The 72,089-nt window shown below is 38.0% G+C and overlaps 4 protein-coding genes across 14 annotated transcripts in view; 1 reads left to right on the top strand and 3 right to left on the bottom strand.

Moving 5' to 3' along the window:
- LOC140889851 (uncharacterized) overlaps nucleotides 1-2,838 on the top strand; it is a 3,026-nt gene extending 188 nt beyond the window's left edge. The window contains exons 1-3 of the mRNA XM_073297583.1: nucleotides 1-248; nucleotides 318-569; nucleotides 2,603-2,838. The exon at nucleotides 1-248 is cut by the window's left edge and continues 188 nt beyond it. Of these exons, the coding sequence (XP_073153684.1) occupies nucleotides 1-248; nucleotides 318-569; nucleotides 2,603-2,838 (736 nt within the window). The remainder of the gene's footprint in view (nucleotides 249-317; nucleotides 570-2,602) is intronic.
- A 22,857-nt stretch (nucleotides 2,839-25,695) lies between these two features.
- On the bottom strand, nucleotides 25,696-31,356 carry LOC140889273 (non-specific phospholipase C1). Its single transcript, XM_073296988.1, has 3 exons — nucleotides 30,067-31,356; nucleotides 27,703-27,879; nucleotides 25,696-26,228 (listed from the first exon to the last, which is right to left on the bottom strand). Exons 1-3 carry the CDS (start codon nucleotides 31,190-31,192, stop codon nucleotides 25,906-25,908), a joined length of 1,626 nt encoding a protein of 541 aa, XP_073153089.1. The 5' UTR covers nucleotides 31,193-31,356; the 3' UTR covers nucleotides 25,696-25,905.
- Nucleotides 31,357-46,222: 14,866 nt separating this feature from the next.
- On the bottom strand, nucleotides 46,223-48,495 carry LOC140889850 (uncharacterized). The gene is made up of 5 exons (XM_073297582.1): nucleotides 48,427-48,495; nucleotides 48,112-48,225; nucleotides 47,490-47,543; nucleotides 47,234-47,281; nucleotides 46,223-46,646 (listed from the first exon to the last, which is right to left on the bottom strand). Exons 1-5 carry the CDS (start codon nucleotides 48,493-48,495, stop codon nucleotides 46,467-46,469), a joined length of 465 nt encoding a protein of 154 aa, XP_073153683.1. The 3' UTR covers nucleotides 46,223-46,466.
- On the bottom strand, nucleotides 48,181-51,999 carry LOC140891348 (GTP-binding nuclear protein Ran1B-like). 11 transcript variants are annotated; one of them, XM_073299799.1, is made up of 7 exons: nucleotides 51,693-51,999; nucleotides 51,242-51,285; nucleotides 50,648-50,685; nucleotides 49,685-49,762; nucleotides 49,394-49,535; nucleotides 48,822-49,260; nucleotides 48,181-48,225 (listed from the first exon to the last, which is right to left on the bottom strand). In XM_073299799.1, exons 1-5 carry the CDS (start codon nucleotides 51,775-51,777, stop codon nucleotides 49,475-49,477), a joined length of 306 nt encoding a protein of 101 aa, XP_073155900.1. In that variant the 5' UTR covers nucleotides 51,778-51,999; the 3' UTR covers nucleotides 48,181-48,225; nucleotides 48,822-49,260; nucleotides 49,394-49,474. The 11 variants fall into 11 exon arrangements, 4 of the variants coding, with proteins under 4 accessions (XP_073155900.1, XP_073155899.1, XP_073155897.1 ...); XM_073299798.1 differs by lacking the exon at nucleotides 48,181-48,225 and adding an exon at nucleotides 48,572-48,663 and having other exon boundaries at nucleotides 49,196-49,260; XM_073299796.1 differs by lacking the exon at nucleotides 48,181-48,225 and having other exon boundaries at nucleotides 48,753-49,260.
- Nucleotides 52,000-72,089: the final 20,090 nt, after the last annotated feature.

The following is a 72,089-nucleotide window of genomic DNA, read 5'->3' as shown; positions in this document are numbered from 1 at the left end:
TGACATGTGCCCCACACTTCAAGAGGAATCGATCGAGCAAGTAAATGCAACAGGAGGATTTCCCGGGCCACCACAGCGGAAGTATGATCCTTATTCCAACACGTACAATCCAGGTTGGAGGGATCATCCTAACCTTAGATACGGAAACCCTCCGATGAATCAGCCTGCACCTTACGTGCAATCGAATAATCAAGATTACATGCCACCATATCAACCACAACCGCAGCGTCCTCAAGTTCCAACGCCTGGTGAGTTTCTAGAAAATATTGTTAAGGATCTTGCAACTAATACTTTGAATTTTCAACATGAAACTCGAGCAAGTATCCAAAACTTGAACACCCAAGTAGGACAGCTAGCAACTGCAATCAATAAGTTGGAAGCACAACCTTCGGGCAGTCTGCCATCTCAAACAATCCCAAACCCAAAGGAGAATGCTAATGCATTCACTCTGAGGAATGAGAAGGAATTGCAGATCAAAGAAAAGGTTGTTAAGCACTCATCAAAGGGTGAACATGATGAGGAGGTAAATATGGAAGACAAAGAACGAACTCAAGGAGACATGCAAAAAGGTAAGTTTCCTCCTCTTTCAGAGTACAAACCTGTAAGGCCCGAGATTATTTAATTTAATCCAGAATTATTTGATTTAATCCGAACTTATTTAATTTTAATTCGAGTAGATTTAATTTGGGAATATTTAGAGTTTCGATTTAAATTCTAATATTCTTAAATTATTTAGGATTGAAATTGAATTAAATAAAGGGCCGAGGACTGAATTGCAATTTTTAAAGTTTTAGGGACTAAATTGCAATTTATGCAATACATATCCGATTTTATTATATTAATTAGATTTCATACGTGTATCTTCATTAATGAATTCAGAAGAATTGAATAGAAGCCGAGATACTCTTCCATTTTCGTTGAATTTTTTATTTTCAAAACCCCGTAACTTTTGATTCGATCGTCCGATTTTGATTTCGAAAATTGTTCTGGAATCCTAGCGACAAGGGCTTCGATTTAGTGTAAGTTTATAATTATTTAGACATGTTTCTAAGATTTAAATTGGATAGAGATCAGAATTTGATTGTATGTTCACATTCTTGAACGTTTCTACTTCGTATATTCGAAACCGAATCGAAGATTGATTATTGAATGAACTTGTTATGATTTCCAGCATGTATATCGAGAGTTATAGCAGCTGATTGTGTCTGATATGCTGGTTTATGAGATTATATTTCTGATGTATCACGTTCATGAAGTTGAAAATGATTGCGATAGTTCGTCGGTTACCGATTTTCAGTCGTTACGCCGTTAATTCATGTTTTGAGACCGTTTTGATAGCCTATGACTAAGCTGAAATCTTCGTTTAGATGTTGTTGATTTATAGCAAATGTATTCTTCAGTTTCAGACGAGCTTTGAAGGCTAACAACTCAAGATTCTGATTTCGAACCGAAGAAGAAGAAGTCGAGGTTTGACGTTATTTGATTGACGATCTATTGATGATTTTTAATCGATTCTGAAACGATAGAGTTGCATGAAGTTTGATATGAATATTTTGATGTTATGTTTCAGATTTGAAGCGTTCAAAACCAAGAAAATACGAAGGTATAAGATGACATCGCGAGTCAGGGATTTGAAACTCAAGAATGAAGCTTCTTGAGTTGTCCCGCAAAAACCACATACATGTTTATTATTTTGATTTAATTTCGATATTGTCGATCCATCTCAGGTAGTGGATCTTTAAGTTTGAGTTGATACGATGATGATATGATATGATATGATATTGAATTGATTCTATGTCAAGATCTGAGGCGATCTTATTTTCTAGTCTGGGACGACTACGATAGATGGATATCCATGTCAAGATCGGTTACGAATCTTGATGACAACGGCGATATATGAATCAATTCTTGATCGATATATGCATTATTTACTTTCTTGTTGAGTCGTTTATGATTAGAGTTGATATGATTTATTTAACTCTTTATATGTCGATTATACTGAGAATGATTTTTCACCGGAGTTTATCCGGCTGTTGTCTTGTTTTGTATGTGTGCATGACAACAGATGGGGCAGGAGTTGGCCAGAGTCGACGTGGATAGCTTGAGAGAGAGATAAGCTGTAGAGACGTCGGGTTATGAATAGAGTTTGCTGACATGACTTTGTATCAAACTTAGTGGTTGGAAAACATGCTAGTTAAACATGTGTTTGTATCAACTTTTGAAACACTAAGGTAGCATTACATGTGTAGATTGAGGTTTGTTGATATAAACTTTGTTTGTATGTATTTTGAGTTGGATGTAAGGGTTATACATCATGAAACCTTCCTTGACAGCAAAAGAAATTATGTTGGGAATTTTTCTAGCCGTTTGAGCGCACCTGCGCTGGCTCGAGCGCGCTCGCGCCCTGGCAGAAAAAAATTTCAGCCAGGTTGAGCGCGGGGGCGCCGGTCCAGTGCGCACCAGTGCCCTGGCAGAACAAAAGTTCTTCCAGGTTGGGCGCGGGGGAGCTGGCATAGGGCGCACCCACGCCCATATTAAAATATTTTTTTTTTGGTTTCTGTTTTACTTCTTGGTTTGTAATGAATATTTATTGCCCATTAAGAAGAAAGATTAGCACCCGAGGTCCCTACAAAACCTGTACCCCATTTTCCCTTAGTACTGAAGGAGTCTAGAAAAGATGAAGGAATCAAGAAATTATATGACACTTTTCGTCGATGTGAGGTAAACATTCCCTTGTTAGATTCTATTAAGCAGGTACCTCGTTATGCTAAATTTTTGAAGGAACTATGCACTGCAAAAAGAAAACAAACGCTGAAAGTGAAACTGAAACGACCCTGACCTCTATTTTAAATTAACTAATAATGAAAATGCGGATTTTAAAAATTTTCGGCATGACCTATCTATTCATATTCAAACCAGCCTGTCACATACAACAAACAAACAAAAAAACAAACAACCAACAACACTAAACAAACTAGACCGATAAAGAAATGAAAACCAGAGAAAAAGATTCGACATATCGAACATCAAAACATAAAAAATTTGATAGTTACAAGCCCACAAATAATTCTGACAATAATATTTTTCCATTTACATTTTCTAAATTAACTAGATAAAAGACTTTAAAGTAATACAATAAACTTTTGAGGAAAACTAGCATGGTCAGAGGGATGTGCCGTGCCTGCATCGCAGTCCACTCGATAGTCTTGCCCCTCGATCTCTACAATAAATTAACCTGCACCAAATAGATGTAGTGAACCTAGGGGCCCAACAAGAATATGGGGGGAAATAACGAGTACTACATAAATACATGCACACACATATTAAAAATAGCTTGTACTAAAAATACTTTTGTACTCTTAACTTAAGCAAATGATTTTATAAAAGAGTGAAGTGAATATGAATGAAACATATGCATGGCTAAGTCTATCATGAGCAATGTAACTGAATAATCTGAACTGAAATATGGTCATAAATGATTTGAACTGAAACTGTGAACTTATATCCTTGAATTGTGACTCTGTGATTTCGATCATGATCATGGCTGCAGTGCACTATGCCGCAAGGAGGTCAGGATAATACCCAACCCAATCTTGCCCTGAATTTGGTAAGGGAGGCCAAGATATCTCTCAACCCCACACGAACACGTGCTAAGGTAAGGAAACCCATAATGATTTGGTAAGGGAGGCCAAAATGTCTCCCAGCCCCACACATACACGTGAATAAATGTAGCACAATCATCTCACTTCGTTCGTAAAAAGTAATTTTTCCTTTCATACTTGAATATGGACTTAGCATGCATATGTAAATAGTACGTGAAAGTAAATATTACTCAATAATCATGCATATGACTCACACAAGAATGATCGGGATGGTGATTTAGGTGGCAAACCATAGCTAAGAATCTAGACTTTACTATTTGGCACTTAGGACGTATCCCGAGCAATCCACTTGCAAGACTTATATCTTACTCGATTTTTAATCAAAATGACATCCGCTTGAAAACACTGTTCCCATGCACTCTATATTTAGCTAGGAAGTTGAAACGACCCTAACTCTATAATTAATAAATAAATATGCGGAATTTTTTTTTTTTTTATACATACTAAATAAAATATGTACATATATGCCCATACATATATGCACAAAAGAAAAAGATTTAAAATAGATAAATGAATAATTAAACAATTAAACACTTAAATAAAAATGCATTCTTTAAAATAAAATAAACATCTGAGTCAAACATTTAATTAAAAATACTGCATGAATAAAATGATTAAAATTTGCATGCACTGACAATATTCAATAAAATATTCAAAAACTCACAACTACTGAACAATAATATAAAATGTGCAACGTGCTGACATAATCAAAAACATGCATGTGACTCAGACATCTATCACGGTCACGGGGTCACTGCATGCCTGCTCATACATCCTCGCCTTCGGTGGGTACAACATCATCCTCAACGTACTCACCTGCACCATACCAGTGTAGTGAGCCTAGAGGCCCAACATGCTAACATAACAAGGGTTTAAAATAATTTAAAACAATTAAATACTAATACATACATATACTTGAATGAGCATGCTTAAAATATCATAAACATAACATAACTTAAATTAAATAAACTTATATAACATAATACATAACATTGTTGAGCAATTAATTTTCTAACATCGCATGGTTGTATCTGTAGTGTAACCTTAAATCATACATTAAATACTGATCAGCGTGGAAACCAACGTACGTGGCGGTGACGAATCACCTCTTAAATTGGCAGTAAACTGCCCTTCAATAGGTCACATATGGGGACGAATCCCCCTTAAATTGTCACACTACTTCAACTTCCAACATAAAAATATTTTATTATTGCTCAACCTTAAACATTTAATTATGCATAAAATTATTTCATGAATGCATGTACTTAAATAAAATGTGTGTCCTTCATATATATTTAATTTAATTTCATACTATCATATAAATATAAAAATAACTTCCATGCACAAAAATAATTAAATATATATTCAGGACACATGCAATTTCTCATGGGTTGTACTGGACTGCTGGCCCTAACACTCAAGCCCAATTACTTAAATCTGGCCCATTAACATACTTAAGCCCAATAAAATTATTCTAAGCCCAATAAAATAATTTAAAGCCCATAAAACATTTTAGGCCCCATAACAACTTAGACTGGCCCAATGGGTCCAAAAACCCAAGACTGGCCCAATAACGTTTATGGGATCAAAAGCCCATAAAATTAATGGACTAACTTAATTAAAATTTTAAAAATCCAAATAAAATTATTTGGGAGTCCAAATAATTTTATTTCAATTTAATTGGCCCGAAAACCCATTAATTCATAAAATGTTTTAAAAATAAAAAGACTCGAGCCCGGCCCACCAAACCCGGACCCGAACCCACTTAACCCGACCCACTACCCTACTGACTCAACCCGAACCACTGACCCGACCCGGACCCCGCCTAAAACCCTAACCCGATCCCCCTTGCCTCCTCTCGGCTGCGGCCGTGAGCAGCAGGCCTTCTTGGCCTGCTGCCGGCCAGCTCCTGCCGCCCCTGGCCGGAGCGCTGCCGCCCAGACGTAGCCCACGTCTGGGCAGTCCGAACCTGACCCTAGCCCCGGCCCCATGCAGCCCCAAGCACTGAACCCGAAGGCCTTTCCCCCAAAACCCTAACCTGCAACCCCCTTCGGCCGACCTGCTGTAGTTGCTTCCCTGGGCTCGTTTGGCTCAAGCCATTCAAGCCACTCGAGTCCAGTCATACCTAGGACACCCTAGGGACCCTAGCCAGCCGATAGCACGCACCCATGGCCTAAAAATTTGAACATGAATCATGAAAAACGAGTGAACTTGTGAAAAGTCCGAACACTCAAAACATTTTCTGAAAAAAAATCGAAGGATTTGATGCATACACAATCCACACAATATAATATCTGATAGGTACAAAAAGATTGGAAGAAAATCATGCCTTTCACCGAAAATGGAGAGGAAAACGGGCGTGAGACGACTCCGGGACGACGGGACGACGACGACTTGCCTTGGACCTTCAAAAACGTGGCTATGGTGTTCTTCCTTAGGGTTGCTCGATGAAGAAGATGAATGGAAGGGAGGGAGGCGGCTAAGAGGGTGAGGGATCGGTTAAGGGTTTGGGATAGATTAGGTTTTGATTTTTGTGTTAATTAAAAATATAGGTTAATTAAATATAGATAAAATGTTTTAAATATAAAATATACAAATTAAACTCCTAATTAAAATTTAAAATCTGATAACTAAATTTAAAATCTTGAAATTACAATTTAAGGGAATTTTAAAAATACTAAAAAGTCAATATTTTGGCTAATTTTGAATAAAATGGACTCCTAAAATTATATAAAATTAAATACTTAAAATTTTGAGATAATAAAACTCAAAATAATATTTTAGGGCTCTAAAAAGACTCATAAAATAATTTGGGTGGAAAGTTGTCATCTCGTCCGTCCACGGTCCCGTCTACGCGATCAAATAATTAAAATACTAAAAATCATAAAAATTACTAATTATGGGTTAAATGCTTAAACATAAATTAAATCATGCACAAATAATTCACATAATTATTTAACCCATAAATCTAAAATTTAAATAATTAAATATCCTAATTATGCATGCGGATTTACGTATTTAAAAATACCGGGTGTTACAATTCTCCCCCCCTTAAATTGAATTTCGTCCTCGAAATTAAAGTACTTACCCGAACAACTCCGGATAGCGAGTCCTCATGTCTGCCTCGGTCTCCCAAGTAGCTTCCTCCTCTGAGTGATTCAGCCACTGGACTCTGACCATCGGTATGACCCGCGTCCTAAGCCTCCGTTCCTCCCTAGCCAAGATCCGCACTGGCCTCTCCTCATACACTAGATCTGGTGGCAACTGCAAGGGCTCGAAATCCAACACATGCGACGGGTTGGAGACATATCTCCGAAGCATGGATACATGGAAAACGTTGTGTACTGCTGCTAGCCCTGGAGGTAGAGCTAACCGGTAGGCCAACGTGCCAACTCTCTCCAAGATCTCGAATGGCCCTATATACCTCGGATTAAGCTTGCCTCTCCGGCCAAAACGCACTACTCCCTTCATAGGTGACACCTTCAGGAATACGTGATCACCTACAGCGAACTCCAAATCTTGTCGTCTGGCATCTGCATAACTCTTCTGCCGACTCTGAGCAGTCCTCATCCGATCTCGAATCTGAGTCACAATGTCAGCTGTCTGCTGCACAATCTCAAGACCCAGTAAAATCCGCTCACCAACTTCATCCCAATGCACAGGAGATCTGCATCTCCTCCCATACAATGCTGCATAAGGAGCCATAACTATAGACGACTGAAAGCTGTTATTATAGGTAAACTCCACTAATGGCAGTCTAGTCTCCCAAGAACCCCAAAAATCAATGACACAAGCTCTCAGAAGATCCTTGAGAACCTGGATCACCCTCTCAGACCGACCATCTGTCTGGGGATGAAATGCTGTACTGAACAAAAGCCTCGTCCCCAAAGCTGTGTGCAGACTCTTCCAAAACGCAGATGTGAATCTCGGATCTCTGTCTGACACAATAGACACTGGTATGCCATGCAGTCTAACAATCTCTCTGATGTAAAGCTCTGCATACTGTGTCAAAGTATAAGTAGTCCTCACCGGAAAGAAATGAGCTGACTTGGTGAGTCTATCCACAATCACCCAAATCGCTGTACAACCTCTGGCACTCCTCGGTAAGCCAACCACAAAGTCCATCGTAATATTCTACCATTTCCATTCCGGAATAGGAAGAGGTCTAAGAAGTCCTGCTGGACGCTGATGCTCTGCCTTGACTTGCTGACAAGTCAAGCACTCTGACACCACTCTCCCGATGTCACTCTTCATCCCGGGCCACCAATACAATAGCTGCAAATCTTTGTACATCTTCGTACTTCCGGGGTGTATGGAGTACGGAGATGTGTGAGCCTCTGCTAAAATCTCAGCTCTCAACTGATCGACGTTCGGTACCCACATCCTACCACGGTACTGAACGATACCATCCTCCACTGTATACAAGAGATTACCTCTAGCCTCATCTCTCTGTCTCCATCACTGTAACTCCTCATCAGTAGAATGTCCCTCTCTAATCCGATCTCGCAGAACTGGCTGCACCGTCAACACTGACAAGCTCGGTGCATGGCCACTCGGATAACACTCCAAGCCAAATCTCTGAATCTCGCTCTGTAGTGGTAACTGTACGATCAAACATGATACCACTGACGACTTCCGACTCAAAGCATCGGCCACTACATTAGCTTTACCCGGATGGTAGCTAATGTCACAGTCATAATCCTTCACCAACTCCAACCATCTGCGCTGTCTCATGTTCAACTCCTTCTGTGTGAAGAAGTACTTGAGACTCTTGTGGTCTGTGAAAATCTTGCACTTCTCGCCATACAGATAGTGCCTCCAGATTTTCAAAGCGAAGACCACTGCGGCCAACTCCAAGTCATGCGTCGGGTAGTTCTGCTCATGAATCTTTAGCTGCCTCGACGCATACGCAATAACCTTACCACACTGCCTAAGCACTGCGCCTAAACCCAGTTTAGACGCATCGGTGTACACCACTAACTCCTCGTGTGGTACTGTCATCGCTAACACTGGTGCAGTAGTGAGTGCTTCCTTCAGCTGATCGAAGCTCCTCTGACAGTCTGAACTCCAGATAAACTTCGCATTCTTCTTGGTCAAGGAAGTCAAGGGTACTGCAATAGAGGAAAAACCCTTGATGAACTTCCTATAATATCCTGCCAAACCCAAGAAACTGCGAATCTCTGAAGAATTCTTCGGAATACCCCAATTCTGCACTGCCTCAACCTTAGACTGATCAACTGCAATCCCATCTCCCGAAATAATGTGGCCAAGAAATGCCACCTGCTCAAGCCAAAACTCGCACTTGCTGAACTTGGCATACAACCGATGCTCCCTCAAAGTCTGCAAAGCTGTCTGAAGATGCTGTCTATGCTCCTCGATGCTCCTAGAATAGATCAGAATATCATCAATGAAGACTATGATGAACTGATCTAGATACGGCTGAAAGACTCGGTTCATGAGATCCATGAAAACCGCTGGAGCATTGGTCATCCCAAATGGCATCACTAAGAACTCGTAATGCCCATATCGTGTCCTGAAAGCAGTCTTGGACACATCTGCATCTCTAACACGCAACTGATGATAACCAGATCGCAGGTCGATCTTGGAGAACACCGAAGCTCCCTACAACTGGTCAAATAAATCCTCTATCCTCGGCAGTGGATACTTGTTCTTCACTGTGACCCTGTTGAGCTCTCGGTAATCGATGCACAGTCTCATACTTCCATCCTTCTTCTTCACAAATAACACCGGAGCTCCCCACGGAGAAAAGCTAGGACGAACAAAGCCTTTCTCTAACAACTCCTGAATCTGCTCCTTCAACTCTTTCATTTCGGTAGGAGCAAGTCTGTACGGTGCTTTAGAGATAGGCACGGTGTCTGGCACTAAGTCGATGCCGAACCCCACATCTCTCACTGGTAGAATTCCTGCAACATCCTCCGGAAAGACATCCGGAAAGTCACGAACCACCTCTATCTCTGATAATGATCTGCTAGGTGGCTCTGAAGTCGTGACAATACTCGCTAGAAACCCCTGGCAACCCCGTCTCAACAACTTCCTTGCCTGAATAAGAGATATCACCTGAGGAATATCACTGCTCTGAGATGCATGAAAAGTGAACGGGTCGCCCACTGTAGGTCTCACTGACACTGATCTCCGACGAAAATCAATCAAAGCTCCATTGACTGTTAACCAGTCCATGCCCAAAATCAAATCGAATCCACTCAAAGGCAAAACTACTACATCTGCTCGAATGGAGTATCCCTGCAGCTCCAACTCCAGTCCTCGAATAACCTTCGAGGTAGAAATAATCTGCCCTGACGGCATAGTAACATCATACCCACTGTCACTACTCTCAGGTGTGATGCCTACCCGCCTGATAAACTCCAGGGATATAAACGAATGCGTAGCCCCTGAATCTAGCAACGCAAACGTGGAGTTGCCTCCAACTAGAATTCTCCCTGCACGCAGAAAATTCCCAACAGTTTCATACCACTACTAAATTTTCCCCAACGAGTCACTACAAATTCTTAATTCTAATCACAAGTAAAACATGCTTCCTATTCTAACATGCAGTTAAATAACCCAAATAACAATAATTCCAAATTAAAGACTAAATTTTTAACCAAAGGAAAATTATTAAAATGCTAGGGATAAGATATACCGGTGATCAAGGAGGTGTCTAGATCTACCTCCTCGGCCTGCATCACAAACACCCTACCAGCGGTGTTCTTCTTCCTCGGGCAGTTAGCTATCTGATGCCCTGGCTCCCTACAGTGGTAGCAAACTCCTGCTCCCAATAGGCAAGGTCCCGAATGCATCTTCTGGCACTTCGGGCAAGTAGGATAAGCTATGGCATTAGGGGCCCCGCCCCTCTGCTGCTGCGGCCTCTGCTGCTGTGGCCTCTGCTGTGGATTCGGGCCCTTAGCCGGCCCTGTATACTGCTTCTTCGCAGGAGGCTGCGAAGATGGTCGCTGATACCCAGCCTGAAACTGCCTCTTCCCCTGCTGCTCCCTCTGGATCTCTCTCCGACCCTCCTCGGAACGCAAGGCTCTACTGACTGCAGACTCATAAGTAAGGACGTCTGCCATACGAACATCATGCCTGATATCAGCCTTCAGGCCCTCCACAAACTGTCTCAACTTCTCCTGCGGACTATCAGCAATCAAGGGCACAAAGTGGCAGCCCCTCTCGAACTGCCTCACATACTCAACCACTGTCTTGTCCCCCTGACGGAGACTCATAAACTCATGGATCATGCGACTGCGCACATCCTCAGTGAAGTACTTGGCGTAGAAGATACGCCTAAACTCTGCCCAGGTCAGTGTAGGAAGGTGAACTCCCCTGGCTGCACCCTCCTACCAGAGCGCTGCATCACCCCTCAGCATGTACGTCGCACAGTTCACCCTGTCGGTGTCTGTGATCCCCATATAAGCAAAGATGGACTCCAGAGAGCAAATCCATCCCTCCGCCACCAAAGGATCGGTGGTACCAACAAAATCCTTGGGTCCCTTCTTCTGGAACCTCTCAGCAACGTCCTCCTCGTGGGACAACCTGGGACGAGTAGCCTGCTGCTCTAATAGAGCAGTAATCCCCGCCATCATATTTGCATTGGCCTGCTCCAATGCTGCAATAGGGTTCTGCGGAGGTGGAGGTGGAGGTCCCCCACGTCTGTTAACTGGTCTCGGAGGCATTCTGCACCACCACATATTTCTTTACGTAAATCGTCATGCATAACTAAGTTGTTTAAAGTTAATGCTAACTTAAATTCTAAAAATTAAATCATGCTATAAACACTTAAAACTTACAGACCGGTAGCGTGGATTTCTGAGCTCGCATAGCAGTAATGACCCCTCCAAGGACCGTGCTCTGATACCAACTGAAACGACCCTAACTCTATAATTAATAAATAAATATGCGAAAATTTTTTTTTTTTTTATACATACTAAATAAAATATGTACATATATGCCCATACATATATGCACAAAAGAAAAGGATTTAAAATAGATAAATGAATAATTAAACAATTAAACACTTAAATAAAAATGCGTTCTTTAAAATAAAATAAACATCTGAGTCAAACATTTAATTAAAAATACTGCATGAATAAAATAATTAAAATTTGCATGTACTGACAATATTCAATAAAATATTCAAAAACTCACAACTACTGAACAATAATATAAAATGTGCAACGTGCTGACATAATCAAAAACATGCATGTGACTCAGACATCTATCACGGTCACGGGGTCACTGCATGCCTGCTCATACATCCTCGCCTCCGGTGGGTACAACATCATCCTCAACGTACTCACCTGCACCATACCAGTGTAGTGAGCCTAGAGGCCCAACATGCTAACATAAAAAGGGTTTAAAATAATTTAAAACAATTAAATACTAATACATACATATACTTGAATGAGCATGCTTAAAATATCATAAACATAACATAACTTAAATTAAATAAACTTATATAACATAATACATAACATTGTTGAGCAATTAATTTTCTAACATCGCATGGTTGTATCCGTAGTGTAACCTTAAATCATACATTAAATACTGATCAGCGTGGAAACCAACGTACGTGGCGGTGACGAATCACCTCTTAAATTGGCAGTAAACTGCCCTTCAATAGGTCACATATGGGGACGAATTCCCCTTAAATTGTCACACTACTTCAACTTCCAACATAAAAATATTTTATTATTGCTCAACCTTAAACATTTAATTATGCATAAAATTATTTCATGAATGCATGTACTTAAATAAAATGTGTGTCCTTCATATATATTTAATTTAATTTCATACTATCATATAAATATAAAAATAACTTCCATGCACAAAAATAATTAAATATATATTCAGGACACATGCAATTTCTCATGGGTTGTACTGAACTGCTGGCCCTAACACTCAAGCCCAATTACTTAAATCTGGCTCATTAACATACTTAAGCCCAATAAAATTATTCTAAGCCCAATAAAATAATTTAAAGCCCATAAAACATTCTAGGCCCCATAACAACTTAGACTGGCCCAATGGGTCCAAAAACCCAAGACTGACCCAATAACTTTTATGGGCTCAAAAGCCCATAAAATTAATGGACTAACTTAATTAAAATTTTAAAAATCCAAATAAAATTATTTGGGAGTCCAAATAATTTTATTTCAATTTAATTGGCCCAAAAACCCATTAATTCATAAAATGTTTTAAAAATAAAAAGACTCGAGCCCGGCCCACCAAACCTGGACCCGAACCCACTTAACCCAACCCACTACCCTACTGACCTGACCCGGACCACTGACCCGACCCGGACCCCGCCTAAAACCCTAACCCGATCCCCCTTGCCTCCTCTCGGCTGCGGCCGTGAACAGCAGGCCTTCTTGGCCTGCTGCCGGCCAGCTCCGGCCGCCCCTGGCCGGAGCGCCACCGCCCAAACGTAGCCCACGTCTGGGCGGTCCGAACCTGACCCTAGCCCCGGCCCCATGCAGCCCCAAGCACTGAACCCGAAGGCCTTTCCCCCAAAACCCTAACTTGCAACCCCCTTCGGCCGACCTGCTGTAGTTGCTTCCCTGGGCTCGTTTGGCTCGAGCCATTCGAGCCACTCGAGTCCAGTCATACCTAGAACACCCTAGGGACCCTAGCCAGCCGATAGCACGCACCCATGGCCTAAAAATTTGAACATGAATCATGAAAAACGAGTGAACTTGTGAAAAGTCCGAACACTCAAAACATTTTCTGAAAAAAAATCGAAGGATTTGATGCATACACAATCCACACAATATAATATCTGATAGGTACAAAAAGATTGGAAGAAAATCATGCCTTTCACCGAAAATGGAGAGGAAAACGGGCGTGAGACGACTCCGGGACGACGGGACGACGACGACTTGCCTTGGACCTTCAAAAACGTGGCTATGGTGTTCTTCCTTAGGGTTGCTCGATGAAGAAGATGAATGGAAGGGAGGGATGCGGCTAAGAGGGTGAGGGATCGGTTAAGGGTTTGGGATAGATTAGGTTTTGATTTTTGTGTTAATTAAAAATATAGGTTAATTAAATATAGATAAAAGGTTTTAAATATAAAATATACAACTTAAACTCCTAATTAAAAGTTAAAATCTGATAACTAAATTTAAAATCTCGAAATTACAATTTAAGGGAATTTTAAAAATACTAAAAAGTCAATATTTTGGCTAATTTTGAATAAAATGGACTCCTAAAATTATATAAAATTAAATACTTAAAATTTTGAGATAATAAAACTCAAAATAATATTTTAGGGCTCTAAAAAGACTCATAAAATAATTTGGGTGGAAAGTTGTCATCTCGTCCGTCCACGGTCCCGTCTACGCGATCAAATATTTAAAATACTAAAAATCATAAAAATTACTAATTATGGGTTAAATGCTTAAAAATAAATTAAATCATGCACAAATAATTCACATAATTATTTAACCCATAAATCTAAAATTTAAATAATTAAATATCCTAATTATGCATGCGGATTTACGTATTTAAAAATACCGGGTGTTACAGAAGTCATCCTCGAGGTACAAACCTTATCCAATAATTTCTGGTAGTAAAATTTCCTGACAGCAACACTTAACTTCTAAAATCAGCACCTTAGCAATAAATAACCTATAACTCAACCAAAACTTAACCGAATTGATTCCTGCTTGAAACGAAATTTCCCTAGCATCCTAGGCTATTCCCAAACCCGTGCCCTTAACCAAAACACGAGTGTAAGCCTGACTTAAATGATCATTTCCGGACAGCCCAATGCTTGAAAAATTTTTGCTTACCCATGTCTTAATTCATCTCCCTTTCTTGGCACCTAGACATTTAATTCCCGGGTTCCCAACCTTTAACTTAAGACCATGACCAATTCCTATTCCCACACAAACCCCAAAGGCTGACCCCTTACCAGCCAACACCCAAGCTTAGATGTCAGCCCGGACCTGCCTAAGAACCCACCCCTGTCTTAGAGCAAATTCCCAGCTCGAAACCCGATTCCTTTCAAGACTCAATCCAACAGCCTTTCAACCCATTTGATAACTATAACCAACACACCTAAGTGCTACCATGTGAGCTGCATCTCAACCATGGCAGCCTCTAAATCACCATCCAAGACCACACCATAAAACGAATCAGAAAAAGTCCAAAACAGAGGGACTTTGAACAGAACCAGGTGCGACCAAATGACAAAAATAGCTTCTCACATTTGCCCAGAACATGTAAAACAACGTATATAAATCATAAACGCGTGCAACACCAACAAGGAAACCTGAAGCTTTGAACGACTACTCAATGCAGAAAACAGGGAAGTCACGGCTAAGAGGGGAAATGCACAAATCGCCCAGAAAATCAAACTACAAACGTAAACATGAAGGAAGATAATCACACAAAATAATAATCCACTTGATGGCCAAGGAAACCATAAATATTCCCTTAATCGATAAAAAGCAAAGAAACGAAGGGAAGGGGAAGCTCGCATGAGCTGTGACCGTGGCCGAGCTGCGCCGGAATAAGCTTGAATAGCGGGCTCCAGGATAGACCACGCCGTACAGGAGGAGAAGCTGCGTCGAAAATCTGGGAAGCAAGGAAATGAGAGGACCGATCGTAAGTGAGGCCGATGGAAAAATGGGGAAGGAGTCTGCTATCGCGATGGCTTGGAGGAGGGAATTCAAATTGGGCCGATTGAATTTGGACTGAGGGAATCGTGTAATGGGCCGTAGGATTTGGGCTGGAAGTATCCTTAATGGATCAAGTCAAAAGATTGATTAAGTGAGAAAAGGACTTAATACCCAAAATTTAATACAAAGCATTTTATATGCGTTAGGCCTAATTCCGCAAACGCTCAAATTTGAAAATCTAAGAATTAAATGCTCAAATTCTATTTATCGGGTTTGAAAATGCTAATTTTTAATACTTAAATATTTTGATGTCACAACGATGAATAAAATATTTAAATAATAAGCAGAACGATTAAAGTAATTTAAACAAACTAGACTAACGTTTAAAATCAAATTAAATAAATACACAAGCGAAATAAAAACCTTTAAAATGATTTGGACAATTAAAAAGGTATTAAATAAATAAGCTAGACATTTAAAATAATTTAAAATAACTAACCGCTAAACTTAAGTTATTTAAAATAAACAGGTTAGACAATCGAAAATATTTAAATAATTAAGATAAACAGTTAAAGTCATTTAAATGAATAAACTAAACAATTAAAATCATTTAAAAGAATAAACTAAACAATTAATTAAAATCATTTAAATATGCAAGCTTAAACCTTTAAAATATTAAAACAATTAAATTGCATAAAAAATCATTTTGACAAATAAACTTAAACAATTAAAAACATTAATTAAATAGTTAGTACAATAAAATCATTGAATAAATAATAAAAATATTTTATTAGCACATAATTCAAATAAAGAATTTAAATCAATTAAACCTAAAAATAATAATCCTAATATTTATTAAATTTAATGCATGCGATTTAGTAGATTAGATTTTAGGTGCTACAGAAACGACCCTAACTACTTCTTATAATTAAACTAAATAAAATACGGATTTTTCAAAAAAATTCGGCATGACCTATCTATTTATATCACAAACCACCTGTCACGGACAACAAATTTAAAATGCAAACAACAACACTAAATAAACTAGACCGAGAAAGAAACGAGAACCGGAGAAAAGATTCAACATTTCGAACATCAAAAGATTATGCAATTACATATTTACATGCCCACAAATAATTATATAAATCTTTACAATATCATTTATACAATCAACAAAATAAAAGACTTTAAAGTGTTAAAATAAAACTTCTGCGGAAGACTAGCATAGGTCGGAGGGATGTGCTGTGCCTGCATCGCAGTCCACTCGATAGTCTTGCCCCTCGATCTCAATGAGAAATACTCCTCACCTGAAAACAATAATGTAGTGAGTCTAAAAGACTCAACAAGAATATGGGGGATAACGAGTACTACATAAATACAAACACAGACAAATTAAAAATATCTTGTAGTAAAATACTTTGTGCCCTTAATTTGAATAAATGATCTCTAAAGGAAATAAGTGAACATAAATGAAACATATGCATGGCTAGGTCGAATATAATCACCGTAACTGAATAAACTGTACTGAAACATAGTCATAAATATTTGATCAACTTAGATCCTTGAATTGTGACTCTGTTATTTCGATCATGATCATGGTTGCAGTGCACTATGCCGCAAGGAGGTCAGATATCTCCCAACCCATCTTGCCCATACTTGGTAAGGGAGGCCAAGATTTCTCTCAACCCCACACATACACATAAATATTTGGTAAGATAGACCAAAACGTCTCTCAGTCCCACACATACACGTCAGGTGGTAAGGTAGGCCAGAACGTCTCCCAACCCCACACATACACGTAAATTTCTATAGTCACAATCATCTCACTTCGTTCGTAAAAAGTAATTTTCCTTTCATTCTTGAATATGGGATTTAGCATGCATATGTAAATATGATGTACATGTAAATATTAATCGATAATCATGCATATGACTCACACATGGATGATCGGGATGGTGATTTAGGAGACAAACCAAAAGATGGGAAACTAAACCATAATTTAGCACTTAAGACAATTCGAGCGGTTCGCCCGTAAAATTTGTAACTTGCTTTATTCTTTTTCAAAAAGAATTCCGCATGAAACCACGACTCCATAACACTTAGAACTAAGTAGGGAAATCATCCTTGTAGTTTTATTCCTAAGCAATCATTTTATAAAAATTTGATTCCGGGCAGCAAGCTTAGAAGCTTAGAATTCTGCACCTTTACATTCAAAAATCTAGAACTCGACCAAGACTTAACCGAATTGATTCCCGCTTGAACCGAAATAATCCCGACATCTAAGACAAGTTCCAGACCCGAGACCATAACAAAATTCCACTTTTAACCCTGCCTTAGTTATACTTTTCCGGACAGCCCGAACATCACCTAAAATTCTGCTCATGTCCTAGTTTTATATTCAATCAAAACTTTAGCTACTTGACTCCCACCTCCCAAGACAATAAGATAGGACCATGACCAATGCATTAGACTCACTCACACCATTAAATCAGCCCCTCAAACCTACCTAAACTCAGCTCGAAGGCAGCCCTTACACACAACCAAAACCGAGCCCACCATCCTCAAATTCAAAATGCCTCAACTCCAATCCACAAACTAATTCCAAGCCATCCTAAGCACTACCATGTGACTATATTCACCCATGGTAGCTCCTAAATTCACCATCCAATCAACACAATACAACACCAATATTCGAACCATGCCATGAAGGAAAAAAAATCTGGAATTATGATCGAACACATGCTAAGAAAAAATCTGGAAAATGTTCGAACCAACAAGCTATGAAAACTCTGAAATTTCAACCACACAAGCCAAGGTAATAATCTGAAATTTTCGAACAAGCAAGGCATGGGAAAGATTTCTGGAATTCGAACACCACAAGCTAAGAAGATAATCTGAAATTTTTGAACCACAATGCTAAGGAAAAATTCTGAGATTTTAGAACAACAAAGCATGAAGAAAATCTGGACAGAATGCTCAACCATATGCTATGAAGATTTCTGGAATTTCGAACACAAAGCATGGAAATAATCTGAACATGCTCGAACTCATGCTTATGGACAACCACCAATCAAATGCAAATAAAAAATCTAAAGATCATAGCAGCAAACCGAGCCAAGTAAAATGCAAGAGTTTTCTGGAAAATAAAATCGAAGAGCAGGGAAACTAAATTCTCGAACAGGGCAGGAATATACTCAAAAATTTCGAATGCTTCAAGAAATGCAACACACAACATATAATAATCTACAAGGTGAAGCAAAGAAGCCATTATCCTTGCCTAAGCTAGAAAAATTCGAAGAACACAAAAGCTCAATGAGCTATGGCCGAAATCGAATGGAAAGAAATGGAGTTGCTTCGAGCTGGAAATGAGCTGAAATCGAGCTCAAAGGTAATGGAAATCTCGACCAGCTTGCTTTGGAGTGATTTGCCGGAGAAGAAATGAAGATGGAGGCGGCGTGAGCTTGAGAAGCCGATGGCTTCTTCTATGGAGAAACAGGGCAATACCGTGAGTTGTGTGTGTGTGTGTGGGTGTGCGTGAGTTTGAGTGTGTGTTGAGAGCGTAAAGTGTTGGAGGCTAGGGTTTAATTAAGTCAAGTTTGTTAAGTGTAGGTGTAACTATAGGAAATGTAAGTGTATGCATTTTAAAAAAAAAATGCTACACACTTTTAAGAAATGCTAGACCAAACTTAGCAACTTAGTAATTAAAAATCAACACTTTAAATATTTTGATGTCACGACAACGAGTAAAATATTTAAATATCAAGCAGAGCGATTTAAAATAATTTAAAATAATTATCCGCTAAACTAAGGCTATTTAAAATAAATAAGTTGGACACTCGAAAATATTTAAAAAAATAATATAAACAATTAAAATCATTTAAAAGAATAAACTAAACAATTAATTAAAATCATTTAAATATGCAAGCTTAAACCTTTAAAATATTAAAACAATTAAATTGCATAATAAAATCATTTTGACAAATAAACTTAAACCGTTAAAAAAATTAATTAAATAGTTAGTACAATAAAATCATTGAATAAATAATAAAAATATTTTATTAGCACATAATTTAAATAAGGAATTTAAATCAAATAAACTTAAAAATAATAATCCTAATATTTTTAAATTTAATGCATGCGATTTAGTAGATTGGGTTTTAGGTACTACAATTTCTTCCCCCCTTATATGGAATTTTGTCCTCGAAATTCAAGACTTACTAACTAGGTTCGAATACCTTAGACCAGATCAACACTAAATTTTTTAACTTTGCACTCACATGAGTTGGCCCAAATCAGCTTTCGCTGCGCACTCTGATGCTTACTGATATCTATATCATCAAGGATCTGATTAACTCTTATTGCAATAAAAAAAATTACAATTCTTACATCTTTCCAAGTGGTCTTATCCTCAATTTTATCTCTCCTCAATTTACCTTCAATCTAAATTTATCAACTTAAAAACGTTCTCTTACCGCAACTCATAAGTTCTACAACCTACAAATTCTTAGGTCTTTAAGTTATCGCACAACTTACATTTTGCTAACCTTATTCCCTACGTCGGAATTCCAGGCAATCGAGTCCCTATAACCACTAAATTAATTTATGTCAACCGCAACGATAACTTAAAAACTTCCTAACAACGAAACTATGCTTATCGTCTATTTACCAATTAAACTTAACTCATATAATATACAACTCGAGGTCTTAAAAAATTCACAAGTCCTCAAATTAATTAGAGACTAAACTCTAAATTCTTCTAAAGAGGACAGCTAAGGGACTATACAATTATACCTTGTTAGGTGTCAAAATATGATATGAATCTGACCCATTTCTATAAATAAATCTAATCTAATCCTTGATAAGAAAATATACTCATAACATTTTGTTCGGTTCCAAGATATTATCTGATAACATATAGAATCCAAATAGGTGATTAGACAGATCCCAAAATCTCCATTCACCAATTTATGCGTTCATCTCTAGTGTCTTTGATTCTACCGCAAGTTCAACTCTTAATTAAAATTTTCCAATAAATTTATCCACTTCTTCTATCCGAGACGCAACGACTAAGAAATCCATAAGTACAATTCAAGTCAAAATATAATACGAGCTATTCTCCGCTTATTGGATTAGATGGTCTCTAAGTACCAAACAATTCCTACATATCGCCTGAAGATATATTTCAAATCTCTAGTTCATCTTGACAACAAGTCTGAAAATCCAAAAAATTCCCAAAGTATAATATGTACAACCCGAATTCATATTTCAAGAACTTAGTATACAATTGGACACCTCGAAGAGTTTGTAACCCGATCGTAATTGCTTTCTAACTGTTCCTCCAGTTCCTTAGCATTTCACCGGTAAATAAATCTACAGCTTATCCAAAAAACTTCCTAAATATTCTATTCATCATTCTATTCCCATAATTGGTGCATTAGTCTTACCGGTCGACAATCTCAAAGTCTTATAATGCAAATGTAAAGCACTCAAAAGTATTCTAGGGACAGCTCTATTTCCCTATCTCACGACAGACCAGTCATTCAGCTTACCAAAATAATCTGTTTACTCTTAACGATCCTATTTAAAATTGAAACAACTCATTCAATTAATTTACTACCTAGCAGTCCACTCGCTAGAACCAGATATAATTGATAGTCATCATTCCTCAGAACACAACGATATCTTAGGATTTATCTAGTACTAATACTAAATTCCAATAGTCTAAACACTTACTAAGCGGCTACGAACCAATTCTCTACACAAGAATTCGAATTGATAATTGAAACTATGATCCACCAAAATCCTTATCATGATGGATCACGAAAGGAAACAAATATACAAGTAATGCTGCTCAATATGAAATGAAATGATGCAAGCATTACAAACAAACGAGCCGAAAATAGAAATCTGGATTAGTGAAAACAACTCACTCACAATTGAATTCTAAGGGTGGATGAATAATAATAGAGGCTCCAAGAACAATGAATATGAGCCAACAAGATAACAAATCTGGTGATCACTCATCCAAGGGTAATGACATCATGCTCAAACCATAAAAGCACAATTAAAACAATCGGTGTGACTTCAATCGAGAGAAGTCCACACAAGTCAATAATCAGGGGAAAAAACGGTCCTAAAGCATATTCAGATGTCAACAACAACATAAGTAGATCACCAAAAAGAAAAAAAAAAGTGAATCTTACTCACATCAACATGTGGCTATAGAACCGAAGAAAAATTTCAAGAAGTGTAAAACATGAACAAGGTTTTATTAAGAAGTTCAACCAATGTCAAAGTAGCAGAATTCAACGCTGATTAATGTCATACGAATCCATAAATGCTCAAAGAAAGTGCAAGAAAATTTCAGATACTCAAAAGTATTTGTTGCAATGGATGCAAGCACAATTAAAGGATAAGGAAATTAATGATCGAAATAATAGTTCACAAGATTGAAAGGCTCATAGTAACCGACTCACTATTTTCCAAAAATCATACTTGCCCAAATAAACAAAAAAAATTCAACTATCCATAATAATATAAAACCAAGTTCGTATCCCAAGTCTTCACATGAGTTCTATTCATAAACTTAACTGACTAAACACACGCCTAGAAATTTCTAAGCAACCTATACACTTAGTTACATCCGATTAAAACCCAGTATAAGAAAACAACTTACAATAATAACACACAATTAATATATCCTAATACACAAGTTTAATGTTTTCCAACAAACTCCTACAATCTCATCAAAATTGTTAACACTACCTAATAACTCAAACAACAACCACGTACTGTCTAAAACTGGAAGGAATATTTGTACACCAACTCCGTTTAACTTGGAACTGCATGCTATAAAAAAAATAAACAGTCAAATAGTACACTTTAAACTATGAAAGAAGTTTTGAACAAAAATAAACATTAAACTACACACTTAAATAAATTAAACATCTAGTTTTGAAAATATTCTAAAAAGAAGATGACATCAAAACATTTGACGTATCAATTCAAGTATGACTAACATGTAAAATTCTTTAAAAATTTACAGACTTTGAGGCGAGACTTCTCGAGTTTCTTGCAACCGGCAGTAGGCACAACCCAAACCAGAACCATGCTCTGATACCAACTGAAACGACCCTAACTACTTCTTATAATTAAACTAAATAAAATACGGATTTTTCAAAAAAATTTGGAATGACCTATCTATTTATATCACAAACCACCTGTCACAGACAATAAATTTAAAATGCAAACAACAACACTAAATAAACTAGACCGAGAAAGGAACGAGAACCGCAAAAAAGATTCGACATTTCGAACATCAAAAGATTATGCAATTACATATTTACATGCCCACAAATAATTCTATAAATCCTTACAATATCATTTATCCAATCAACAAAATAAAAGACTTTAAAGTGTTAAAATAAAACTTATGCGAAAGACTAACATAGTTCGGAGGGATGTGCCGTGCCCGCATCGCAGTCCACTCGATAGTCTTGCCCCTCGATCTCAATGAAATACTCATCTCCTGAAAACAATAAGTGTAGTGAGTCTAAAAGACTCAGCAAGAATATGAGGGATAACGAGTACTACATAAATACAAGCACAGACAGATTAAAAATATTTTTTTATTAAATTGTCGCTAATATTTGTGACCATTTTACCAAAACCATTGCAAATATTAGCGACCGTTTTACTAAAAATGTCACAAATGTAAGAATGATTTTATCAAAACCACCGCTAAAATTACCGACCATTTTACTAAAACCGCCGCTAATATTAGCGTCCGTTTCAATAAAACCATAGCTAATATTTACATATAAATAAAAATAAGGGTAGTGTTATTCACACTCCATTTTTTGTTAAATAGACTCCAATTTTCATTTTTGTACTATTTTTTTTTGACAGGATCATTTTTGTACTATTAGTTGACAATTGTACCCTTTATTTGATTGTCCTTATTTTTAGTAAGTTCATCAATAATATTAATTTAGTTACCTAAAATATTATAATTATCGTTAAATTTGTAGATATCCTTAAATAAATAAAAACTCAAGACAAATAGTAATAGTATGATTCACTTAACTAATTATTGTTTTTTTAATCTTAATTAACGTATTATTTTATTTATTTACGATTATTTGAAACAAGATATATTACTTAGCTAATTCTAACGTTTTAAATATGTTATTTCATCTCTTCTTATTTTTCATTATACTTTTAAATATATATATATATGTATATATATATATAATTAATCATAATATCTTATAAATGATATATTTCTATAAAATGAAAATGAAAATAATATATCATCGGTCAAATTTATAGTTGAAATATTTTTCAAACAACATTCTTCATAAAAAAAATTAAAAAAATATATATATAAAATTTAATTTAATATTTATTATTTATTTACATAAAATCGACAAAATTAAAACAATAAATTATCTTATAAATATAACGTTGATAATCACTTGATATTTTTATTAAATATTATAAAACATAATATACATACAACATTATTTTTAATCTCAAATTGTAATATAACTTGTATTTTTTTAAGCTTTAAATTTTATAAATTTTTGGTAAATTAAAATGTTTTATATCCCAATATTTACATTTTTGTGAGTTTACGATTTACCAATATTTTGTGTTCATATTAAAATGTGATATAAAATATTTATAATATCACATTTTTAGATTAAAATATTTTTTTTGATATTCTTTATTTTATTTAGATATGATAAAAAATTATGATAGTTTTTTTAAAATATTAAATTTTAGTTGTTTATATACAAAAAAATATTGAATTTTGAGTTTTTTTTAAAGTAAATAAAAAATTTAAAATATAAGAAAAGTTAGTTTAAGGACAAATTTGTCTAATTATAAATTGCATATAGAAGATGGAGCATGATCAACAATTTTTGGAGTGTAAAAAACACTCCCCTAAAAAAAAATAAAAATAATAATAATACATACATACATATATGTACGAATTAATTATATAAATATAAATCAATATATACATATAACATATAAAAATACCTGTGTGTATAACACATACATTTGTATAGTATATATACAATTTTGCTATGGTGAACAAACACCGTGAGCACTTCTGTTGCTCATCATAGCAAAACTCAATATATATATATCTTAACAAAAATACTTGGTTAAGTGGGAAGGCAAAGCCGATGAAGATGCGACTTGGGAAAGGAATGTAAAATCATGACAATTTGAAGGTGCCGTTGAGAAGTGCTTAGAATCAAAAGGATTGGTCACTGCCCCAATGAGGACGTGGAGTTCATCGAGTGGGGGAGGTCTGTTACATCCGTGATTGCCTAAGTAATATTTGAGCCATCATGTTTGCGTGAAGCGTCATGGTGTGTTTCCGAGTGGATGCAGCATCGGTTGGCTCGGATTCATGCCATGAACGTAGAGTGCCTTGAAGCTAAGTGTCGATGCCTAACACCTAGTTGTGTTGGTGCATAACTTAGGCATTTAGAGTTGGTCAAATATATAAACAAGTTAGCACATTTCATTTCGGGGATGGTTTGATGCAGAAAAGTGTTGGCAAGATTGAGCTTGGTTAGGGTGCACCTAGTCAACTCGAGTTCGACTTTTTTTTCAAACATGTATGTGGCGTCTTCTGATTGTTTGGATGGTTATTAGGTAGTTTAGGACACTTGGAAGCATGTAAAACCAAGTGGCATTCAAACAGTGCTTGAATGTGATAGTTACACTTGTCTTCATCCAGACGCGACGGTTGGCAAGGCAGGTACTCTTGTTTCTCACTTAGTTTTCTGCATTGTATTTCGTTTATATGATCATGAGTTACACGAGGCTTCATATATACACGTGTAAGGTTTGTCAGATTGCCTGTAAATATCGTGTGCCATTGTGTTTGACATAAAAAAAATAGATTATTTAATTAATTTGAAGGCCAACTATTATTTTCCTTAGTTTTCGATGCTTAACCGGAGCTTATATTCGTTTGATTTAGAAATTAGATTTTTTTTTTCACATTTTAGCATGCCACGTGTCTGACACGCCTGCAACACACCCACTCGTACATTGTTCCTCTACTTGTTTGACTTTGTGTTAGTTAAATTCAGAATATATTCAAACACACGTGCGATAAAAAAATGTTTTGAGGGTGATGAGCTTGACTGCATGCAAGTCTACCTACACAAGGATTGAAAAAAATAGCAATTGTCCGCTGCATTGCATAACCCCTGTGACAGCTGCCGTGGTTCGTTTGTATTTAAACTCCATATGCGTCGCAGAAGCATTTTGGTCACTGACAGAGGAACAAAAGTGAATAGAATGTACTAGTTGACAAAATTTAGAAGATAGGCAAATGAAAGAAGACAAAATGCCAAGACTTCTAAGTATACCAATAAATTTGTGAATCCAATTCTCACAAGAAAGTCACCTCTCCACATTTCTTTGACGTATAGATTATACAATTCAGGTTCATGCAATACAACATATCATATTCTTCACTGTTCATCAGCTTCCACCTTCTGCAGTTCAAACATAATACAACATCGTATTTGTTCGTAGTTTATGTACAAAAATGGGGACCAAGAAAAGCAATCGTATCAACTAGAATCGTGATAACGGCCACCAACTTCAACTTCCGTGCGAGTAGTGAGGGCAGGCCTCATGATAACAAGGGCGGATTCATTCGCTCCAGCTTTCAAAGCAGCTCTTCCAGCTTCCAAGAACCTTTTCACTGCATCCTCAGCGTACTGATTAGCTTCACCCACAGTCATGCTTCTTCCAATATCAGGATAGGTATTCAGTATATGGTCACCATTGAGCTGTGATGCAAGTTGAATCATTTCGATTTGGAATTCAGATAGTTCTACATCTTCCTTTGGTCCAAATGGCCTCAAACTCATCTCAACTTCAGGAAGTTTTTCTGAAGGAAGACAAAAAAATAAGAAATCGTATGTTTCGTGACCATGCAAGTTCCATGCTTGAAAACAAAGCAACTCGGTGGCTACTTAAAACACTAAACACCAGTATAATAGAGCCAAAGTCACAACTCAAACTACAAGTTGATTGTCACGGAAGGTAGTCGTGTAACTATAGTGATCATTAGTTTAAAATGGACAATATGCCATGACAGGATTCACTTCATTACAACAAAGAAGAACTACTACGTAGTATTCCTAAGTCTTAACCCTGAAGATAAAATCCATGGTTCGACCATCAAGAAGCCAACAACAAGAACTGTTTCAGTATTTTTATCTACACAATCTCCAGTAGAAGCCAACACATAATAATCCATTCACGTGGCATTGTTTCTGGCCAAAAAATCACTTCTACTATCACATTTAGGTATTGTTTTGGATTGCTTTCAAAAAGTGCTTTTGAGTTTTCCTTTGGTAGTGTTTAGGATTTGCTTCTAGGAGGCACTTTTGATCTTTTAATTACAAAATTCACACTTTTGAGTTTTTCCTTGAAAAAGTTCAAAAGTGCTTCCTATAAGCAATCCAAACACTACCTTTCACAAATTTCAAAAACACTTTTTGGAAGCAATCCAAACACCTTATAAGTTGTATTTTCATCGTGGGTGCAAAACAGTTAAAAACAAGAGGCATCCTACTTTTTTAACTGTTATTGCTCGCTTCTAGTTATATTAGTTGCATATTTCCAAAAGAATAAAAAAAAATTGGCCACAAGGATTCATCAAACTTCGAATTCAGAGGACTCCCTCCAGATTCTTTCTTCACCTTTTTAGTCACATGATGCCATCAAATTCCATCAAAAAGATCATGCAATGAAAAGGTTTGAATGGAAGATTCTCCAAAAATGAACATTCATTTTCTGCTTTGTGTGGCAATGTTGCAACACAATATTTTTTCCATAAAAATTGTATACTAATTGCAGTTGTTCTTCGTATCTAACATGAACAATTGACAAAGAGTTTTTAAAACAAAATGGCGTTTGCAAATGGATATTGATAATATAATATACAGTAATATAGTGTGTAACGGTGTATAAAATATGAAAGTCGAAAAATAAAATTAATGCAGTTAAGCAAACCGATTTCTAAATAATAAAATACACAGACTTTCAAAATTTTCATTCCAAACACATTTTTGAAAAATATATTAAAGGCTATTTTCAAGACTTTCGAATTATAAATAATAGAAAGTCCAAAGAAATGCCACCAAATGATTGCAGGTTGCCAAACAAGCAAGCATTCATTAAATATAACAAGCCATTCACATTTAGTCCATAAACAAGCGCTGCAATCATTTTTACCCCGTGATAGTTACGTGATAGTGATAAACACAGATGTGTGTTCACCTGACTGCAGATAATACCAAAACATGCACACAAACAACAAATACAAACACAAGGATTCATTGAAAGACAGGAAATACCTGGACAATCGTCACGAGGAGAATCACGCATGTGGAAGTAGTTCTCAAAGGTTCCAGCCCATGCATCCCTTTTAGTCAAGAAGTTTGACTTAAGATTAAACAGCTTTTTCACAGTAGCAGGTATGGAAGAGTGTTCATACTGTGAATCTGGGGTTGGGCCACTTGGTTCATGAATCACTGCCGGAAAGAATTATGAATCAGCAAATAATTATTGAGCAATACAGTCAAGCGAAAGAACAGAAAGAAGACACTTCTAGAAAATCATTCTTTATTAAAATAAGATTACTTCCTTGCATGATGCAGATTAGAAGTAATTTTTCAGTTAACCGTGACTCTGGGCAGGTATGTTCTCGTCAAGACCTCAACTCATCCATCCACAACCATTGTTCAAACAATATAAGCTGTCTATTTCGGGAAGACAAACAAGTAAAAAATCTGTTTTCAATTCCCTCATTATTAATAAATGACGTGCAGATTTCTCATCTAGGACAGAACCATTGATTAAATGATGATAGTGCAATATGACAAGAGGAAGCTTAGGAAGGATAAGCATATCCTAAGAGATAAAATTGCAGATTCCACAGTAAAATACTTTCAACTGGTGCAGAGGAGGTATTGGCTCAGTTCTCCAATGTTTTTTACTTTAGCATAAAAATTTCTTCCTCTATAAGACAGCAAATAAAGTAGCAGAAAAATGCATTGTCTTGATCCTGAATTCTTGATAAATCTCTAAACAAATGACCTAATGTACTGTACCAGTGTTGAAAATTTTGAGGGTCAAGGCAATACCCAAGTTAAGCTGTATCTACATTGTTATGGTTGGATCTCTCGGTCACACTAAAAGGGATGAAAAAGAATATTCTAATAATATATCACTTGATTACAGAAGAATGGTATAATTTTATATCACGTTTACACATACATTTACAGTTTACACATACATTTACATTGTAGAAGACATCCCACCTCCCAAGAAAACATCAGTCAAAAAGATATTATAGACTTCAACATGATAAGATTTAAATAATATTGGCATTTGAATGCAACTCGAAAGTCATGGTAGATAAGAATATATCAAAAGTACTATCATGTTTAAGCTACAAGTTAATCACATCGAACTCTAACAATCTGCATGAAACCAGACAAACAAAACAATTTTGCCAATCTCCCATTAGAAGCCACATAGGTACCATTAGGTAGGTTTTCAACTCTGTTCAACTCAGAGGTTTTTTAGCAGAGACTAGAGATTTAAAAACATAATTTTGAAATTTTGAAATGGTGTTTTGGTTTGTTGTGATACATAGAAAAATGAGAATTCTAAAGTAGTATTATGATCTTCACGAAAAAATTATGACGAAAAAACTGATGGTGTTACAAATAATTTTAAATAGTTATTTCTGAATATTATATGGTTAAACAACTTGAAAAGAAAAAAACAAACTTACTTTGAAATAGTTCAAGCCAAATGATATATGTTGGGCTTTCAAGTGGAGCAAGCACAGCGCAGGAATTATTTTTGCCATCCAAATTTCTGGACATGATTACACTTTTATTCCCTAGGCTATCTAACACCACCACAGTTGTCAAAGGGCTGTATCTGTCTGCGCCGTTTCAAAAGGCACACTTAGGCGCACTGATTAGGCAACGCCAGGCACAGCCCTTGAAAAAGGCACACCTAAGCACGTGGATTTTGGCATGGCGCAAGTCACTCCTTATGCCATATTACGCCTAAATGAAATCCAGTTAAATAAAAAACAACCCTCTGATCTCAGGTCTAAAGAAGAACTCATAGCCTAGCTTAACAAAATCTAACCCAATCATGCCAAGCCCAAAAGCTTTAATAAATTTTCATAACCTGAAGTCCTGCACTATGTAAACCACTCTTCATTCTTTTTCGCTTCAATATCGAACGATCCCCGGGATCTCTTCTTTAACAGTCCCCACTCTTTCTCCATTTTCTTTGCAATAATCTAGATGATTGAAGTTTTAGTCCCGCCAAGTAGTTTGTAAAATATATTTATGTTTTCTACGTAAAATTGTAGTAAAATCCAATTTATATGAATACATTATAAATGTTTGGTGCAGCTTACTTTGTAAGGCCCTCCTTGCCTTGTACCATGCACCTTAAATAACTATGGCAACGACCTAGATTCCAAGGTTGCTTAGACTTTAGCCACCATCACTTACATCTCTTCCTCACCTTAACTCAATAATTCTTGCACTTGCCCTTGCAACACAAAAACCATACCTTCCTAATTACATCTCAGAAAATTCTATACACGGCACAAGCATCATGCAACCATTCGGATCAAGTCACAAGCACAAGATATCCATCTACACAAGTAAAACATCGAAACAACATACCAGTGCCTTTTTCAATCCAGGGGGAAATCAACAATGTGGGCACACGCACGCCAAGCCTATCAAAGGCGAAATAAAATGGGTCCGGGCCAATGATACCATCAGGGTTGGGCACTCCAGAAACAGGTGTCGGAACGTGATCATAAAATCCACCATGTTCATCATATGTGATCAAAAGCGCCGTCTCATTCCATTGGGGACTCGACCTTAGTGTCTCGTATACTTCCTTGACGAACTTCTGCCCCAAGGCCACGTCGTGAGAAGGATGATCATCGTTTGCCGGGCAAACCTCCACGTCAAAATATCTCTGCTCGATGACCACATAGTTGGGGAGCTTCCCCTTTTTAGCATGAAGTTTGAACTTTAAACTATAATCATGAAACTTAACTACATTTTTGAGCTTCCTGAGGCTAGAGTAGAACATGGTAGCCGGAATGTTCTGGTAATAAATTCCATAACTGAGCTCATTTTCGTCCAAAGAATCGAAGATGGTCTTCTGAGGGAAGCCATGGACGAGGTCCTTTCTAACATTACTGGAGGCACCATGGGAAGTGGCCGAATGTACGTACAACCTATTCGGCTGAGTCGATGCCGGAACCGAGGCGAACCACCGGTCAAGAACCGCAAACTCGTTAGCTAACTCCGTGTAAACCGGTACGAGTTCCGGTTTGAACCCGCTCATGACGGTTTTTGACAACCCCACAACTCCCATACTCTCTGCCTGCTGCACAAACCCGTTCATAGGTGCCGGATTCTCCGAAGAATCGTTGCGCCCAAATATCTGTTCTCGTATGGCTTGGATAGAGTGCCCCGGATCGGAGTTGATGAAAACGGCACCGTCGGTGACGTATACAGGTGGCGAGGAAGGATCGGAAGCGTTGACCCGGTTGAACTCTGCGCCGGTTAAACCATCTATATCGGGTCGCGTCTTCTTGAGCCATCCCAAGACATGGTCGAAAGAGCGGTTCTCCATGACTAGCACCACAAAGGTTTTGATGGGCCCTTCAATTTTGTGGGTTTCTTTCCTCGGAAAAGGGAAAGATCGAGAAACGGACGAAGAAAGCAGCAAATAAAGGAAGACGGAAACAACAGAGAGGCTCCGCCTGAAACCCATTTCCCGATGATGCATAGTTTCACCCGGAACAAGGATAGAGATATTTGAGACCTTCCAAAGTGGGAATCGCAGTTTGAGACTGATGAGAGGATTATTCCAACCCAATGATAATATTCCCGTCGGCGTTGCGTTTGAGTTGGGAATTTCTTGTACGTTTCATCCACGAAGACTGTGACTTCTTTCTTCTTCAACACTGACATACATTTCAGTCTTTCACCCTTCAATTTCATTTAAATATTAACATGACCCCTTTGCATTTGCTATTACACATTAAAACCCATGTCCTTTATTCTCTCACATAATTGTAGTCAACACTTGAAGGCCATGTTTGGTACAAGAAATGAGATTATCGAATGATTAGTCAATGAATGATAAAAAAAAATGATTGATAGGGATTGGTAATTTATGTTGAAAATAATATTGTGTTTGGTTTGATTTTAAAAAATAAGAATAAGTAAGAGTTTATAATTTATATACCTAAAATACCCTTATTTCTAATTAAATTAACAACCGGTTTTTAGATCTAATTCCACAATGCTCTCTCCTGGTGCTCGTAATGATTGTAATACAGAAATGATCCGGCATACAAAACGTACATGGAGCAGACGCACACAAGCGTGAGCTTTGGGCCCAAAATGTTGTAGATTCCTCCCCCCCAGAACACCGAACACCGCGAAGGTAGAGTAGAGCGGCGTGTTAGCGTTGTTTGCAGCCTTCGGGTTCACCTGCCCGACAGCGCGTTAAACATTCCCGGGCAGCAGAAGCACACGAACCCGATCAACGCAACCTGAACAAGAGGCGAATTTTAGCGGAAAATCGATGGTTTGAATGGGATCTCTTCCGACCCTTTTGCCGTCTCTTCCTCTCCTTGCAAACCCATCTCGGAATTGGATCGACGAGAGAATTTGCGGGATTTGGCAGTGCGGAAAGTGTGAGCGGGGGATGAAGGATTTTAATTTGAAATTTGTTGAATAAAAAAATGGGTGACGATGAATCTGATACAATTGTTTTTATTGTCCCCTCCCACCTCCAACTCCTCCGATTCAGCAACTCCCGCATCCTCCATGATTTCAAAACTTTGAAAATCGCTGAATCCCAAGAAACAACAAAAATCCCTGAAACCATAGTGTTGAACACCGATGGTGTAACGCCCCATTTTTATCTTAAATGAGTTTATTTGAGTTAATCGGAGATTACAGAGTTCACGAGCCGACTCGATTTTGATCAGGGTCCTTTTTGCAAAAATTGGATTTTTCAGGGACTAAAACGCAAATTGTGGATTTTATATATTATCTACTCTTAGAAATTGGTTGACAAAGACTTCTTCATCCCCTCCAAGCCGTCTCCCTCCATTCTCATGCCTCCAAGCTTTTCCAAGCTTTGGGATTCCAGTCCGAGCACGATCCGGCCGTTGGAATTTATTTCTGAAGGCAGTTTAGCGATCACTGCAGCGAGAGCTCCGTTATATCGTAAGTTTTTCTACGATCGGATACATTCTAGTTTTTGGATGTTGTTAGAATCGTTTGAGATTCGAGTATGTTGTTCTCTACAGAGTTCTGATCGTTTATTATCTGTCGGTTTTGAATTAGAGCGACGTTCGGATTTGTTATGATTTTTGGAAGCCATTTTCGAAAATGTGGATTTTGAGATTGATGGGTTTGCTTTGTTTTGGTTGTCTTAGAATTTTTATGAGGTTATATCGCTATTGAACTGCTGTCTGCGTTGTCGCTTTGTTCAGTTATAGCCGTTATGCCGTCGGTTTGAGTTTTGGAGATTTGAACCGTTTTTGAAGTTGTTGAACTTGGCTTGTAAGTCGATCATGGTAATTGATCTTTGATTGTATCTGAACAGATTCGTTTGGAGTTGTCAAGCCCTGTGTTAGCAGCATTTGGTCGTCGAGAATTGGACGAAGAACGGTAACGAGATTACCTTGAACCGTTGCCTTTGTTGTTGGATTGTTTAGTTGTTGATTAAACCTTTTGTTGTAGCTTATCCAGAGTTGGAACTACTGCATTGAAAGGTAAAAGCAGTCATCGTAGCGGGATAGCATACTCGGGACTGTTGGTTCTCGAGTTTCCCCTTTTTAAATCACATATTGCATTGATACTTGTTCTAGCACGTGGAACTTGTAATTGTTGATTGATTGAGTTTTGTTATGTGGCTTATGTTTATGTTTCTGTTATGCATTCATCTTGAGCCTACTTTGATTTCAGCGGGCAGAACCGCCCTTTTTGTTAGACGTTTAGGAACTATGATTGAGTGGCCTAGGTTGTAGTATTTCGCCTAGTGCTAGCATACTCATTATGGTTGCTCAAAGTCTAGAGGAGTGAGATACGTGGCACCACCTCGATTGGGAGAGTCGGTGAGTCGTTACGTGATCTCATCCTCGGGATCCCAAAAGCAGAGCAATACTCCCGTGTTTATCAGAATCGATATCCTGGTTTTAAAGACATGCATATCATTAACTTCGACTTGAATATGTGGTTTGATAGCATGTTGTATATTCATTACTTGATATGTTGCTTTTACTGGGATTATCATTCTCACCGGTTATCCGGCTGTTGCTTTGTTTTGTATGTGTACTTGGCAACAGGAAGGGCATGATCAAGTCAGCATAGACCTGGTTAGCGTCCAGAGCAAGAGATAGAAGTGAGACTCGTTTAGAAGTCGAATCAGCATGTCAACCTAGTTATGTTTTGCGATCATATTTAGTCATTCGAACTTCTCGTTTATGTTTTGTAAGTAAGAAACGATGTAGGTGCTATTGAATTGAATGTTGCTCTTCCCTAAACCTTTCTTGTATTGTTATTGGAATGTCAAATACTCTTAATGCAAGTGTTTAGGTTTGGATTGAGTTTATTACAGTGCCTTAACCTTTTTGGGCGAGGGGACGGCGCGAGCGCGCTTCCTTTGGCGCGGGCGCGCGGCCTCTTTGCGAGGTATGAGCGCGGGCGCGCTGGGTTTTGCGGGGCGTAGGCGACGCGCTGATGTCAGCGCGGGCGCGCGAGCCTCCTTTTAAAAAAAAATATATATATATAGGGTTCTTGATTACTTATCGCTTGTTGTCTGATATTAGTTGTTTAGAAACGAGGTCTCACATTAAGTGGTATATATAGGGTTCTTGATTACTTATCGCTTGTTGTCTGATATTAGTTGTTTAGAAACGAGGTCTCACATTAAGTGGTATCAGAGCGTTAAGATTCTTGGTCGAACTAGAGTGAGCGGGTAGATCGAGTCTGCGTGTATTGGCTCCTCGCATGTGTTTGAATTATTTTAACTATGTACTTAATTCCATGCGAGCATGCTTTATTATTGAGAATTATTGAATTACATGGTTATGTGATTTAATTTATAAAGCATGATCTATTTGAGATATAACTGTTTCTGTTACCGACTGGTATCCGGTATTCCAAGCGGTTGTAAGGGCACTAATTGTAGCGATTGAGATATCTCGTGTGCTAACCTTTGATTATCAGATGGGTCCTCGTCGAGTGATAAACAGAAACACACCACCAGTTATCCCTGCGACTGAGCAAGCTAGCACTGAGGTTGATCAGTTGGATGCTTCAGCGACTCCTATGAAAACCTTGCTGAAGAGGTTTCAGTCGTTCAATCCGCCATTGTTGATGGGTTCAGAAAATCCAGTTGACTGTGAGAGTTGGTTGGATGATATGGATCAGTTGTTTGATTCCATTGACTACACAGATGACCGCCGAATCATTTTAGTAATTCATCAGCTGCGTGGTGGTGCTAAGAGCTGGTGGATCATGACAAAGAAAGCATTTGAGAGTAGAGGTACAGAGGTTACTTGGACTCTTTTTAAATCTGAGTTTTATAAGCGGTTTTTCCCTATCTCGTATCGTAAGGATAAGGGAGCAGAGTTTGCAAATCTGAGGCAAGGGAATCTGAACATTGAAGAGTACGTGGCTAAGTTCGATAGTCTGTTGCGTTTTGCACCGCTAATTGCCGGAGATGAAAAAGCTAAGGCAGATCAGTTCATCAACGGGTTGAACCCCGATGTCTTCACGTTGGTTAACACCAATAGGCCTAGCAACTTTGCGGATGCCATGAATTACGCAAAGGGAGCAGAAGCAGGCTTGTGGAGGCAAAGAGGTAATCAGGGGGCACCTCAGCAGAAGAGGCAGTATCAGAACCAACCATCTCAGTACCAGAATCAGCCACCTCAACATCAGAACCAACAGCAGAGGTATGAAGGTGGAAACAGTGGGGGAAACAGAAAGGATCAGTACAAGGCAAGAGGTAAACAGTTCAAGAGACAGGGGAACAGTTCGTCCAGTTTCAGTGGTTCGAAGCAATTCGGTTCAGGACCGAGTTCTGGGTCATCATCCTTGTACTGCAGCAAGTGTGGAGGAAGACACTCACCGGATCAGTGTGTGGGAGTCTTCGGCAATTGTAACACATGTCAGCAACCGGGACACTTCTCTAAAGTGTGCCCTCAACGTAATAGAGATAGAGCTCAGAGTGGGAGTTCGTCTAGACCTGCAGCTCAGCCGGAGAGGCAGTCATCTGCAGTGCACTCTTTCCAACCCCAGCAATAGCAGAACAGACAGGGAGGTAGCTCTAGTGCAAATCAGCCTCCGAGACAGCAAGCACGAGTCTTTGCATTGACAGAAGATCAGGCTCAGGCAGCACCTGACGATGTCATAGCAGGTAACTGTTCGATTTTTGGTCATTCTGCTCATGTCTTGATAGATACAGGTGCTTCCCATTCCTTTATCTCTGAGAAATATGTGTTATTGCATGCTTTGCCAACTGAATTGTTGCCTACAGTAGTAGCTGTTACTTCACCTTTGGGTGGAGGAATTGTTTCTGTCCGACTAGTCAGGAACTGTGAACTTTGTTTCGAGGGGAATTTGTTAGAATTCGACTGTATTGTGCTTGGGTTGTCAGATTTTGATTGTATTGTCGGTATAGATGCTTTGACCAAGTACAGGGCAACAGTTGATTGTTTTCTAAAAGTTGTCAGGTTCAGACCTGAAATGGCAGACGAGTGGAAATTCTTTGGTAAGGGTTCTCGATCTAGAATTCCTTTGATTTCAGTGTTATCTATGACTCGTTTGTTACAGAGAGGTGCAGAAGGATTTTTGGTTTATGCGGTTGATGTACTGAAATCTAGCCCAGCTTTGGTTGACTTACCAGTGGTTAGAGATTTTGCTGATGTGTTTTCGGAAGATGTTCCTGGATTGCCACCCATTCGAGAGGTTGAATTCAGCATTGACTTAGTGCCAGGTACTCAACCTATTTCAAAAGCTCCTTATCGTATGGCACTTGTTGAATTGAGAGAGTTGAAGGAGCAGCTTGAGGATTTGGTTGCCAAGGGATACATCAGATCTAGTGTATCGCCTTGGGGTGCTCCTGTTCTATTCGTTCGGAAGAAGGATGGTTCTATGCGGCTCTGTATCGACTACCGTCAATTGAATCAGGCTACAGTTAAGAACAGGTATCCTTTACCCCGAATAGATGACTAGTTTGATCAACTGCAGGGTTCTTCTGTCTACTCTAAGATTGATCTGAGGTCAGGTTATCATCAGTTGAGAGTGCGAGAGGAAGACGTTCCTAAGACCGCATTCAGAACGAGGTATGGTCATTTTGAGTTTATAGTCATGCCGTTCGGTTTGACTAACGCTCCAGCGGTTTTTATGGGTTTGATGAACCGTATCTTTCAACGTTATTTAGATGAGTTCGTCATTATCTTTATCGATGATATTCTTATCTACTCGAAGAACCGTACTGACCATGCAGAGCACTTGAGGACCGTATTGCAGATTTTGCGAGTTGAGCAGTTGTTTGCCAAGCTGTCTAAGTGTGAATTCTGGTTAGATCGAGTTGTCTTTCTCGGTCATATCATTTCTGGAGATGGGATTTCTGTCGATCCCAGCTCGGGACTGTTGGTTCTCGAGTTTCCCCTTTTTAAATCACATATTGCATTGATACTTGTTCTAGCACGTGGAACTTGTAATTGTTGATTGATTGAGTTTTGTTATGTGGCTTATGTTTATGTTTCTGTTATGCATTCATCTTGAGCCTACTTTGATTTCAGCGGGCAGAACCACTCTTTTTGTTAGACGTTTGGGAACTATGATTGAGTGGCCTAGGTTGTAGTATTTCGCCTAGTGCTAGCATACTCATTATGGTTGCTCAAAGTCTAGAGGAGTGGGATACGTGGCACCACCTCGATTGGGAGAGTCGGTGAGTCGTTACGTGATCTCATCCTCGGGATCCCAAAAGCAGAGCAATACTCCCGTGTTTATCAGAATCGATATCCTGGTTTTAAAATAACTTCGACTTGAATATGTGGTTTGATAGCATGTTGTATATTCATTACTTGATATGTTACTTTTACTGGGATTATCATTCTCACCGGTTATCCGGCTGTTGCTTTGTTTTGTATGTGTACTTGGCAACAGGAAGGGCAGGATCAAGTTAGCATAGACCTGGTTAGCGTCCAGAGCAAGAGATAGAAGTGAGACTCGTTTAGAAGTCGAATCAGCATGTCAACCTAGTTATGTTTTGCGATCATGTTTAGTCATTCGAACTTCTCGTTTATGTTTTGTAAGTAAGAAACGATGTAGGTGCTATTGAATTGAATGTTGCTCTTCCCTAAACCTTTATTGTATTGTTATTGGAATGTCAAATACTCTTAATGCAAGTGTTTAGGTTTGGATTGAGTTTATTACAGTGCCTTAACATTTCTGGGCGAGGGGACGGCGCGGGCGCGCGGCCTCTTTGCGAGGTATGAGCATGGGCGCGCTTCCTTTGGCGCGGGCGCGCTGGGTTTTGCGGGGCGTAGGCGCGGGCGCGCGAGCCTCCTTTTAAAAAAAATATATATATATATATAGGGTTCTTGATTACTTATCGCTTGTTGTCTGATATTAGTTGTTTAGAAACGAGGTCTCACATTAAGTGGTATATATAGGGTTCTTGATTACTTATCGCTTGTTGTCTGATATTAGTTGTTTAGAAACGAGGTCTCACAGATGGTTTGCCTCGAAATCAATTGTTTTGTCGTGGAATGGCCAACTTTCAATCTCGGTCGGAACGAGAGGCGGGGAAGTTTCCAGTGGTGGTTCATCTCTCTCTCAGGCTTAGAGATGGGAAAGGAGGGTTTGGGTCTTTGCTACGAGGTGTAGCGACCAAGGCTCGGCAGGGATATGAGTGGGCGAAGGCTCAGCCATGTCAACGCAGAGAAGAAGTTGGAGGAATGGAGGGAAAATGGTATCAACAGATGGAAAGGGGTATTCGTGGAATAAATGGGGAGGACAAAGCCAGGGATAGATTATACTAGGTGGGGGAAGTGTTTAATTAACCAAGCCTAACACTACTTTATCCCTTGTAGAGTAGATTAGGTAGTTTTAGTAACAAGCCAACCAAACATTGGATTACACAAAAATTCACCCATAAACCTACCTAATATTTTGTACCAAACGCAGCCGAATATGACCGACCGACTATCATTATAGGCTTTTTTAAAAAATTAATATAAAAATAAATTCTTTTTTTTAAAACTAAATAAATTCTTTTTTTTTAAACGGTAAATTTGATAAAAAAAAAATTACATTTTTCAACCTCATTAGAATTGAGTCCCTAGGTAAAAATTTTAAAAAATTAGTACTTGACAACAACTAAATTTTATTTTAAACCCCCTATATAATTAATTTTTAATTTTTCTCTATTTTTCAATTATTAATATTATTTTTAAAATCTAATTAAGTTAATTCTTTTTCTTTTGTTCACTCTTCTCCAACAATCTCTCGGCTCGCTTCTCATCTCTCTCGCCTCTTCTCCAAATGAAACCCTTGTCTCTCTTGGCTCCTCTCATCTCTCTCGGATCTTCCCCCAATTGAAACCCTCGACTCTGCTCCATTTCTCCCCAACCAAAAACCCCAGTCGATTTAAAGTTTGGCTAATCTATTCTCTGTGTATCTCGAAAGTTGTCCATGTAAGTATAAAATCTCAAATTTGATTGGGTTATTTTTATAATCAACCTTGTGATTTCTAATCAATTATGAAGTGTAGTGATTCGAATCCAGAATTAGTGATTAAATGGTAATTAATCAAGTAACCATGTTTAGAGTGGGCAAAACTTGATTAAAGAATTTCCAGATGGATCCAAGGAGTTCAAAAATGGTACAGAACGCTTGAAAATAGCCCGGGGGTCCTGAGTCTTCGGTGAGATCGTAAGGTCTGAACTAGGATCAGTGCGTCCAATCTATGTGTAGATCGGAAGGTATGCTAAACTTCGGAGCCACTGTTGCAATCGGAACGTCCGAAATCCAGCAGGCCAGCTGTCCTAAGATGAGGTCAGCATGGTGATGTCGTGGGTGACGTCAGGGGTGGGAGATCGGAGCTTCCGAACTGGCTGGCAGGGACACTTGTCGAGAAGCCATTACACGTGGCGAGCATGCAAGATCGGATCGTCCGATCAGGTGGTTCGGAGCATCCGAACGAGGGATCAGAGCTTCCGAATTACGTCTATAACTATGGGGTTGAGGAGCCTCATTCTTGCTCATTCCTGATTCCTCTCTCTCGTTTCTTGAGTGTTTTAGAGGATTTTGGCCTTAGTTATCGAGGTTCAGGCGATATAAAGGCGTCCCTGGGTAGTAGCGAAGCTGTGCCAAAGTTGCGGGATAGTCGTCATCAGCGGCCTGACGACGGACGTAGGTATAACTTTGGATCCCTAAAAATATTAAGGAGTATGCAATAGCTTAGTTCAGGTTTTTAGAGCATAATAAATGATGCATGTGTATTTTGCATTATAGTGTTGAACTGTAGATGCGGGGACTTCTAGGAGTATATGGAGGTACGTAAGTACTGACTGAGATGACCAACAGATATACATGATTATATGTTGCATATTACATTATTTATTTATGTTTCACGTGCATATTCATGTTGAGTCATATCTCTTTCAAGATAGCCTGTGTGTTTTAGGGTCGCTCAGCCCTACTATGTTTATTTTTGTCCATCACTGGGAGACGTCGCTTTGGCAGGGACTGACGCTATGGTAGGTGGACGAGTGTGTGGATGTACCCATAGGTCGAATCCCAGATGATACTGCATACTCATTGGCACCCCAGACTGAGCAGGATATCGTGTATACCTCGTATACCCAGTCATATGCATGTATCATATTTGTTTGTGTATTTGTACTTTTGTATTGAGCGTAGTTCGCTCATGTCCATATTTCTGTTGTATTGGACACCCCATTCGACAGGGCAGTTGCAGGTAGTTCCTCTAGAGATTTGGAGTGTTGACCAAGAAGTTCCAGCAGAAGTAGCTGTAGGTTACATTTTATTCGATTGGGTTGTATTTTTATGAGGATTTTCACCGGTTGTATTATATCGGTCCAGTATATATTTAGTTTCCGCAATTTATCTCTGATTATTGTTAATTTCATGCTTATTAAAGCTTTAACCTCTTATTAGTAGCGGATCCGGGTTGAGTCACTACATTTATGATAGAAGAACATGCAATAAGATTTTAGGGACATAGTGCAAAGGTTATTTGATGATATTTGTAGGGATGATGAAGACTATCATCTTTGGCACAATTAATAGGAATTCGATTCAGGAGAGAAAAATCGTGTCCATATCAGCATGGGATGCTGAGTTTGCAAGGCGATTAGTGGTCTTCAAGAACGTCATCACCAAGATTGGCATTAAAGATTCACATCATGAGGAAGTCCGGTAGTGATGAGGATTCCAGCTGTAGCTGACTGGAATACATACTGAACTCTCGACACTTCTTAGGATTGGTTGGAGCGCATGGTGTGTGACTATCCATCCGGCTTTGACCAGGATAGACTCTCCACATGCAGTTGGAGAGATTGTCATAAAGATTTTGCCTCACTTTCCTAGAGAATAGACAATTTAATAGTGTGGGAATCCAGGCAAATATTTTAGGGATCGTGCGGAAGAGACGCTGCCAGCATGCTTGTATTGATGCTTGTAAGAGGCAGACGGGAAATTTCACATTCAAAATCAAGATGTGTGCGACATTCAAGTTGTATTTGGGTTTAAAATACTGTATTAAGTTTTGTTGTAAAAAGTATTTTAATTGTAAGTATGGAATCATCTATATTAATGATTCCAGACGTTTGTTGTACCATTTTCAGTTTAAGATTGTACATCCTTCGATGTAATTGGATTCTAGTGATTTTTCTATTACTTGGGATTGTGATCATACATGACTTGTATTAGTGATCTCGATATCTTAATTTTGATAATTTTCTTGAGGTTAACCCAATGCTTAGTTGATCAGTGTTCAAATACAGTGGCTTGCTGGGTAATTGCATGCTTCCATTTGGTTGGTTCTAGGTGTTTTCCTAGGATGATCTGGTTAGTCATTTGACTATGTTTAGTGCCAGGGATGAGGTGATTCATCAGGAACATGGTTATTGTTCTAGGCTGTTTCCCTTAGAACAGTTGGGCTATTTTGGCCTTATTAGGTTATTGTAGTATGATGATGGGTTTTCATCAGGGTGCCAGGTCAAGTGATACCAAGAGTTGTGGAATGTGATCGTGACTAGACGTGAGGAGGCGCGACTCTATGACAGTGTTACTTTGGGAGCCTTTTGTGCTTCGAAGATTGTCTAGAAGCCTTTTGTGCTTCAGGAGGACGGTCGGGAGAGGCTACCTCAGTCTGGATATTTGGCAACAGTCGCAGCGGGGTACGACCTTGGTTTGGATTGATACCAGGTTTGGTATTGGGAGATTAGTTATCATCTGGATTTCGTTAGAGATACAGATTTTGAATTTCTGCTTTCAGAATCAGTCTTGAAAGGAATTTTTCCTTGACGAGTGATCGTTCTGAGCAGATAGGTTTTGGCCTTTGATTTGGGATATCACTAGATGGATAGATCTAGTAGGTGGACTTTTTCCTACCAGTGGTTATTCAAGGTGTCGTCAGACTCCGTCAGAGATGCAGCGCAAGCTTCCTTGAGACAGGATGATCCAGGATATAGAATAGGAAATTTTCTTTGGGCTTAGTTCAACTTGGTGTCCATCTTGGCTGGACAAAGGCAGTTGGTAGTAGGTCGGGACTGGTGCGGGATTGGTGCCAGTGACTACTCTTAGCTATCGCTGACTCCGTCAGAGATAAGAATGATTAATTCGGTGCAAATTTTGTGATTCTAATTGTTTGGGATTAGGAGACTTATGGCAGCATGATCAGATTTGTTGATCAAGCCATGTAAGTTTTCAGTGACCAAGAATTGGCGAGTGATTGCTTAAATTTGGTATATCCTGTCAGGCTAAGCGTCAGCCGCAGCGGATCAACGTGATCGATAAGTTTAGTCCAATCAGTGTTCATCTGGGATATAGTGAATCATGAGGTACTTGTGACGGTACTATAAGATGGTATGCTTAGGAGTTTGATCCTTGGTAATGCCTCGAAGCAGTTAAGTGATTTAGTTGTATTCAGGATTCTCTAGTTGTTTGGGAATTTCCAGGAATACAGGAGATGAAACTTTTGGGTTTCTGTTGATCACGGGAAATGGCTACAATTGACTCTTGTGGTCATGGCTTCATTTCTGAAGTTATCAGTGATAAATGCAGACGTCAAAATTAGTAACTTTTCAGGATAGTACTTCCTTGTTGGGAAGGGACAGTTTTAATCTATACATGCTTGCTATTAACAATGGTTGACCCAGATTGCGGAGATGGGATTGAGTCGTTATTTTAGATTGTTAGTGGATGACAGGTTTTGGGGATTGTTAGTTAATTTACTTGAGCATTTCCAACTATATTCTCTGGAATTTGTTGGTTGAGCCGTTAGCTAGCAAGTGATTTTGGATTTTGATGGGCATTAGCAGGTTAGCATTAGTTTTTTTTATTCATGGGATGAGACAGCAGCCAAGACCTATGGTTTTCAGGGTCTGGCGGGATTGTTGTCGCTGATCTCCCAGTGTATTTCTGATGCACTGTGCCATTAAGATGTTAGAATAAATCATGATCGATCCAGAAGTTAGCTGGATTACCGCAAGTGTTGAGGACTTCATGAGGAATCGAGGTGAACCATTTTTGTTCATCACAGTTAGTGAGTAAAGTTGACGAGGAATTGTCATTATCCAAGGCAGGATAACCAATGTCGTTCTAAATTTTATCTCGAGTAACAAGACAGATGAAATCGTTCGATACAAACTACTAATGCCGAGGATGGTGTTAACCCATCTAAGCATTCAGCGTAACAGTAGTTTATTTATCTGAGGTGATGACCTGAGAATTTCATAAGATAGACGATTGTGGACAATGACGTTTTCATCATATGTTTTGGGTTGGCAAAGAGTTTGCCATCCATTTCCATAGTTGATCTTCTATTGGTTATGATATCCAGCATCGGGCATGATAAGTACTGAAGGTACGTACGATGATGCCACTATAAGATATCAGTGTTCGACAAGTTAGCGATACAGAATACATGTATCATGTCTTCTCATAGATACAGACGAATGGTAGAGGAAGAGATTTTGCGTGTCTGAAGGTAGTAGATGACAAGTTACGTGTCATCGCTAAGATTCATAGTCAACATTTCTATTTTAGTTAGAATTGGTATTCAGTGGATAGTCAGAAGACTACAGGAACCTCATGATATTCGGGTTTGATATCAGAGGGATCGTGCTAATAGCCAGTTAGAAGCTATTGCATCATGGACAGCGATTGAGACCGCAAAAGTTGATCGAACAGTGAGTTCGGGATAAACTCATGTGTGATCTGCTTAAGGGTTTAGATTATCTTGCAAAGTCGGTCAGATGACTCAGGATCTAGGTGACCGTACATCCATCAAAGTTTCTAACTCGTGACTTGAAAGACATCAAGATTCAGTATCAGCCGTGAGACGTGTTAGTTCATGTTAGAGTAAGATTGATCCTGCGATTATCGAAGAAAATTTCTTTTATTTTTTAGTCAGACATGGGATTTTGATAAATATAGTCCGTAAGTTGTACTGTGCCATTTCCAATAGACAGAAAATTGATGACTTTGGTCAGTAGTACTAAGCAATTCTAGTGGAATTGCAGATGATAAGACAGTTGTCAGAAGGTAGAGTTAGCGTTAGCTTTATTATTGACAAGGTGTGCGAAGTTAGAACCGGGACAAAGTTCTAAGCCAATTTTCGAATTTTGATATGATTCGACGAGATACTGACCATACAAGTCTTCTGGGGTATGGATTGTCTAATATATATTCGACCAGATGTTTTGATTGGAATTAGAAGCTACCAGTAAATGTGATAAGTTGGGTTTTGCGTAACATTCTCAACATTTCCCTAGATTTCGGGGACGAAATCTTTTAAGGAAGGGATAATGTAGTGACCCGAATCCATAATTAGTGATTAAATGGTAATTAATCAAGTAACCATGTTTAGAATGGGAAAAACTTGATAAAGGAATTTCCAGATGAATCCAAGGAGTTCAAAAATGGATCCAGAACGCTTGAAAATAGTTCGGAGGGTCCTGAGTCTTTGGTGAGATCGGAAGGTCCGAACTAGGATCGGAGCGTCCGATCTATGTGTAGATCGGAAGGTATGCTAGACTTCGGAGCCACCATTGCGATTGGAACATCCGATCAGCGTTCGGAACGTCCGAACTCCACCAGGACAGCTGTACTAGGATGAGGTCAGCATGGTGATGTCATGTGTGATGTCAAGGGTGGGAGATCGGAGCTTCCGAACTGGCTGGCAGGGACACTTGTCGAGAAGCCATTACACGTGGCGAGCATGCAAGATCAGATCGTCCAATATTGAGATTGGAGCGTCCGATTAGGTGGTTTGGAGCGTCCGAACGAGGGATCGGAGCTTCCAAACTACATCTATAAATATGGGGTTGAGGAGCCTCATTCTTGCTCATTCCTGATTCATCTCTCTCGTTTCTTGAGTGTTTTAGGGGTTTTGGCCTTAGTTATCGAGGGTCGGGTGATATAAAGGCGTCCCTAGTTAGTAGCAGAGATGTGCCCAAGTTATAACTTTGGATCCTTAAAAATATTATGGATTATGTAATAGCTAAGTTAAGGCTTTTAGAGCATAATAAATGATGAATGGGTATTTTTCATTGTAGTGTTGAACTGTAGATGCGGGGACTTCTAGGAGTATATGGAGTTACGTAAGTACTGACTGAGATGACCAGTGGATATACATGCTTATATGTTGCATTTGCATTTTGCATATTACATGATTTATTTATGTTTCACGTGCATATTCATGTTGAGCCGTATCTCTTTTGAGATAGCCTGTGTGTGTTAGGGTCGCTCAACCCTAATATGTTTAGTTTTGTCCATCACCGAGAGACGCCACTTCGACGGGGACTGATGCTACGGTGAGGTGGACGAGTGTGTGGATGTACCCAAAGGTCAAATCCCAGATGGTACTTCATACTTATTGGTGCCCCAGACTGAGCAGGATATCGTGTATACCTCGTATACCCAGTCATATGCATGCATCATATTTTTTTGTGTATCTATACTTTCGTATTCACTACAAGAAAAAATGGAAACGACAACGGATATAATCCGTTGTCGTAGGGGTCGAAAAACCGTTGTACTTTTAGGTGTTGTGGTAGGTATAACATACGACAACGATTTTTATCCGTTGTGAATTCCAACATACGACAACTGATATGCAACAGTAAATATCTGTTGTCGTACACATTCTTTGACAACGGTTTGTAACATACGACAACGGTTTATATCCGTTGTGGATTCCAACATACGACAACGAATTTGCAATAGTGAATATATGTTGTCGTACACACTATTTGACCACGGTTTATAACCGTTGTCTTAAGCTGCCTTTTATGACAGTTATAACCCGTTGTCTTATGTAGGTGTACGACAACAGTTCTGCAACAGTTTAAATCCGTTGTCTTTTGAGGCTTACGAAAACAGTTTTGCAACTGGTTAAATCCATTGTCGTTTCTTAAATTAAAAAAAAATTAATATACAAATTTTCAATATTATAAATCAATCAAAATTTAAAATTTTTAAAATAAAATTTAATATACAATTTTTCAGTATTACAAAACATCATATCAAAGCAACAAACTTTACAATGGAATCCTGAAGCTACATCTGCTACCTTCTTTTGAGCCATGTTCCATCACACTAAATTGTGATCACAATCTCAAACACTTCCAAGTAAATTCATACAAAAAAATTTACATAAATCTCTCAAAGTCAATAATTCACCCCATCGGAATCCATTCTTCCCCACATTTCATAGCTGAAACACGAGTTCTTACAATTGTTCACAAGAAATTTAGAAGTGATATCCGGAGAAATCAGAGCCTTACTTGTTCTCCACTTTGTTTTTTATTTTTCCTCCCAAGCCTTGATGTACGGCAACTTCTTGTCACCTTACAAAAATTCACTTGTTCCTTCAAAACAAACCGATTCGGTTGGATCTCACTTTCTATAGCTATAAAATAAGCTTTCCGGGACACAGCCTGTATTGCTCCAATCTGCCATGAAAGCACAAGAACAAAAATATCACATAAAAGCATATGCAAGCATTATTATATCAACATTCTATCCCACAGTAATTACACTACAAGAAAAACCAAAACAAGTGCTACAAAAAAGGGAAACAAGTAGAGGACTGCTAGCTAGGGAAAATCTATTTCTATGAACCTATAATTATAGGTATTGCAACAGAGTGACTTCCACAGACTGAATCAGCCTCAAACCATGCAATAGTAGCAACCTGTAATTGATGGCCATGTCTAAGAAATGGGGTAAGCTTTCAAGGAAAAAGAAAGAAAAAGGTAAAATATGTACTCAAAAATTTCAAATCGAATTTCAACAAAATTCCATCATCAAACATGCGAAAAATAAATTCAAGAACTCAGAGAGGCAAAGACAGATGTAGCGGGTTGAAATTCTAAGAAATCAAATTTAAATCAGCAATGAAATTCTGTTGACCACATTAGAAATCTGAGCCTTATAAACCACATCTAAGCGGCCACAAGAAACAGGAAACTAGAAGAATCCTGTAAGCTATATTCAACATTAAAAGATGAAAAGTTTGGATGATCAAAGAAAAGCTAACCTGACGATGGACCATTCGAGATACAGAACGCTCCAAATCTGAGAAAACCTGCATGGATAGGCAGGCATAACACTACCAAAGTTAAAACAGCTTACAAGAGATACCATGACAAAAAATTTAACCAAAAATCTGTGTTAAGAGAACAGTAGTTACCACTTGTATAAATGAAACACAGATAAATCACATACAAAGGTACAGATTTCCTGTACTACAGATAACTTTGTCAAGAAACAATGAGCAACAAGAAGATGTCTACCTTTGACATAGAGGTCAGTATATCAGCTAAAAAGAAATCAGCAAATGTGATTGCCTGTTTCAGAAAGTAAAACTGCATAAGGGAAAAAACAAGAAACCCGCTGCTTAAACAATAAAACCCTAACATTCATAGATCTCTGTTTCAGATGCAAGGAGAAAAAGAGCCTAGAAGAAACTTTTAATCTGACCCATGACCGATAATGACAAAGTGATTTTGTGTTAGATTTGAGTTTTTGGACAACCAAACTTGAAAGAAAAACAAGACATGGCAACCAATTACTAAAAGAATATCTTATGCAACTCCCCACCATTAGAAAGAATATAATGAGAAAAAATTGATCGTTGTCAGATTCCATGACAGAAAGGCAAGAAACAGGGGTCGCTGGCCCCCAATTGATTGCTTCCAAAGTTCAATTTTTCTCTCTAGTTCTCTAGGACGATAGAAGAAACAGCATAACAACCATTCCCACACTGGATGCATAACTGTCAAAATTCACGTACAATGGAAAGAAAATCACCTAAGGTCCTCCACTTCCCGAGGCATGTAAAACTACTTTATATAATGGAATCTATGATTCCCTGGGTAGAAAAATAAATGTAACTGAACATTAGATCAATCTAACCTGTAGTGGCAACAGTATACGCCAGAGGGTCCTTAATAAAAAGTAGCGAGAAGCCAGATGGAAAATATGGAATGGAAACATGAGAGTGAATGCAACAGCAGCATACAAGAGTACCTGCAGAGCAAACATAAATGTAATTGCTGGTCAGATTTTTGCCAGATGCATGATGATCCAAAACAACAAAGTTAATAAGCAAAGCCAAGATAACTGTGCATGGGAAAATATAATTTCAAAATAAAGGCTCTGTTGACTTCATTAATGAGAGTCGTGCAATAGACTCCATATACCTTTTGAAAAACTAGTCTTCAAACATACAAGAATCATAAAAGTGTCCGAAGTAAATGATAACCAAACGTGGCATCTCCATCTAAGAAATTCTCCCATAGTATATCTTAATTAAAATGATTTAAACACTAAAAATCTCCACCAGAAATTCTCCCATAGTACATCGCAAACATGGCCATCCTATTTATTGGATCCCTTCTCGTGGATGCCTGATATATGAACAATTGTCACCTCACTTGTAGCTATAGTACATTTTTCCTTTTCAAGCTACATTCCACAAGAGGGCATAACGAGAGAATATGTTAAAGAAACAACCGAACTCCTCAATCCACATCATTTGTTCGGGCTTATAAAATCATTAGCAAGAAATTCTGAAATGGAGAACACGTTAAAATAATATCTAGGAAATGAATCATCTATTACACTGGTTGGGATGCAGCCAAAGTAACTTCTCCATGAGAATAAAGATACAGATATGCTATCATGCTAGTTGGGACAATGATCGTCATCCAGACGGCACACTGAAACATTAATTAAATCATTTTTTATCATACCATCTGGCAGGGGCACACACTGGGAATGGCAAAGTGTTCATCATTCAAGAGTCGATTGAGTAACTTCGACTCTACTCATGATTCAGATCCCAGTTTGAACGCACAGTTTGCAAGGGCACTTTCAAAAACATGCAGTGCAGGTGACAACGCAGAGCAAATTTTGGATTCAACAAGAAATACTTTCGACAATGATTACTTCAATGCCTTGCAAAGGAAGGCTCTCTGGTTAGTCAAAGAAGACTTACGCATTGCTCGAAGAAGCCCCAATGGCCGAAGCTTGATCCAAGCTATTGGTACTCATTGTATCAGCCTAAATAACCACATAAATCCCATTACATTCACCACTCCCCTTCAATACACCACAAGAACAGCAGGCAAGGAGGAGAAGAGGCACACACATCACAAATAAGAACTAAAAACCAGTAGAGTTTCAAGCAAATTACCTCAAAGTAGTAGTGGAAGTGGCAAGAACGCTGGTTTCAGCAAAATATCAAACACACGGTGGGAAGAAGTAAGCAACCCAATCAGGAGAAGAGTAGGAAGTTAGCAGCCTCAAACAAGATCAAAAACCCAGCAACAACACTCCTATAATCAAGTGAAACTCACGGTCAAACCAGAGCCCAAGCAGGAAATCAATTTAGAGCAGCAACGTTTATCGCAATAACAGCCCTAAGCAAATCTCCAGATGCAGCAAATCGATTTTCCAAAACAAAATAACAGTATAAGATTACAACCAAAGGGGAAAACCCAAGCAAATCGCCGTCGTTTCAAGTAGAGCCTTGAGCATTATCATAGAAATATTCTCACAAACCCTGAATATGGGTAGCAGAAAATCGCATATGTTATTATGCCACCAGAATTTTTAATCCAAACATAACACAATTTAAATAAAGAATACAACATACCGACAAAGATCACGGTGCAATGTGGGGACATTTTTGTATGTAAGTTGAGCTGTTACATCAAACATGATGATGGAACACTGTCCATGGATGCTGCAACAGTCCAACAACACAATATAAACATCATTCTTATATATTCAAATGGTCAGCCAAAAACAAGACAAATAGCGATACCATACTCTACGAAGCCTAAAGTATACCCACATCCAACCGAGTTGAGTTAACAAAATGGACACTGATTTTTCTCATCAACCAAGTTACTCAAGATGCACCATGTGATGCCATACTCTAAGAATCCTAAATTATACCCACATCCAACCAAGTTGAGTTAAAAAATTTTACATTGGTTTTTCTCATCAACCAAGTTACTCATGATGCACCATGACCTAGAAGCAAAATCACAAGAATTATAGCAACTATAGGAACAGTTCATAAGATCAAAATTCACTTACTAGTATCCATCTCTAAGGCCACCAAATTTCTCCTGTCCGGCGTGTTCCGACAGTAAAATCTGATACATTCAAATTCACATAATAATTGCACCAATCTGCTTACAAAACACGAAAATCACCAATGAATAACATTACATATATTGCAATCATAAACCTAACAGTTGATCTAAAATGCATCATCGTCTGCTTAATTCAAAGTAATCTCAGGGCTTAGAAAGTTCCCTTACTTCTTTTTCTCTTGTTTATGCCTGACAAGTAGTACAGAACCGAAAGATCCTTTGCCGATCTGCTCCAATATATCATAGTTTTCCATTTTATACACTTCCAAGTTTCAAGCTGCTACTTAATTATATCTCTCGGAATATCGTAATCCAAATCCACCTACTAAAGACAAATATAATCGATTAGCATATTTATTGTCAAAAATCAACAGAGAAGGTATAGGAAACATTGTCACGCAATATCAGCCCAAGAAAGCAGAAATGACAAACAGAACCTCATCAAGCACAATTTAAGGACTAAGGGGGAAAAAACAACACATGAACCGCAAAAAAACGAAATGTCCTCCGAAAAAAATGCTACATTACTCATTTGAGGCTTCCATCTTCATACCAAGAAAATTAGAAAATAAGTTTACAAATCTGAAACGTCTGCAGTCACTGAAACACTCACCTGATAGCATATAGGTATGAAATACCTTTCAATAAACAGTTCAAGAATCTCAAAAACACAAAACCCAAACAGCACATAACATCTAAACATCAAAACAATCAAATACCTCTACCGCATTGTGAAGATCAACTCACCACAAACAAAACCCAGGATCTTGCAAAAAAGGCGAGAAAACCCAACCAAGAACCGAAAAAATGCACAGATCCTGACTGACATTTTCTTCAAGAAACTAACAAAAACACTCCTATAAAATATCTTTGTTTACCTCACATTGAAAAATGCCCAGACGAAATGCAGATATGTCAACTCCTGAACAACACCAAGCTCATTACCATGTGGAAAACGGAAAATGAACACATTACATTATTACACCCCAAAAAAAACGCACAGGAATTTGAATAATTTGAGATGTGTGCCGCCCAATACACAGGAATAAAGTAATCAAGAACAAGACAGGAACACCAAAAAAAAACAAAATGAGATTGAATATATAAAAAAAATTAAATAAAGAAAGATCTTTCAAAACTTCAAAAACCGATTCCCCCAAAAGCCAAAAATGTGAAAAGGAAAAAGTCATGTTCGCACAAACACTGCACCCTTTGAAGATTCAGGTCGAAATTCCATCAAATGCAACTACGGTCGAACATAAAAGTAGAAATGAAAAAAAAATTAAAAATCAAACTTCTCACGCAATTACGATCGAACAAGGGGACCACTTTGAAGATTCAGGTCGAAATTCCTCGCTACATTGGAGTCAACGCGATGGTTAGGACAACCGAAGCGTAATTTTACTTCAAACATTTAACGACGAACCGCAAGCACAGACAGGAGGGGGATAATTCAAGGGAAGGCAGTGAATGCCAGGGAGGTAGTTGGTGGTGATGGGTGGGTGGTATTTTAGCTCGGGTAAGGGGAGGAGGTGGGTGGAGGAACTGGAAGGAGCGGGGCGGAGAAGAGGGCGGTGAGCTGTGAGGAGAAGCTAGGGTTGGGTTTTAAAGCGGGGCGGCGAAGACTAAGCGTGAGAGTGAGAGTCATGAGAGTGAGAGAAAATCAGTGTATTTAATTTTTAATTAATATTAATATTAAAACCAAACCTTAATTTAATATTAATATTAAAACCAAACCACAACGGATTAGTAAAGTGTGGAAAAATCGTTGTCGTATACCACACAATAAATTTTTATAGACAACGGTTAATAAAAACCGTTGTCGTAGGTTGAAAAAACCCGCTCATAGACAACGGTTAATTAAAACCGTTGTCTTTGACCTATTAAAGACAACGGTTTTCATAAAACCGTTGTGTATGAGCGTGCTTTTTGGACATATTACAACGGTTTTAAATAAAATTGTTGTTAAAGAGTAAACAACAACGGTTTTTGCTGAAAACCGTTGTCTTTGTAGTGTTGTGTATGACTATATTTGTTGTAGTGATTGAGCGTAGTTCGCTCATGTCCATATTTCTATTGTATTGGACACCTCATTCGACAGGGCAGTTGTAGGTAGTTCCTTCAAAGATTTGGAGTGTTGAGCAAAAAGTTCCAGCAGGAGTAGCTGTAGGTTACATTTTATTCGATTGGTTTGTATTATTTATGAGGATTTTCACCGGTTGTATTCTGCCGGTTCAGTATATATTTAGTTTTCGCAATTTATCTCTGATTATTGTTAATTTCATACTTAGTTAAGCTTTAACCTCTGATTAATAGTGGATCTGGGTTGGGTCACTACATGAAATATGGTCGAATTATTTGTAATTGTATTTATTGATTTTTGTGTATATCTATATGCCTCAAATGTGCTTCTATTGTTGAATAAGCTGATTTTGTTTCAGAGAGAGAATGATATAGTCAGATGATACAATATATTGTTAGCAAAATTGTGGATGTCAGTTCAACACAGTTGATCTATAATATTTCATTATGGCGCCCGTGTTTATGAATTTGGTAAAATTTTCTTGGGAGTCTCTCGTTCTTTGTTTTATGAGGGATATTTCAACTAAATTGTATATAAAAAAAATGTCCATCAGAGTTATACTCCACCTTCGCTGTTGTTTTTGGGTTCCGCTTACTTTCCCGATTTATTATTCAGTAGAAAGAAAGATCATATTCATATGTCCTGTATATTGTTGCATATACTGCAGATCGTATCATTTAGCTAACTTTTTGTGTTATTTTATTATTGTTTCAATTTTTGGTTTGGTTTATTTTCTTCACGAATTTCGTTGTGATTTCATATACGTTTTATTAAAATAAATTTGAAAATAATTTTTAAAATTTAATTTATGGAATAACGACATTTTGATTTTTTTCTCATTACGTATTTTTTTAATTAATGAATATGAGTTATTGTTGTTCAACCTTACTACTTATTTAGAATTCTTGAGATATTTGTGTTCAATCTATATTGTCAGACAAATAGTTGATCTATGTTTTCATGAATATGAGTCTATATTGTTGACTCTTTTGAATGTTCATTGTTATTGATCGTGCGCAAATCAATGAAATTATTTTTTATTTTTAGATATTCAACTTCATTTTATTGATGGAACTAGGATCTGGAAGCGCTATTTTTTAATTTCTTGAAAGTTGCCGCTACATCAATGGTCTTTATTTGATTTCAATTCCCAATTGCGCCACTCTGTTAGAGATATTCCAAAGTTTAGGACAAAAGTGTGATGCTATTAATCCTGAATTGGCAGTGTTGCAGTACATAGCACCCCATGAGAATATTGTAGTAAACTTGAACGAAGATGATTACGTCCGCAACATGATAAACCTTCATAGTTGTTTGAAATTAAATATAATCAAATTGAGAGACGTTCGAAAAGATGATCAGAGTCAGAGTAACATAAATGTTCAAAGGTAATTTTTTTTTGCAATTTCAAAATTTGCAAAGTTGATAAACTTCTTTGTACTTTTTTAAATTATTGTGCACCACTTATATTAACTACTACTGCACTACAAAGTTGAGAAATTTTTTCGTACTTTTGAGAAGTTGGAAAGTTTATTAAATATTAATTTTATTATTCATTGTGTATATTAGTTAATTAATGATATTTGGAATGTGTTATAGTTTATAGTTAAAGTTAAATTGCCATTAAATGAATATTGATTTGGTTGTTCATGTATTCTATTGATTTATAATGGTAAGGTTTGATTTCGATGATGAAGTTTGTTCGGATGGAGGCCACGAACTTGAAGTTGTAATTTCAAGCAATTCGATTTATTCTTGGATTCATTGCATGCATGGTGTTGGCCAAACATTTAAAGATGTTGCAGAATTCAGTATTTGTCTAAAAAACTATGTTGTTTCCACTAGAAGATCTTTTATTTATAAGAAAAATGATCGTGATAAGATCTCAGTTGTTTGCAGCGAAAAGAATTATGAGTGGAAATTTATGCCGCCAAACATAAAGCAAAAAATTCATTCGGCATAAGAAAGTGCAACCTAAGACATAGTTGTGGGGATGACAATTTGCCACTAGAGGTCTCCCAAAAGCTAATTCATCCTGGGTGGCTAACATTGTGAAGGAGAAATTAAGGGGAGAGTCATCATATCTTTCATGTACGATGAAGAAGGACATTCAAAGAGATTTCGGAGTAGAACCTTAGTATTATAAAGTTTGGACGAGAAAAGAGATGGCAATGCATGATATTCATAGAACTGATAAGGAGTCATATGATAAATTGCGATGGTATTTCCATGATGTTAAAGAAGAAAATCCCGGAAGTTTGGTTGAATGTGGAATTGATCCTTACGATTATTCATCTGTTTTAACGCATGTCTTGTTGGTTTTATTAGTGGTTGTCGGCCATTAATATTTTTGGATGGAACTCACATTAAGAACAAGTACAAGGGATGTTTATTAGTCGCTGTGACCAAGGATGCGAATGATGATATTTTCACACTGGCATATACAGTTGTGGATGCAGAAAATGGTTGTAATTAGGAATGGTTTTGCTACCAGTTAAAACACGTTTAGCATCCCAGTATATCATGATATTTCATAACTACAATTTTTTCTCTGATCGACATCCAGGATTGATCAAGGCTATTAAATTTGTGTTCCTTGGTAACCATCATTCTTATTGTCTGAGACATCTGGTCGATAACTTTGTCAAATAGGTTTGTCATATGTTGATTTTTCAATATTCTACCCATTTGTTTTGTTTATTTTCTATCAATTGGTAATTATTAGGGCTGACAGCGGGGCGAGTTTTTCCAAACCCGAGACCCGCCCCGCCTAGAAGAAAATCCTACCTGTGACCCACCCACCCCGCCTCCTTTTCAGGCCCGCCCCGTCTTAAAAACCCGACGGGTCTAAAACGGGTTGGAACCGCCAACCTGCTCAAAATGAGAAAAAATAAAAAACAGTGAAGCATGCAAAGCAGCAAAATAAAGAAACCCAATTCATGTCACTCTTAAAATAAACATAATACAAAATCCATGATAAAAGCAAAAAATCACAATCATAAGTTTGCAAAATAAACACCTAGCAATCAAATAAAATTAATCCAAACACAAAGTTACAACTGAAAACAAAAAAAATGAATTGGACAATGTCTTAGTGGTCAACATGTTGTTATAGTAGGTGCCCGTCGAGCCATGTGTTGGCCGATGGTCCTTGAGAGAACTCTTGAATGACAATATTTATTTTAATAATATTTGACATTATTTATTTGGCACACCTTTATCTGTATACCCATGCTAGTTGCATAGATAAAGCCCTTGGATATACAAATAGTAGAAAAATATGATATGGTCATGTGAGGACTATCATGAAACTCATATTTGGAATATTGTATATTCTAAACTATTCCTAGTCGATTCAGCCGCCACAAAGAAGGAAAAAGGTCGCTCGATCTTGAGACTAGTATTTGCGATGTGAGTACCACGTTTCATTGGTAGGGGACATGGTGATGTCCAAGCATTCAAATAGGTTCTCCTTGTAGAGTGCACTGAAAAACCCTCCCTAAAGGACTTTTCAAGTGGTTCTGACTTATCGAGTGGAAATGTCCTAGTTTATGGTTGTACACCATTAGTCCTTATGACCCGGGACAACATGGAGACTCTATATGCTAAAGCATCACTTTGAATCGTTTACCGACTCAATTGGGGTCATCATGTGGCAATGCTGGGTGTTGTGTCGAAACATATAGGAGTTGATGCATTGTTGTCGGGGATTCAACGCTTACCTTCGGGTATGGATATCCTATGTGATTTCATGCATATGTAGCTTGAAATCTCTGATCAGAGTAGGTGGTAATTAAGAAAGGGTTTCTTGGATTACACCTTCGATGCAACTACGGCATGACACATAGTTATCGATTCATTGACAACTCTCGATAAACCAATGTTTGTCGAATCAGTCCGGATATACGAGTTGAAAGGACCGTACTATACGCTAACCATAATTGATTGGTGCTTGCAGACACTATCATTTGATACATAGGGAGTCATGTAAGTGATGCTGCTAGAAGTTTAACATGACTGGTTGGGTACTATCAGACTTGAGTTTTCTGACGTTATTATTATCAAGGAGTTGATAAATAAGAATGAAGCTATATGGGGTATGCTCATAAAAGGGACTTGTTGATCCTGAATCACATCAAGATGTGAACTCACTGGTAGTTGTATCATCGAACCATTGAGGGTCACACAAGTACTAGCTTTCTAGATCCCGTTGAGAATAAAATTAGTTCAATGTATTGAAAGACTTATAAAGGTGTTTATAAGTGAGATAAATTAGAAGTATGACTTCTAATGGAGAATAAATGGGAAAGTAATTTTTAATTTGTGAATGTGTTCCAAGATTATTAGTTGACTTGAATAAATAATTATTTTTGTAAATGTGATTTACAAAACTATTATTATGAACTTAATCAAATAAAATAGTGTTGAATAATTATTCTACTAGTGGGCTTGAATGAGTCCAAGTTGGATTTAATTAATTGATTAAACTTAAATAGGTTTAAGTTTGATAATTAATTAAATATTAAGTTCAAAGGCCATGTATGCATATGTTTGACATATAATACATACAATACATGAGAGAGAATGAATATGAAGAGTTAAAGGACAAGATGCACACTTTTCTATGCATGCTTTAAATTTTTCCATGCATGCTTTGTCTTTTGTCATAACACATTTTTTAAGTACCAAGACAAGCAATATTCCTTCTCTCATTCATGGTGATGGCCGAACACTTCAACCCCATATTCTCCAATTTTTGTCTTTCATCTTGGGAGAAATGACAAAGAAATTCTCAATGAAAAATGTTCTAAATATTCTAGTGCATATTTAGAGTGGATCTAGATTGACTAGTCGTGGACCTAATTTGAAGAGGAGTCCATTTTCGAACAAGGAGTGTTCTTGGAGGCTTGTTTCATTTTTGAGTAAGGTGTGCTCTTGGAAGCTTGTAGATAGTGTCTACCTTTTTCAAGAGCTAAGTTATTCACAATTTTGTTAGAGCCATAAATCAATCTTTTGAGATTGATAGGTAAATTTTTTTTAAACACCCTATGGATGTTTAATGTTTTTGAACGCTACACATGTGCTCGGTTTTTCTTTAAAAATTTTAAACTTCTGCTGCGTTTTCGGGCACAAGAGAACCGATCCAACAAGTGGTATCTAGAGCCTAGGTTGCTCTTTATTGTGTAGAATTTGTTGAATATTATGTTGAGGTCAATTTCTAACCGCATGAGAAAATCATTTTCATTAACTTAGAGGCTGTTTGAAAAATTTTTAGGCTTCCCCTTTATATTAAATTTTTTTTTGGATGGCCGGAATCCGGCGACGGAGCTCCGGCAACGACTTTGACGACTAGGGTTTCCAAAAGTGTTTGGGATATCCAAGTGTCAAGGGTCCTAAGATGTTAAAATTGTAATATTTGATTTTTTGTGAAAAATCAAAATTTTAAAGTATGTATTTTCTCATGAAATAAATAATTAAAGTGAGACTTTGATTATTTATAGTAAATGATGATTTATAAAAAATTCGGTTATAAATAAATTATTTGGAAAGTAAACAAAGATGTTTGTTTATTTTGTTAATTTAATTTATAATTGTGGAGGTTAGTGATTGGACCAAGATATATAATATTTAATCAATTGATTATTGTGATAATTAATTATTGGTGTATGATATGTGATATTATGTATGAAGGATTATTAAAAGCCCAAGCCCAATTTGCTAGGTGTATGCTAGGATATTTTGTGTTGAATGAGTTGTAATAATTATCAAATTTAAAGTGGGCTTGGTTTATAGCCCATTCCCACCCCATGAGATGTATCCCTATTTGCCATGGATATTTTATTGTAAAATATTTGATAGTGGAAGTGAAAGAGTGGGTGCCCGGTGAGCCAACTTGTGGCTAAGGGCTTTGATGACTCTTTGTATAAACAATCTTTTGTTTAATATAATTTACACTTTTATTAATGGAAATGACTTTGTCTTTCTTCATATTGTGATATTGTGATATACTATTGTTGTTTTGATAAAGACCTTGAATATACTATAGTGTATGTAAGATGTGGTAGAACATGGAGATGTCTATCATGAAACACATCTTATAGTCACTGTATATTCTAGACTGTTCCTAGTCGATTGAGTCGTCCGATAATAAGGATAAGGATCGCTCGAGTTTGAGACTAGCATTTGCGATGCAGAGTACCACGTTTCATTGGTAAGGAACATAGAGATGTTCGAAGCATGCAAATGGATATTCATATGATGAATGATCGAACTACCCTATCTGGACTTTCCAAGTGGTTATCACTTATCGAGTGGATAAAGTCCGCGGTTTTGGTTGTACACCATTAGTCCTTACTACTTGAGACATCATTGAGACTCTATATGCTAGTACTGTGCTTTGACTCGTTTACCGACTCTATTGGGGTCATCAGGTGTCGGGATTGGGTACAGTTACAACACATATAGGAGTCGATGCTTTGTTGTCAAGGATTCACCACATACTTGCGAGTGTGGATATCCTATGCGATCTGAGGAGATATTAGTGTGACGAATCTCTGGCCAGAGTACATGATGTGATTTAAGAAATGGTTTCTTAGTAGCACATGCGTTGTCACTATTTGATCTTCAAGATGTATTGCATAGTTATCGAATCTCGAGCGACTCTCGATATACCAATGGTTGTTGATTCGATCGGGATATTTGGATGAAGGGACCGTACTGTACGCTAACCAAAATCTACTGGTTCTTGTAGGCACTATCAGTGATACCTAGGAAATCATGGGGCGATGTTGCTAGGCGCTCATACCATGATTCGATGGGCAAGTCGAAAATTGTTGTTCCGAGTCACAAGGAGTTGTGAGCCCACGGCTAGCTGTATCCCTGAACCATTGAGGGTCACACAGAGTAATGGATTTTTAATCCCCGTTGAGATAGTTAAATTTAAAGAGTTAAATTTAATGAACAAAGAAGTTGGACTTCTTATTTAAGAGTAGAGGAGTAAGATTTCCTAAAATGACATAGGGATGGGCATTTTTGAAAACCACTGAATTCGGATTCAGAAAAATTTATCTTGACTTTAAAAGGTGCAGAAATGGTTTCTGTGCACATTGGTGAAATCGGTTTATCAATCAGAGTCACGATGAATTTTATATTAATTTCTGAACATGCGGGCTTTGCTTGTCGGGCTTGAACTTATGACTAATGGGCCCTAAGCTGTTAGCGGCCTGCATTATAAATAAGTTATTGCAGTACAGAAATTACACACAACAGGTCACAAGGATTTTTCGAAAACCCTAGTCTATTTTTTTAAAGGTGGCCGTCCCCCCCTCTCCCTCTACTCGAGAAAAATCCAGCCTGTGATTTTGAATTACAGTCTGGTTTAACGGATCAAATTCGTTAATCTCTTCGTAGAAAACTTCTGATAGATTTTCTAGTGCAATCTATCAGAGGGATTAAATATCCGTTCGTGGACCTGATTGAAGAACAGTTCGTCCATCAGTTCCAGGGATATACAACAAGAGCAGAGAAATCTGTTGGTGTCCAAAATCTCGATTCGAGATTAAAGGTAAAAATTTTATAATTGTTATTTAATTTTTACACACACAATTTAATCGTAAGGTTGATACCCATTATGGAATCGTTCCATACAAAATTTTTAAACTTCCGCTGCACCGGGTATCAATCATAATTGATCTGAACGCCGAGTTCTCCAACAGTGGTATCAGAGCCAGGTTGCTCAGATCAAACGATTAAATTAATCGATTGTACAAAAATTTTTTTTTAGGCCTCGGTTTTTGAAACAAAATAAATATTTAAAAATAAAATTTTTTTTTCGGGCAAAAAACCCGGGCAGCGATCGTCGCTGCCCGGCCCGGGAACGTCCCGGGCGGCCCGTGGAAAAAAAATTATTTTAATTTTTTAAATTAAATTTTAATATGTTAAAATTCTATTTTTGGTCCGATCGAAAATTGTTTTGATTGGTCCACGAGGCGTCGGATCGAATTGTTCGAGTCCGAAAATTTTAAAATTGATTTTTGGATAAATTTGAATTTTTGGAAAATTTTAATATTTTATCCTTTAATTGAATTTTGAAATTAATTAATTTTTGGTACAATTGATGATAAGATATGATCTTATGGATATATTGAGTAAAATATGATTTTATGTATAAAATTGGATTTTATAGATAAAATATGATTTTATTTGATAAAAAGATAAAATATGATTTTATATGTAAAATAAGATTTTATGTATGAGATATGATTTTATCTTTTTAAATTTAAATTGTCATTGCATGTTATCCAATAAATTAATTTTGAATTAAATGTTATTGGATAAGGATGATCGATTGCCATGACCAATTTTGTAGGTGTATGTTAGGAATTTACATTTGTTTTTATTGTTGTTGATTTTATTAATGGGCCTGGTTTATGGCCCAATATGAATGTCATATGTAATAAAAGTGAGCTTGGTTTATGGCCCGTTCCCACCCCTTAAAAATGTATCCCCTACTTGTCATTGTTATTTATTGTAAATACATTAGATTTAGTGGGAGATCAAGATTTGAAGATGGAGGTGGGCCCAGCAGACAATAAAGACAGAAGAAATGTAAATTGGAAGCAAATGTAATAGGATTGCATTGCATACTGCATATTACCTAGGATTGGACTAAGACTCGTGATTGGCAACCACGGGTCGATTAGAAATGGAATCGATCATCCTATATAATATGTGATATTATAGTTGTATGCATGTTTTAGACATAATTGTGTGAATCCGACAAGCATACAAAATTTTAAAAATGATGAGACAAATTTTTATAATTAAAAATCCCTCATTTTAAATATGATTTAAAATTGATATCAAGATAAATAAAGGAAATTTAAATTTGTTTAAATGTTCCTACCTTCCATCAACGATCAATGTATGAGATGCTACCCGCGGATACGGTCCGGCTCATATTATTGGGGGGGCCCGTTCGTCGGAAAGCTGTACATTGGATCGACACATGTTGTAAGTTGGGTGGAACTCCCATGGGATCGGCTCATATTATTGGGGATCCACATGGCGACCGTCCATCACAACTTAATATTGATGGGTCATCTTGACATGTCACAATAAACGGCGTCATATTATTGGGCCCTTATTGGACATGAGGTAAAAAACATGGAGGTTGCTTTGGAAGCAATTGGGCTCTACCATTTGAAAATTATGGTTGGCTGATATTATTCGGGACCATAAGTTTGTCAATTGGACTCCATGTTCTCACTAAGGAAAACAGTTTCCCGTTTTCACTAGAGGGTAGTGAAATCGTTAAAATAGTGGGAGTGAGATTCATAGAATAAATTTCGCCTATTTTATGTCTTAGTAAATTGCTTAAACAATCACTGATATTTGTCTGTTTCTTTTCAGTATTTCATACAATGAATTCGCGTAATCCACTTTTCTCGATCCTCGAACAAAATAAGTTGACTGGCGCAAACTATACGGAATGGTTCCGTAAGTTGAAGATTGTCTTGACTTCGGAGAAGATGCTCTACGTGTTAGAGAAATCTCCTCCGAAGGAAGCACCAGCTGACGTAAGTCCGGAGGAGTTAGCCAAGCTTGATACATGGTGGGACCATGATATCAAGACCAAATGCTATATGCAAGCCTCGATGTCTGATGAACTCCAGAGGCGATTTGAGGACACCGTGAATGCTGCTGACATTCACGTTCAACTCAAGGAACTTTTTGGGGCTCAATCGAGGGCTGAAAGGTTCGCTACTGTAAAGGAGCTAATGACGTGTTGCATGCGTGAAGGGACTTCGGTCCGTGATCATGGGGTACGAGTGATTTGGCTCATACAGAAGTTGGTAATCCTTGATTTGGTGTTGGAGCATGAACTCAACGTGGACTTACTACTTCTGTCTCTTCCTTCTTCGTTTGACGGATTTGTGGTAAATTTCAATATGAACAAGATAGAGGCCTCCCTTGAAGAGATGGTCAATATGCTTGTGACATATGAATCCACATTAAAGAAGGATAAACCGGCTTTCTTGGTGGGCTCCTCTTCTTCTGCTAAGAAGGGGCCAAGTACGAAGGGTAAGAAACGTTCTGCCCCACCCAAGAAAATCGAACCCGAGAAGAAGTACAAGACAAAGGCTTCAAACACTGAAAAATCCAAGGATGTTTGCCATTACTGCAAGAAGCCCGGTCATTGGAAGCGTAACTGCAAGGAATATCTAGAGCAGTTGCGAACTGCAAAGGGTATGTTCTATATTGAAATAAATGTTTCACTTAATACTACTTCTTGGGTATTGGATACCGGATGTGGATCTCACATTTGCAATGATTTGCAGGTGATGACAAGAAGTCGCAGGCTTAGGATGGGTGAGACCCAGCTGAGGCTCGGAAATGGTTCCAGAGTTGAAGCAAAAGCCGTGGGAGATGTTTATTTAATTTTGCAGAACGGTTTTAAGTTACTTTTAAGAGATGTTTTATTTGTTCCGGATTTGATTAAAAACATTATTTCTGTTTCTATGCTTGATAGAGATGGTTATTCTTGCAATTTTGTGAATGGAATTTGCAATATTTACAAGAATGAATGTTTGATTGGAAATGGACAACTTGAAAACGATCTATACAACTTAAAACTAAAAGACGTTCCAATAAATTATGCTGATAAACCGGCAACAACAAACAAAAGGAAAATCAATAGCCAAAACCCGGCAAACCTTTGGCACGCTAGGCTAGGTCATATTTCCTCAAGGAGGATGAACAAGCTAGTGGGAGAGGGCATGTTTGATATGTCTGATATTAACTCTCTACCTACTTGTGAATCCTGCCTAAAAGGAAAAATGACTAAATCTCCTTTTAAGGGGAAACCTGAGCGTAGTCAAAATCTGTTGGATTTGATCCATACAGATGTTTGTGGTCCATTTAGAGTTGGGACTCAATATGGCCACACCTACTTCATTACCTTTACTGATGATTATTCAAGGTATGGGTATTTATATTTAATGAAATATAAGTCTGAAGCATTTGAAAAGTTCAAAGAATTCAAGGCTGAAGTAGAAAACAAGCTAGGTAAAAGTATTAAAGCACTTCGATCGGATCGAGGTGGAGAATACTTGAGTACCGAGTTTTTGGACTATCTAAAAGAGAATGGGATTCTCTCTCAGTGGACTCCTCCTATGACACCACAGCTTAATGGTGTATCGGAGCGTCGTAATCGAACTTTGTTGGACATGGTTCGATCCATGATGAGCTTCACTGAGCTTCCACCTTCGTTTTGGGGCTATGCGCTTGAAACGGCGGTATTGTTGTTGAACAACGTCCACACTAAAGCAGTGGACAAAACACCATACGAGTTATGGAATGGAAAAGCTCCTAAGTATTCGTACTTGAGGATTTGGGGATGTCCTGCTTACGTGAAGCGGACAGTGGGAGATAAGTTGGATAGTCGATCCAGCTTATGTTATTTTGTAGGGTATCCGAAGAATTCAATCGGATATTATTTCTATTATCCTGCTGAAACAAAGGTGTTTGTTTCAAGGAATGCCACCTTCTTGGAGAAGGAGTTCTTATTGGATAAGAAAGGCGAGATGATGGAACTCGAAGAAATTCGAGAAGAACCCAAAATACAAAATAACGATCCTACACCTCAGGAACCATTGCTGGACACGCCTGTACCTAGAAGATCCGAGAGGACTTCTAGACCTCCTATTCGATATGGTCTTCTTCTTGAAGGGGATCAAGATGAACCCGATGTTGGATGTGATCCAAGAAACTTCAAGGAAGCAATTTCTGATGCGGATTCAAATTTATGGCTTGAAGCTATGCAGTCGGAAATAGATTCGATGCATACAAACCAAGTTTGGTCTTTAGTAGATCCTCCAGATGGAATTGTTCCAATAGGGTGTAAATGGATCTACAAGAGAAAGCTTGGGCCTGATGGTAAGGTATTGACCTACAAGGCGCGATTGGTGGCGAAAGGTTATACTCAAAGACAAGGAGTTGACTATGATGAAACATTTTCACCAGTTGCAATGTTCAAGTCCATAAGAATCCTTATTGCCATAGCTGCATGGTATGACTATGAGATATGGCAAATGGATGTGAAGACTGCTTTTCTTAATTGAGACATTAAGGAAGAGATCTATATGAAGCAGCCTGAGGGGTTCACATCCATGGGAAGCGAGCATAAGGTATGCAAGCTTCAGAGATCAATTTATGGTCTAAAACAAGCATCAAGAAGTTGGAACCAAAAATTTGATGAAACAATAAAAGATTTTGGTTTCATCAAGAATCCGGAGGAACCATGCGTGTACAAGAAAGTAGTTAAGGATGCTGTGACATTCTTAGTACTTTATGTTGATGACATCCTACTCATTGGGAATGATGTAGGGATGTTGCAGTCAACAAAGATATGGTTATCAGGTAGATTCTCGATGAAGGATTTGGGTGAGGCATCCTATATTCTTGGGATACAGATCTATAGAGATAGATCTAAGAGAATGATAGGACTCACTCAATCAACCTACATCGACACCATATTGAAACGGTTTTCAATGGATGGGTCCAAGAGAGGACATCTACTCATGTGTCATGGAGTTTCTCTATCCAAGTCTATGTGTCCCAAGACTGATGAAGAGATAGAGAAAATGACACATGTACCATATGCGTCAGCCATAGGTAGTATCATGTATGGGATGATATCTACCAGACCGGATGTAGCATTTGCTCTGAGTGTCACGAGCAGATATCAAGCTAATCCCGGTCAAATGCATTGGAAAGCCGTGAAGGACATTCTTAAGTACTTACGAAGGACTAAGAATATGTTCATGGTATATGGAGGAAGAGAACTAAAATTGGAAGGCTATACCGACTCTAGCTTCCAAAGTGACGTGGATGACTCGAAGTCAACCTCTGGATTTGTGTTCATGCTCAATGGCGGTGCTGTCTCTTGGAAGAGTTCCAAGCAGGACACCACAGCGGATTCCACCACTGAAGCTGAATACATTGCAGCATCAGCTGCTGCTAAAGAGGCCGTTTGGATGAGGAATTTCGTCCAAGAGTTGGGCGTCATTCCTGAAGTTGTTTGTCCAGTCCCGGTGTACTGTGACAACACGGGTGCCGTTGCTCAGGCAAAGGAACCAAGGTCTCATCAAAGATCCAAACACGTACTGAGAAAATACCACATCATCCGGGAGATTGTGGAAAGAGGAGACATCACTGTCGAAAGAGTGGCCTCTGCAGACAATATCGCTGATCCACTTACTAAGCCCTTGCCAGGACCATTATTTGACAAACATCGCGAAGCAATGGGTCTACGTAGTATGACTAGTTGGCTTTAGGGCAAGTGGGAGATTGAAAGAGTGGGTGCCCGGTGAGCCAACTTGTGGCTAAGGGCTTTATTGACTCTTTGTATAAACAATCTTTTGTTTAATATAATTTACACTTTTATTAATGGCAATGACTTTGTCTTTCTTCATATTGTGATATTGTGATATACTATTGTTGTTTTGATAAAGACCTTGAATATACTATAGTGTATGTAAGATGTGGTAGAACATGGAGATGTCTATCATGAAACACATCTTATAGTCACTGTATATTCTAGACTGTTCCTAGTCGATTGAGCCGTCCGATAATAAGGATAAGGATCGCTCGAGTTTGAGACTAGCATTTGCGATGCAGAGTACCACGTTTCATTGGTAAGGAACATAGAGATGTTCGAAGCATGCAAATGGATATTCATATGATGAATGATCGAACTACCCTATCCGGACTTTTCAAGTGGTTATCACTTATCGAGTGGATAAAGTCCGCGGTTTTGGTTGTACACCATTAGTCCTTGCTACTTGAGACATCATTGAGACTCTATATGCTAGTACTGTGCTTTGACTCGTTTACCGACTCTATTGGGGTCATCAGGTGTCGGGATTGGGTACAGTTACAACACATATAGGAGTCGATGCTTTGTTGTCAAGGATTCACCACATACTTGCGAGTGTGGATATCCTATGCGATCTGAGGAGATATTAGTGTGACGAATATCTGGCCAGAGTACATGATGTGATTTAAGAAATGGTTTCTTAGTAGCACATGCGATGTCACTATTTGATCTTCAAGATGTATTGCATAGTTATCGAATCTCGAGCGACTCTCGATATACCAATGGTTGTTGATTCGATCGGGATATTTGGATGAAGGGACCGTACTGTACGCTAACCAAAATCTACTGGTTTTTGTAGGCACTATCAGTGATACCTAGGGAATCATGGGGCGATGTTGCTAGGCGCTCATACCATGATTCGATGGGCAAGTCGAAAATTGTTGTTCCGAGTCACAAGGAGTTGTGAGCCCACGGCTAGCTGTATCCCTGAACCATTGAGGGTCACACAAAGTAATGGATTTTTAATCCCCGTTGAGATAGTTAAATTTAAAGAGTTAAATTTAATGAACAAAGAAGTTGGACTTCTTATTTAAGAGTAGAGGAGTAAGATTTCCTAAAATGACATAGGGATGGGCATTTTTGGAAACCACTGAATTCGGATTCAGAAAAATTTATCTTGACTTTAAAAGGTGCAGAAATGGTTTCTGTGCACATTGGTGAAATCGGTTTATCAATCAGAGTCACGATGAATTTTATATTAATTTCTGAACATGCGGGCTTTGCTTGTCGGGCTTGAACTTATGACTAATGGGCCCTAAGCTGTTAGCGGCCTGCATTATAAATAAGTTATTGCAGTACAGAAATTACACACAACAGGTCACAAGGATTTTTCGAAAACCCTAGTCTATTTTTTTAAAGGTGGCCGTCCCCCCCTCTCCCTCTACTCGAGAAAAATCCAGCCTGTGATTTTGAATTACAGTCTGGTTTAACGGATCAAATTCGTTAATCTCTTCGTAGAAAACTTCTGATAGATTTTCTAGTGCAATCTATCAGAGGGATTAAATATCCGTTCGTGGACCTGATTGAAGAACAGTTCGTCCATCAGTTCCAGGGATATACAACAAGAGCAGAGAAATCTGTTGGTGTCCAAAATCTCGATTCGAGATTAAAGGTAAAAATTTTATAATTGTTATTTAATTTTTACACACACAATTTAATCGTAAGGTTGATACCCATTATGGAATCGTTCCATACAAAATTTTTAAACTTCCGCTGCACCGGGTATCAATCATAATTGATCTGAACGCCGAGTTCTCCAACAGGAAGATCAAGATTGGAAGATGGTGGACCATGATGAATTATGAAGATCCAAGACATGTAAATATTGGAAGCTTATGTAATTGTTGCATTTGCATCCCGTGCATTTTCTAGGATTGGACCTAGGCACGTGTTTGGCTCATACGGGCCAAATAGTATTGAGGCCATTGATCATCCTTGTTAATTTAATTTTTATAATATATGCATGATATATTATAAATAATGAGTATGTGCGTTATTATTTTGTAATAACAAAGTTGCATGAATCCGGAAAACATACAAACAAACATGACGAGCTTTTAAAATTAATGATGAGACAATTTCAAAATTAAAAACCCTCATTTTGAATAAGATTAAAAATTTATATCAAGACCGAAAAGGGGAATTATAAAATTGTTTATAATTTCCATGTCTTCCATCGGCAATGAGTGCATGATGAACGCTACCCGCCGTCAATGCTCGGCTCATATTATTGGGGGGCTTGGATTCTGGAAAGCTATGACATCCATTGACATTGTGATGTGAACTACGTGAAACTCTCATGATTTCGGCTCATATTATTGGGGAACTCATGGCGACCGTCCATTAAGGTTCAATATCGATGGGTAAGGCTTACACGTAAAGATGAACGACGTCATATTATTGGGTCCTAATCAAGCGTAAGACAAAATTTTACGTAAGAATTGCACGGAGATGCAATTAGAAACTACCTTTTAGGAATTGTGATTGACTGATATTATTTGGGATCATGATTGACTAATTGGACCTTACGTACCTACTGAAGAAAGTAGTTTCCCGTTTTTCACTAGAGGGTAGTAAAAATATCAAAACAGTGGGAGAAAAAATTTATAAAGTAAAAGTCGATACTTTATATCTTACTAAATATTTTAAAATAGTCATTAACATTTATCTGTTATTATTTTTCAGTACAAAATTTTTGGCATGTCATCAATTCGCAATCCGTTATTTGCAATACTCGACCAACATGTACTGACCGGTTCGAATTACCTCAATTGGCTAAGAAATTTGAAAATTGTCTTGAATTCGGAAAGGATTTCATATACACTTGATGAGTCGCCCCCTGATGAGGCTTCGATTGGATGTAGCCCTGAGGAGCTACAGACTTACAAGGATTGGTGTGACCATGACTTGAAAGCCAAGTGTTATATGCAGACTTCTATGAATGATGAGCTGCAGAGGTGTTTTGAGGGTGCAAAGCATGCTGCTGACATTCATTTGCATCTCAAAGAGCTCTTTGGTGAGCAAACACGCCCCCTTAGACATGCGACAGTCAAGGAGCTGATCACTTTGCGCATGCGAGATGAGGCTTTGGTCCATGAGAATGATGTGAGGATGATTGGGCTTGTGGAGAAGCTCGTTGGCATGAATCTAGTGTTGCCAGCCGAGTTGACCACAGACGTGTTGCTCTTGTCACTACCAAGCTTGTTTGATTCTTTTGTGGTGGACTTCAACATGAACAAGATGGAACCGACACTTGAGGAGTTGGTTAACATGCTTGTTACGTATGAGTCCACAATCAAGAAATAGAAGCTGGTTCTTTATGTGGGTTCTTCATCTGGTGCAAAGAAAATACCACGTGATAAGGGAAAGAAGCATTCTGTTCCTCCTCCCAAGAAGAACGCCCCCTTGAAGAGGCAAGCTCCGAGTCCTGTGTGGCAGACACACCAGTTAAGACTGACAAGACTAGTGATGTCTGTCATTACTGTAAGAAGTCTGGACATTGGAGGCGTAACTGTAAGGAATATCTTGACCAAAATGATTCTGGAAAGGGTATGTTCTACATTGAAGTAAATATTTTAATTAACTCTTCTTTTTGGGTACTGGATACTGGCTATGGCTCACATCTCTATAATGATTTGCAGGTGATGTCAAGAAGTAAGAGGCTTAGAGAAGGCGAGACCTTCTTGAGGATGGGAAATGGGGCAAGAGTTGCTGCCAAAGCCTTGGGAGATTTTTACTTATTGTTGAACAATTATTTTAAATTATTATTGAGAGATGTTTAGTTTGTACCAGATTTGGTGAAAAACATTGTTTCCATTTTTATGCTTGATAAATATGGATATTCTTGTTCATTTGACAAAGGTGTTTGCAATATTTACAAGAACAAATGTTTAATTGGTACAGAAGAATTGGAAAATGATCTCTATAATTTAAAATTTAAAGATATTTCATTGAATAATGTCCAAGAAATATCAACAACACACAAGCGAAAACAAGATACTCTGAATACGGCGCACTTGTGGCATGCTCGATTAGGTCATATTTCTCTAAGAAGGATGAACAAGCTAGTGGGAGAAGACATGTTTAATATGTCTGATATTAATTCTCTTACTACTTGTGAACCCTGTCTAAAAGAAAAGATGATCAAAATTCTCTTTAAGGGCCATGTGGAGCGAGCCAAAGGATTGTTGGATTTGATCCATACAGATGTGTGCGGTCCATTTAGCATCAACACTAAGCATGGACATTCTTACTTAATCACCTTTACCGATGATTTATCAAGGTATGATTATGTGTATTTGATGAAATACAAATCTGAAGCTTTTGAAAGGTTCAAAGAATTCAGAAATGAAGTATAGAAACAATTGGGACGAAGCATCAAGACACTTCGATCGAATTGAGGTGGTGAGTACTTGAGTGCTGAATTCCAAGAGTATCTTAGGGAGAATGAGATTCTCTCGCAGTGGACTCCGCCTGCTACACCTCAGTTGAATGGTGTTTCAGAACATCGTAACCAAACTTTGATGGACATGGTTCGGTCTATGATGGGGTTCATGGAGTTTCCGCCATCCTTTTGGGGATATGCGCTTGATACAGCGGCACTGTTGTTGAACAATGTTCATTCAAAAGCAGTTAATAAGACACCATATGAGATATGGATGGGAAAGCCTCCTAAGTATTCTTATCTTAGAATATGGGGGTGCCCTGCTTATGTGAAGCAGACAGTGAGAGATAAATTGGATGATCGATCCATTTTATGCTACTTCGTGGGATATCCAAGGAATTCGGTTGGATATTATTTCTATCATCCCAAATAAACAAAGGTGTTTGTTTATAGGAATGCAACCTTCTTGGAGAAAGAATTTTTATTGGATAGAAAATGGGAGATCATAAAACTCGAAGAGGTTCGAGAAACACCCACGGTTGTAGATCCCATAACCGAATAGCCAAGAGAGGAGATACAAGCTCCTAATAGATCCGATGAGGTCTCGAGACCACCTTTGAGGTATGGTCTACTTCTTGAAGAAATCCATGATGAGTCTGACCATGGATGTGATCCAAGGACCTTCAAGGAAGCGTTATCTGATGTCGATTCATCCAAGTGGCTTGAAGCTATGGAATCTGAGATGAATTCCATGAATTCAAACCAAGTGTGGAATCTTGTAGATCCACCTGAGTAAATTGTTCCTATAGGGTGTAAATTGATTTACAAGAGAAAACTTGGGGCGGATGGGAAGGTGGCGACCTTCAAGGCGCGATTGGTAGCAAAAAGTTATACTCAAAGACAAGGAGTTGACTTTGAGGAAATTTTTTTTTTTCAGTCGCAATGTTCAAGTCTATAAGGATACTGCTAGCCATAGCAGCATGATATGACTATGAAATATGGCAGATGGATGTGAAGACAACCTTTATTAATGGGGATATTAAGAAAGAGATTTACATGTCTCAGCCTGAAGGGTTTATATCTATCAGAAGTGAGCACATGGTAAGCAAACTTCAGAGATCTATTTATGGTCTCAAGCAGGCATCTAGGAGCTGGAACCTCAGATTTGACGGTACAATCAAAGAGTTTGGTTTTACTAAAAATCCTGAGGAATTCTGCGTGTATAAGAAAGTCAGTGGGAGTGCTGTGAAATTCCTGGTACTTTATGTTGATGACATTATACTCATTGGGAATGATGTAGGAATGTTGCAATCAAATAAAGTATGGTTAGCGAGTAAGTTCTCGATGCAAGACTTGGGTGAAACATCTTTTATATTGGGAATACAGATCTATCGGGATAGATCGAAAAGATTGTTTGGTCTCACCCAGTCTACATACATTGATACCATCGTGAAGAGGTTCTCGATGGAAGAGTCCAAGAGAGGACATCTACCAATGTGTCATGGCGTGTCACTATCCAAGTCCACGTCTCCCAAGACTGATGCAGAGATAGTGACGATGACACGCATCTGCTATTGGTAGTATCATGTATGCAATGATATCTACACATCTTGACATGACATTTGCACTGAGTGTTGCAAGTAGATATCAATCAAACTCTGGTCTTTCACACTGGAAAGCTGTGAAAGACATCCTCAAGTACTTGAGAATGTCTAAGAATGTGTTCTTGGCCTATGGGGTGGAGAACTAAAATTGGAAGGCTATACCGACTCTAGCGTCCAAAGTGATATCGATGATTCATAGTCAACATCTGGGTTTGTA

Source organism: Henckelia pumila, chromosome 3 (genome assembly GCF_033568475.1).
Source record: "Henckelia pumila isolate YLH828 chromosome 3, ASM3356847v2, whole genome shotgun sequence".
Taxonomy (NCBI): Eukaryota; Viridiplantae; Streptophyta; class Magnoliopsida; order Lamiales; family Gesneriaceae; genus Henckelia; species Henckelia pumila.
The sequence above is the reverse complement of the archived record's forward strand: the minus strand, read 5'-3'. Positions and strand labels throughout refer to the sequence as shown.

What these genes read in the sequence shown, in the direction of transcription:
- LOC140889273 (XM_073296988.1), bottom strand. Translation starts at nt 31,192, where the DNA reads ATGCATCATCGGGAAATGGGTTTCAGGCGGAGCCTCTCTGTTGTTTCC. An exon ending in CTGGATTGAAAAAGGCACTG is followed by an intron (nt 27,880 to 30,066) that starts GTATGTTGTTTC and finishes TCTTTCCGGCAG; the next exon opens with TGATTCATGAACCAAGTGGC. An exon ending in TCCTCGTGACGATTGTCCAG is followed by an intron (nt 26,229 to 27,702) that starts GTATTTCCTGTC and finishes GTCTTCCTTCAG; the next exon opens with AAAAACTTCCTGAAGTTGAG.
- LOC140889850 (XM_073297582.1), bottom strand. Translation starts at nt 48,495, where the DNA reads ATGGGAGAATTTCTTAGATGGAGATGCCACGTTTGGTTATCATTTACT. An exon ending in TACTGACCTCTATGTCAAAG is followed by an intron (nt 47,282 to 47,489) that starts GTAGACATCTTC and finishes CTATCCATGCAG; the next exon opens with GTTTTCTCAGATTTGGAGCG. An exon ending in CTCGAATGGTCCATCGTCAG is followed by an intron (nt 46,647 to 47,233) that starts GTTAGCTTTTCT and finishes CTTTCATGGCAG; the next exon opens with ATTGGAGCAATACAGGCTGT.
- LOC140891348 (XM_073299799.1), bottom strand. Translation starts at nt 51,777, where the DNA reads ATGTTTGAAGTAAAATTACGCTTCGGTTGTCCTAACCATCGCGTTGAC. An exon ending in TTTCGACCTGAATCTTCAAA is followed by an intron (nt 51,286 to 51,692) that starts GTGGTCCCCTTG and finishes GGTGTTGTTCAG; the next exon opens with GAGTTGACATATCTGCATTT. An exon ending in TGCTTGGGTTTTCCCCTTTG is followed by an intron (nt 49,536 to 49,684) that starts GTTGTAATCTTA and finishes ACTTGATTATAG; the next exon opens with GAGTGTTGTTGCTGGGTTTT.